The sequence below is a fragment of the Aulonocara sp. 'chitande type north' Nkhata Bay genome, linkage group LG23 (assembly GCF_057382095.1).
Source record: "Aulonocara sp. 'chitande type north' Nkhata Bay isolate Kocher_YH1m ecotype deep benthic linkage group LG23, A_spYH_male_GT1.1, whole genome shotgun sequence".
Taxonomy (NCBI): domain Eukaryota; kingdom Metazoa; phylum Chordata; class Actinopteri; order Cichliformes; family Cichlidae; genus Aulonocara; species Aulonocara sp. 'chitande type north' Nkhata Bay.
Genome location: NC_141365.1, coordinates 20,739,854 through 20,800,801, shown reverse-complemented (window position 1 = coordinate 20,800,801; position 60,948 = coordinate 20,739,854). Strand labels below are relative to the sequence as shown.

The following is a 60,948-nucleotide window of genomic DNA, read 5'->3' as shown; positions in this document are numbered from 1 at the left end:
TTATTTAACAAAAGCTAAACCAACTGTTAATCCCAGCCTTACTGTTTCCGTAGGAATAAACAGGATTTGCAGCACCCAGGTGCACATCAGTAACTGATCATCAGTGAGCGTGAGCAGCTCTATAAAAGCAGCATTGTTGGCAGGTTGCAGGTCTGGAGCGTTCAGGTGTTTGTTAACACAACGCAATGATCTTCTAAATTCACTCCAACGTCAGATGGTCTTGAATTGAAAAAAAGAAAAAAAAAGAAAAACTACCTCTCACACTCTGCTTGATCTATTTATGACTTTTTGAAATTAAATTTTCAGTCTCTGGTAGCTTTACAATTTATATTGTTTTTATTTTTTTTAAATCTCAAGATTTTCAGACACGGCCTTTTTTTGTCCAACATTGTAACGTTCACACTGTGTTCACTATAATGTGATGAATGAAAGTGAACTGTACACATATTTACAGGTTTTTACAGCAGCCTCTGGGTCTGGTTTATCCATCTGAAGTTCTGAAGCACTTTAAAAAAGGTTTGGCAAAAAGTTGTGAAATCTGAATCCAGCAGGTATCATCCACCTGTCCAGGTGTGTCTGTCAGCTTTGAGGCAATGTGAAGCAAGGCAGGTGAAGTTTGTAGTAAATGCCCTCTGATGGAGGAGCAGCAGATCGAGGCGGGGGCTGGATCTCCTTCTTCTGAAACACAACAGCAGCACTGAGTACAAACAAAGTAGCACAGAAGGAGAACAATGGGCATGAGCTGCAGGGTCACCTGTACACGTTAGGGCCTTTCCCACTACTAACACTCGGCTTTGTTTGACTCAACTTGGTCTTTAGGTACATAATTTTCCATTAGGTGGTAGTACCTGATACCAGGTACTAAAAAAAGTAGCTGGTTCCAGTTCCTTGTTTTAGAATCTGCTGAGTTTCAAGGGATCTGAGGCGACATGCAACATCAATAGACTCCATGCCACCGATTGGCTAGTTAGTGGCATCATTTAACGAGTAATGAGAGCGAATTCTTCAAAAACTAAACAGCATTTTTGTGTTACTATCGCATACAAGTAATGTCACAGGATTCGCTACTCAATTGTACCAAACTGACCCAAACTGGGTCGAGTTGTGTAGATACTGGTTGAAAAGTCTGAGTTACCTGTGGAGCCTCCAGCCTCTCACTGGTCCCAGCTGGAGGGAGGTTTGCCTGATACTTGCTGATTCTCCTCTTCAGAGACAACGATACACAACTCAGACCTGCCAACAGACCATCAGAGGAGTCACTTCACCTTCACACTCACATCAGCACTCATCACATACAACACATTTCAGGAAGCACAGTCAGCTGCTCCTCCCAACAATGTGACACCTAATGAGTGCATAAAGGTTCCTTCCTCTCACTCCTTCCAGCAGAGCTTTGTATCATTCACAGTTCAAACTAATCCTTCTTTATCTCATCCTGGACAATAACGCACTCTGAAAATGTTTTTGTTTTTCCTAACAAACTGCTGACTTTAACTAAATAAATTACATGTAAATTTTCTTTATAATTGTGTTACACAAGTGCAATGTAAAACATTTCATGTGATGGAAACTGGTAAAACTGATATACAAGTTTTTACAAAGCACTTTTTTCAACTATTTGAATAAATAAACCTTTGATTTGACATATGTTACTTAAACTTATTGCTTCATGTTTAGTGAAGGTCAAAAATCATTTTTCTGAGTTCAGCTTCTTAGTTCAGTTTTTGTCCTGATCCTGAGTGTGACCCAGTGTTTTGTGTTTAATTTATATTTGGTGATTATTGTTATTCATGGTTTTAGTTCTTTTGAGGTTATATTTTGTTGTTCTGGTTTCTATTTTCAGTTTCTTCACATTCTCTGTGTCCCACGTCTGGTTACTTGTTGCCTCTGTGCTTCATGTTACTTCTGTTTCCAGATCTGTCATGTTTCCACGTCTTAGTGTCTACTCTGCATCTTTGTGAATTGTCTCATGCTTCCTGTTTTACTTTGGTAGTCCTCATCTTATGTAAACGTTTTTACATTTTCTTCCTTTGGTCTCATCATGTTTGATTACTCCTGGCTGTGCTCTCCGACTGTTTCTCATTCCCTCGTTATCACTCTGTGTATTTAAGCCCTGTGTTCCTTTTTGCCAGCGTTGCATTGTGCCCTCACTGTGCTGGTCTTCCTCCCCCTCCGCCGCCGCCATGCTTCTTGGTATCTTTGTCTCTAGTTTTCTAGCTTTCCAGTTTTTAGTTATTAATTTCCAGTTTCCATGTTGTAGTTTGCATTTGATTTTTTTCCCGCTATAGAACAATAAAGCTGCCTCTTTAAGTTTTCATTCTGTGACACACAGCCAAACCATGACAGTTTAGCTCCACCCCCTTTAAGAGGACCCTAAAAATTGCACCTGCTGAGGGACAACACCCGTGCTGTCTGTGTTTGGACATGCTGCACTTTCAGTTCACACTGATCATTTTACAAAGGTTTACGTCATTCATTAAACTTTTCACGTGAACATCTGGTCTTCATGCAGCAAAAGCAGAATTTAAGACCCTTTTAATGGACTTATCTCAACAAAAACTAACGAAAGAGCAAATTAAAATCCTTGAAGTAATCTTGAGAGCTGCATTTGTACAACACAGATGTTATTCTGTAAAATTTTATTAACTTTAGTTAAGATGTTTGCATCCAAACATGTTTTACTCAAATGATAAAATAACAAACACAGACATAAAAACAGCTTCATTAATGAGCAGGTGGTTTGATTGCTGTTCTGTAACATGATCTAATGGTTGCACACTGTGGAGACATGGTGGTACTAGCAGAAGAGCAGAGACACCAAAGCTTCAGACAAACAGACTCACAGATCACCACAAGAACGAGTGCAGCGTTCAGGCTCAGAGAGCTCAGGATGAAAAGCTCACTCTGCTGGTTGCTGTCAGTGAGTGCGACAGGTTTTTGAGTTACATCTGAAAAGAAAAGGGAGACAGATTTATGAACAAGTGTGTGAAACATGTTTTACATGTCTGAGGACTTTTCAGCTGATAGTTTAAGAAGTTTGAACTGGCCCAGCTGTGAATACTTTTTAACCTTTTTTTTTAACCTTTATGATTCACACTTTAACTTTTGAATTTGCCACTCCTCTGTAAGAAAAATGCTTTGGTGGTCGCTTAAATCACTTGTCTCAAAACTGACATCAGACAAAGCTCACAACCCGCCCACTTGTCTTCACTAAAGGTTAGCGTATCTGTTGCTGCTACAAGAGGGTGTATTTTGCTGACATTCATTGGCCTCTGGTTTCCACATCACTGTTGGTTTCCTACTGTATCATTTTGAGGCATTAGACAGCTATTTCATAGAAATTCACAGCAATCAAATTGAGGGTTACATAAAGGTTGTGTTTTATACAATTTTAAACAAGGTGGATGTTCATTGTTCCATTAGCCCACTCCTGTGTTACTGATAGAGTTACTTCAAGCTCAGCTGATTTCATTGATACCCATGTAGTCTGAGACTGTTTGGACCTTTATTTTGTTATGTTGCTCTTCAGACTAGTCTAGTCTTTTTTTACACCTTAAATAGGAAATGTGCTGCATTTCTCTGTCAGACTCACATCAGAGGTGTAAAAAGAAGAAAACCACAATTTTACTGCCAGACCTATATACTTTTGGCATATTTAACTGACAGTGGGGCATTCTGACACCACATCCTCTAAAAAAGTCAATGCAAAAATGTTAACTAGTCAGTTACCTGAAATAAGATGGAAAGTTTCCACAAACTGAGTGCTGCCTCCTCTCTTGATGCCACAGAAGTAAAGCCTGCAGTCCTCTGCTGTCAAGTTTTTAATCACGAGTTTGTTTCCCAGGATTGAAAATTTGGTTTCAAAACCAGGAGAGTAGTAGGTAGAGTCTGCTGAAGAAAAACTGCGGCCGATACCTGCTCTGAACTGACTGTGGATCTCCATGTACCAGTGTGTGTCTGATGTCTGATTGGAGCAGGTTAGAGTGACATCGGTCCCCAGCTCTCCTCTGACCTCGGTCACGTTCTCGGCCTCTGCACAGAGCAGAAGCACCAACAGGATCATCCACAGGAGAACCATGATCAGCTTCAGCATCCACAACAAGACGGAGTCGTCTGAAAGCAGCTCAGCTCTGATGGACTCTGACACAGAAGTGCTCTACACTTCCTACTTCAGGCACTGATTATGTTGTGTGCAACACCTTCAGACAAACCACAAATACCAAGAAACTCCACAGGAAGTGAACCTCCTTCACATCCAGCCTAACGTCTGCAGCATTGACTTTACTTTGTGCAATCACCATTTCAGGTATTAACGTGATCTGGCCTAATTATACAGTTACAATGCGCATATATATTTGGAGTGTGGTGGGGTGCAGCTTAGAGAGGTAGCTGTGTTTTATGAAGAGATAAAGAGTCTGATTAATCCTGCTGCCCTGACCTCTAAAGGTAGTACTAGTAATACATGTTTTAGCAGAAGTAACAGCAGAAGCTACATCAATGTAAATTCTGAAACACTGAACAGCAGAGCTAATGGTCATCATTGGTCGAGCATGTTGATGAGCTGATCAGGTGGCTCCATCTTGTGTCTTCAAGCTGTTATAGCAGAAAAACACAAATATTTAAATATCTAGAACTCTCATAGTACTCATATTAAAAATCCAACTCTATTCTATATTAGTGCAGATACAACAAACTTCTACTACAGTTCAAAAGTCTCCAAAAGTTTGAAAAACTGACATCTTTAGCTTAGATTTATAACAAGGCTCAGTTGATAGATTTCTGGGAACTGGAACTTAATGATCTTGAGCTTGATTATATGGACACAAATATTCCACGCACATATATTTTATGTAGGTGCAAGATCATTTAAGGCTATACTGGATTCTCTAATGCACAGAGAGCCACTCCAAAGCGGTCACCACTGGCGTAATGCAATATCTTTTTTTTTTTTTACCACTCAGTAATCTGGCTGCACCATTTGACTAACTCCAGTCTACATGTGCAGTCTTTTCAGGGCAGCATTTTTTCCCTGCATCTGCGTGTGTTGTTCCCAGGTACTCCGGCTTCCTCCTCCAGTCAAAAGATGTGCAGTTAGTGGGGTTAAATCAATTAAATCTAAATTGCCTGTAGGTGTGAATGTGAGTGCAGATGACTGTCTGTCTCTATGTATCAGCTCTGCGACAGACTGGTGTACCCTGCCTATCAACAGCTGGGATAGGCTCCAGCCCCCTGTGACCCTGAAAAGGATAAGTGGAAGAGAATGGATGGATGGTGTCGTCTCTTCCAGACTGGATGTTTAAAAAAAATTTACAGTTTGGAGATATTCTGAGCTGCAAGATACTCTTCACCACAGGATTGCTGTGCTTTAGCAGAAGGAGTTTTTTTCTTTCTTTTTTTTAAAAATTATATTTCAACCTAAGAATGGAAGGTGAAAAGTGTGACCTTTGTTTTGGACTCTTGTAGCTGGAAAAACTGTGGGACACACACATGGTGGACTCACTCAGTCTTTTTAAGGAACAGTGATTTCCAAGAATCAAAGCTAAATTCAGCTCTTCATTATCTGCATAATAATTAAAAACCATGTTTATAATAATTTGACTTAGATGGAAGAAAGAAAACAACAACAACAAAACTACCGGCTCCGACATCGACCTCTGTGGGACCCCAAATGTCATCACTGCATCAACAGTGATGACATCTGCAGTGTCTTCCAGTGTTAACTGAGAATGTCTGAATTTAAGAAAATATTTACACCAGTTAAGAGCCAAACTCTGGACTGTGTTTCAAGTGCTCAATGAGCAAGGGAAAGGGGGCCCAGGCCCATCCAGACCGGGGCCCAGCGCAGCAGCGCCTCCCGGCCCCACAGAGCCCAGGACAGTCCACCCAACCCCACCACAGAGAAAACTGCACCCACCCCACCATCCACTTTTCTTCCAGACTACATAAGACAATAAACACCCAGGCTGAGATCTTCCTCCACCTCTCCTGTATCTCCCCCTCCTGCAGAGAGAGCCCCTGAGGAGAGGAAAGCTCCTGCAAGATGTGACAATCTTCCCCACCAGTTGAAGAGCCCCCCAGGTGGCTCGATGCACCGGCGGCACCCTGCTCCAGGGCTGAGCCCCCATGCACCCACCCGCCCACAACCCCGGCAACACACCAACCAGGACCCAAGCCCCCGAGGCCCGGCCCGGGCCCCAGCCCAGAGACGGAGCGCCCCCAGAACCTCACGCCCATCCCGGACCCACCCAGGGGCAGCCAGGCTACCAGGTCAGTAACCCACGTCCGTCAGCACAGACCCTCCCCTAGCCTCGCTGCACGCAGCCGCGAGGAAACAGTCACCTGAGAGCCAACAGAGCCCCTATCCGGACATGACCGCTACCCCGGGTTGAGCCCCCCAAGGAAGATGCCTCCGGGGAACCCCCCGACGCCCTAAGCCTGTCCCTACCCCCACACCAATCACAACAGTGAAGGCAGGACCAAACTATGACCCCCCACCCCCACTAGGTGATGGAGCTGATCAAAGGAGCCCAGAGCAATTGATCTGATGTGGTGGCAGAGGCTGTATCAAGACTAATGTAATCTAATAGATAATTTCTATATTGGTTAGAATTAAGATTATTTTTATTTTTCCAGTTCATGAGGACTGTTTTCTTGGCTATGCATAGGGCAGTGAAAACCATATGGGCGATATTCTTTTCTGAAGTGACATTATCTAAGCTGCCCAACAAACACACTAAAGGGGAAGTTGGAATGTTACATTTCAGACACTTCAATAAGTCTTCACATATCTCGCGCCAAAACTTCTGAACTGGTGGACAGAACCAAAGAGCGTGGATGTAATTGTCTGGTGAATTGGTTTGGCAGTGTGAGCAGTTGTTGGTAGACGTAAAGCCCATCTTGAACATCCGATGACCTGTATAGTGCACTCTATGTAATATTTTGTATTGAATTAATTGAAGACTGGGATTTCTAATTGCTGGTGTTTTCTTAAGTTGCAGTCCGTTTGGCCTCTCAGGCCCACCGTACAATTTACAAAACTCATCCACTCTTTTTCTCAAAATCTTAAACACAAGTTTAGGCCACTGAGAATTTGGTTTAGGGAAGGGAGTTTAATGTTTTAGTGATTCAGAAAAACTTTAATGAAACCTTAAACCTGCATTCTTTCCAATATCCAGCAGGGGGAGACTTGTAGCTATAAAACGATATCTGAATGGACCGGAGTTTGTGAGAAAATAAGTCTACTGATCACCTGATATCTGATCATTAGTGATGGGATTTTTAGAGAGCCGCTCTTTCGGCTCCGAACCGGCTCTTCAGGTTGTTTTGTTGCTTTAATTAATTAATTATTAACAATAATATAAAATTATGCACAAAAGGAATTACTAATGTAAAAAAAAGTGGTTTTATTTATATATGTTTATATATAAATATATGTGGTGGTCCCTAGAGACAAAACACGTACAAACTCCAAAACACATTTGTAGCGTTAACTGAACAGAGCTACCTAGATCACTTAAATTACACAATTGAAAGCATATGTGTATTGTTTGTGTATTTATACACAAGCACACATATATATTCAAATAATTAAAAAAAAAAAAAGTTAATTTACCTGTTACTGCCACACACCAAATCTGGTCGTTGGTACTTCCTGGCTTGTGTAGCCATTGGGTAACAAAAGCTCAACACTGCGCCTAGCATCCTGGAGCTAGGCACAGAGCCCCCCCCTCTTCCCAGCGCAAAGCACAAGGCTCGCGTGCGGAGTGAAGCGGAAGAAAAAGTGCGAGAGAGAGGGTGAGAGAAAGAAAAAAAAACATGGCCTCCCAATAAGGAGCTGGATCGCATCGTTCACTTCAAAGAGTTGGCTCTAAGAGCCGTTTCGTTCGCAACCAACACATCACTAATAAGAAGGATGAGACCAGTAATGAGGAAGGCTGAGCAGTATATGATGTCGAGCTGGTGATCTGGTGTGGAGCTGTTCTGCTGATGATGCTTTGACTCAGTGGAAGGAGAGATATGTGGAAAAAATATAGTAAAAAAAACACAAAAAAGCAACTAGAAAATTGTGACCTGTTTGTATTCACACTTTTAAAAATGATGCTGCTAGCATCATGATGAAGAATCTGCTGAGTTTCTTGTAACAAGAAAAAAGTGATGAAATTAAAAATAAGATAATGACTTTGTTGCGGGGCAAAGACGGTGGCGCGGCTGTGGCGAGGTGGTCTCACCTGAGCAGCATCAACAATCATGCTGCACCTGCTTTAAAGGGCTGAACTATGTCCTGCCGTAATTGTTGTTGTTGTTGTGCAGGTGCGAGCTGGAAAACTGCAGCTGGTTGTGTGTAATTGACAGCAACTGAGAGTAATAAAAGAATGCTGAAATGTATAGAAATGTGATCGCCTCTGCCATGTGGTTATTACAGACCAGTTTTTTCCTTCTTCTTGGAAGCTCACATCTCTGAATGTTTTCTGTCCACTGCTCCCAGCTCTGCTGCTATGTTTAGAAGTTGTCTTCTGACCGCTTGGACCTGTTTGCTGGATCTCCTTGCTTTACGTAGAACTAGGTGAGCTGGGCTGGTGGTGCTCAAGATTTCTCAAAGCCAAAGTACCTGATAGTAAAAAGTGGGGTTGGTGATCTGATCCTGGGGATTGAAATAAAGGTTTCTTGATCCTGGTCGCTACCTTGAGGTTTGGAAACTGCAGACTTTGACAGTTGCTGACTGGTCTCTGAGTCATAGTCATTATCATAATGATGCTCCATGTGATACAGAAGTTGATTTTTGTTCTCTGCACAGGTTTGACAACTGTGGTGAAAACATAGATGCATAAATACAAGTATTCAGAAGACACACCGCTCCTCCTCTGGATGTTTTGCACCTCATCTTTGAAGAAGAGCAAAGAGCACTTTAAATTAGGTGTTAAATATATTTTGATCGCCCACTGTGTGGTAATGTGTCTCACAATCACATGAGGTATTTTGATCTAAATTTATATATGCTTTAACAAGATGAGTTAACGTCTTGGTTTTTGGTCAGGCTTTTATTAGAGACCCACAACCCCACCAGGAAAACCAGCAGCTGTTTATGAGGAAGTGATTCAAACCTTTGTGATATTTTCAGTTGTGATGTTTTCTAAGTTTGTGAGAAAAAAATTGTAAACATGGAAGAGAATTAATAGAAAAGTGCAAGTTTTATGAATAATTGTCCATTTTTATAGTTTGGCTCTACGTATTATCTGATTTATATCATTATACATGTTTAGACTGAGTCAAAGCCGGAGACGAATATGGCATAAAACAAAAGCTAAAGTTTGTTCTCTGCACAAATTGTGATTAATTGTACGGTTACATTGTATGGTAATGTGTCACATGTTCCCACCTGATCAATGACCAGTTCAAGTCTTGGTTTTAGTTAAAATAAAGTTTTTATAGACACAAAGTCACAACACAAGAATCAGATGTTTCATTTTAGTCTCAGTTAAGGAGGGTGTTAAAGGTTAGAGGGTATGAAAAGGATTCACTGGGGAACAAACATACAGTAGGTCTGCATTTAGTTAGACAACAAGTGAGTCAAGTGACAGTCTGTCAATGTGACTGTGCCACAGCTGTTGCAACAAAATAAACACTCCTGATGACGATTCGCCAGGAATCAGTTTCAAGTTGACGTCTCTGACTTTTGGGTTTAAAAGGAAACATGAGTTCTCTTGCCTCATGACTATGACAACATCAAAAACCCGCCGACTCACGCATCCAAACACAAACAGAATATTGCTCTTTAGCATTGAATTTTAGGCCACTTTGAATGATTTACACTCAAGACAAACTTGCATTAAGTCAAGAATGACTGAATACACCTTAACAATAGAGGTTAGTGCCAACTTTGACGAGTTTAAAACAGACGTCTTCGCATATCATCTCTCCTGTAGCCTCCTTCAGGGCTGAGAGGGAAAGAGGATGTGGTTTCAGAGTTTTTTTCTTGTCAAGTCACACTCGGTTCTCTGTCAGACATTTTTTTTATGTGAACGTCCCTGCGGTGACAAAGACTTCTGCAAAGCTGCTGAAGCCTGTTCATGCCTTAGAAAGAATAAAATGACCTTCACTCATGCAGATCCCCACTGACTTCTAGCACTAACTAAATATCTGCTAATGCTGCTTCTAGTGTGTCGAATTCGTTATTGCCAAATATAATCTTCTATTACTGCACAGTGCAGACACACACACACACACATTACTACACACTTACAGCTACTTCTAACACCTACTCTAGCTATAATACAGCTGTTATACAACTTCTTCTATTTTTCATTAGTACTGTTACCACTAACACTATTATTATCATCACTAATTATATCTAATTATATTACATATCTAAGAGGGTTTATTTGTCCTCATAAATTTTGTTGTATAATGTGGTAAACACAGGTTTATACACAGATGACTCTGCTCTTTAACTGGGTGTTGATATTCTTCATAAGTTGGGTTTAAAATAATTTTTGTGACAACTTTACACCAGAAATAAGGACGGGTTAGGAAACTTTAAGGAACTCAAATAAGGGTCAGTAAAAAGGGAAATCAGTGACCCAGCAAAGTGAAAGGTTCCCAAATCAACATTTTTGTGTATTTACAGTAATGTTTCTTTCAAATTTGTACACAACACTACAACAATAACTTGGTAACAAATCTAAAAAGTTATTATTAACTAATGACGAGTTTTGAGTGGGTGAATCAGGGCACATATGCCAAATGTCACCATTGTAACCGTCTCTAATTTTTTTAAAAAAAGTTGAAAATGCTGTTTGTTTGCTTCCATATATTGTCTATTCTGAAGTATGTTTCATAAAAAAATCCCCAACCCTACACAAAAACAATAGTGTAACAGATACATGTCTTTCCAAAAAGACTGTTCCACTTTAGCTGTCTTGTTGAAAGTTTCTTTAGAAGTCTTAAGCAATGCTGTTTTTTTTAGGATGGCGTCAGATATCTGAGTCTAAAATTAATGACAATTCCAATGACTCTGCTTAGCTGGTAATGGTCAGTCATACAGTGCTTGAGTTGGGATAAAATTCACAGTAAATATGTAAATGCATAGAAATATAACTGCTGACCCTTAGAACAGTTTAGCAAACAAGCTTCCCTCTTATGAAATGCAGAAGTGTCTACATTGGCATGTTTCCCATAGCTACTGTAGCAGAGTGAATATTATATTTGAAAATTGCATTAATCACATTGTATGGTACTAGTATAAATAATAGCTGCCATCTGAGCATCCCTCACTGGCTCGCTTGTTGCTGTATATATCTGTGCCTTTGGTTATCTTACTTCTATAGCTGTTACAGGTAGGAGTCGCGTGCATGTTGCTGCTGCCTCAGTTTGAATTGGCCACATTTTTGTTGATTGGTGCTACTTGTGCTTTTGTAGAGATCACCTGCGCATTATTTCCTCTGAAGCCATCAATCGATTGCTGGTATGTTTTTATTTTGTGCCGTACATTTAATCATTTCACTTGGTAGTAAACAGGTGTTTTTATATATTTTGCTTTATCTTTTTGTTTTTGCCTGCCTGCTGTATATGGAAGCCTGTTAGTGCGCATTTATTGTATTAAATTGTTTAATCAGAGCAGATGTGTGAAGCTGAGCTGCAGGTCCTCACCTGGCATCACATTCACCTGCTGGTAACCCACAGCTCTGAATTTACAGTAAATGTACAATTGAATCCTTATTTTACTTTGATATGTTTTGATTGGCTGTCATTACATTGTTGTTTTGCACTGAAGCATGTTTCTGTCCCAAGTAAAGCAGATTTAAGAGCTGATAATTAGCATAGTTTCAAACTAAATATTCTCTAGGTGAAATTTGTTGCCGGCTTTTTCTCTTTCTTTGTAAAAGCTTTTGAGCTTTCTATTGCTGCTCTGCCATTGTGTTGTGTGTGTGTGACATCACTGGTTCCTTGAGCTCTTCCTCATTATTCTCCCACACAAAGAAATGATAAGAATCATGTGGTGTTTTTACACCACTTTCTCTTCGTCTTTATGTTCTTTATGTTACTTGCGGGTCCCTTTGTGTATCTACTGATGTTCCTCTTTTGACTGACTTGCCTCTCAGTTCCTAAACATTTTGAGATTGGCTAATTGTTCAAAAGGTTTCTATTCTGAACTCAATAAGTTCTTAAGGGGAAATTTCTGAACTACCATCATAACAAAAAAAAAAAGACTCAGCACAAATGCAGGCTGTGCTTAATGCGCTTTATTCTTCAAAGACAAACGTGAATAAGGCTCAAAGTAAACTCTATGAACAACATGTGAATGTGATCCTGTAGGATTATGCTAGGAGAAAATATCTGGTATGTTTTGGTAATGTAGATAAATAAATGTGTGTTTTGCGTTTGCTTTTTGTTTTCTTTCTAAACCAACTGATACAAATGCATGATCATTGTCGTTATTCTGCGTGGTTTAAAGTACATATACAGTGATGATAAACTTGTGGCTGAAGCTTGCTGCAGAAACAGGAACTAGAGCTCTGAAAGCTGCAAAAATTCAACCCCACAAACTGATGTGGCACAGGTAACTTTAAACACTCCACTAGATATGAGGCCTTATTTATGAAAGTAATGAAGAAGCCACTCTAAAAAGAACATGCCAACGAGGGTTAAAGTGAAGATGCATTAAAACAAGCTACAAAACATCTAAATTAATGCTCTTTGGACATATAAGACAAAAGTGTCTATGTTCAGTGATAGTGCACAGCATTACACCTGGGGAAAACCAAACACACATGTCAGCACAAGAACCTCATGTCAACTGTTAGCACGATGGAAGGGTGATGATTTGGGATTGCTTTGCAGTCATGAGACCTGGGGACCTTACAGTCATTGAGTTGACCATGAACTCCTCTGCATGCCCATGCAAGTATTCTAGAGCCAAATATTGATGCTATCTATCTGACAGCTAAAGCTCAGCCGCAGCTCAGGCGTGCAGCAAATCTCCAACAGAACAGCTAAAAAAAGAAAAGAATCAAGTTCAGCAATGGGCCAATCAAAGGTCAGACCTCAACCTGATTGAAATACTGTGGTGGGCCCTTCAGAGAGCCGCGTATAAACGAATGCCTCCAAGTCCCAATCAAAGGAACTTAGTAAAGAAGAGTGACCCAGAATTGAATGTGAGAGATCATTAAACTCAGTTTTTCTACACGCTGTTTCTGAATTTGGGCTTTGTTTGTGTGTTCTTGTTCATCTCAGGTTGTAATGGATTCATTTTAGGACATGATAAAGACTTTTTATCACTGGTGTAAGTCACACAAATCCAATGATTTCCAAATTCAGATTAACAAATATCATCATTCTTGATCTGCCATCTGGACCTGTTTTTGCCCCATCTTCTCTCATCCCTGCTCGTTTTGCTAACCTTTTTGGGATTTTTGGTCATTCAGGTTCAGTTATTGTTCAGTATATTAGATTATTCTGTTATTATATGTTACCTTATATATGTAATCAAAGTAGTTGAATTAGAATACTGCTGTAGATCACATTATACCCTTTAATATAGAGTGTGTGAGCTGTATGTAGTGTAGTTCTCATTATACTTTTGAGTTAACAGAACATATTCACATATTAGTTCATTAGATAAATGTGCATCACTCTGTATCCTTGATCTGCTGGGAATGTGTTACACTGTTTTCTTGACATGCTTAATTGTTGAATCATGAAGAGAAGGTTGTAAGCAGGAGACTCTGTGTCTAAAGACAGGGGAGATAGATAGACCACATTCCACACCCCCACCTTACAGAAAGCAGAGAAACAACTGCCGAGGTCATAACTTAGGCGCTGTAACAGAGAAAAAATGTGATGTTTTGGCTTTTACGACTAGCTGGGGGCCACTAGAGACTATAAAAAGCTGAGCAACCTGTCACCATTTTGAGACATGTGCCTGACCCTCTGGTAGCATCTCTCCCGTCCGGACGTTGTAATGCTCTGACTGTTGAATTGTATGGAAATAAATGATTGTTGATTGAGCATTTATACACCGAGTATTGTCCCTCCTTCAGCCCAAAGATTCAAAGAATTGGGAGATTTCAACAACTTGGTGCCGTGTGACCCGGATCTTTGGTGTGCTGAGGAGGTGTAGATTTGGCCTTTGGTGAGATCGTGGGGCAAAGTGAACAGAAGGCCGGCCTAAAACAGAAAGGTAAGCACAGCCTGTTGTATTATAAATACCAAATGTGCATATTGGGCTTTCCAAATTAATCTGTTCGCTGAGTCACATGTATTTTCACAGTAAATTTGTCGGTGTCTGGTTTTTGGCGCAAGATAAGATAAGATAAGATAAGATAGAACTTTATTAATCCCTCGGGTGGGTTCCTCTGGGAAATTCGACTTCCAAAAAAAGCACAGCAACGACCAAAGTTACAGTTACAGAACTGTTATATATATATACACACACACACACACACACACACACACACACACACACACACACACACACACACACACACACACACACATATAAATACAGAGACAAATATAAATAAAATATACAAAGGGGATAAATAGAATAAATAGGAATAAAAAATAAAAATACAAGTGAATTGCACATTTCAAGTATTGAGTCTATTGCACTGTTGACTATTTACAAAAAGTATTGCACAAGGTATTGCACAGTGAGGTGAAGAGGCACTACAGCTTAGTTGTTCCCCCCTCCTTTGTCCTCCTGTTTCCCCTCCCTCTCCCCTCCAGAGAGGAGTTAAACAGTCTGATGGCGTGTGGGACAAAGGAGTTTTTAAGTCTGTTAGTTCTTGTCTTTGGGAGAAGCAACCTGTCACTGAACAGACTCTTCTGGTTGTTTATGGCCGTGTGCAGAGGATGCCCAGCATTGTCCATAATGTCCATCAGTTTCTTTAATGTCCTTTTCTCTGCCACTGACACCAGAGTGTCCAGCTTCATGCCGACCACAGAGCTAGCCTTCCTGATCAGTTTCTCCAGCCTGGATGAGTCCTTCTTTGCTGTGCTGCTCCCCCAGCACACCACAGCATAGAAAAGTACTCCAGCAACCACCGACTGGTAAAACATCCTCAGGAGCTTCCTGCAGATGTTAAAAGACCTCAGCCTCCTGAGGAAGTACAGTCGGCTTTGGGCTTTTTTATACAGGTGCTCTGTGTTGCATGACCAGTCCAGTTTATTGTCCATCCACAGCCCGAGGTACTTGTACTTGTTGACCACCTCCACCTCCTCCCCCTCTATCTGAACTGGCAGTGGACCTTCTCTGGACCTCCCGAAGTCCACAACCAGTTCCTTAGTCTTTGAGGTGTTGAGTTGCAGGTGGTTTGTGTGACTCCATGCGACAAAGTTCCTCACCAGACTTCTGTACTCCTCTTCCTGATCATCCCAGATACACCCCATGATGGCCGTGTCATCTGCAAACTTCTGAATATGGCATAATTCAGAGTTGTAGCAGAAGTCAGAGGTGTACAGGGTGAAGAGAAGAGGGGACAGCACAGTTCCCTGTGGTGCTCCTGTGCTGCTGACCACTGTGTCAGACGTGATGTCCTTCAGCCTGACGTACTGTGGTCTGTCGGTGAGGTAGTCGGAGATCCAAGCCACCAGGCAGGGGTCCACCTCCATCCTGTTCAGTTTTTCCTGAAGCATACAGGGCCGGATGGTATTAAAGGCACTGGAAAAGTCAAGAAACAGGATCCTGACCGTGCCTTTTCCCCCATCCAGGTGTGAGTGGGCTCTGTGTAGGAGGTACAGGATAGCATCCTCCACTCCGACACCCACCTTGTATGCAAACTGTAGTGGGTCCTGGGCATGTTGTACCTGTGGTCGGAGGAGGTTGAGGAAGAGCCGCTCTAGAGTCTTCATAAGATGTGACGTCAGTGCCACCGGTCGGAAGTCATTCAGCTCATTGGGCCGGTTCTTTTTGGGGACCGGGACGATGCAGGATGTCTTCCATAGGGCGGGCACTCTGAGGTTGAAGACTCGTTGTAGCGGCTCCCCAAGTTCAGCAGCACACGCCTTAAGCATCCTAGGACACACCTTGTCTGGGCCTGCTGCCTTTCTGGGGCGAAGCTTCCTCAGTTGCCTCCTGACCTGATCCACTGTGACACTGGGAGATGTTTGGGAGGAGGGGAGGGGGGGAGATGTCTTGCTGCTGAGAGAGGGATTGGAGGAGGGGGGTGTCATGGTGTCAGGAAGGGGGGGAAGCGAGGGAGGCAGGAGAGTGGGGAGAGGACTCTGTAGTGAGGGTGAGGGTGGGGGGGTTGTGGGCTGGTCAAACCTGTTGAAGAAGTTGTTGAGTTCGTTTGCCTTCTCCACAGTCCCCCCCACTGTGCTTTTCTTGGTGTTGTGGCCTGTGATGGTTTTCACACCATTCCAGACCTCCCTCATATTGTTCCTCTCCAACTTCTGCTCCACCTTCCTCCTGTAGGTGTCCTTTGCTTCCCTCAGGCAGCGTTTCACCTCCCGCTGTGCTGCTTTCATCTCCTCCTTCACTTTGCTCCTGAAAGCCTTCTTCTTCATGTTGAGGACAGCTTTGACTTCCTGTGTTACCCACGGTTTGTTATTAGGATAACACCGTACCGTCTTAGCAGGGGCGACTGTGTCCACACAAAAGTTGAGGTAGTCTGATACTAAGATACTAACAACATAAGTTGAGGCTGAATTCCAGTGTGTTAAATAAACTGCTTCTACCGAGATACTAATAACATACTACGTTGGACTAGTTGCAGCCACTTTACCTTCCACATTTAATTTTGTCTAATACTGGCTTCTGTAGCAATAATACGTTAGAATTTCTTCTGAAGACGCGGCCATTAGTCCAGTACATTGAAGTCGAGGTTTGTTTATTTTGTTTATGGTGTCAGTGACGTCCTGGCTTTTGCCGGCTATGAAATAGAAGTTGATTTAAGGAAAAGCAGATGCTGGCTTCACGGTGCAGTTGAACGCTGGCAACGCGAGAGCGAAACACGTCCGTAGGTTTGGTTTATGATACGGCGTGTTCCGGTGGTGCGGCCGTGAAGTGCAGTAGTGGTTGGTGCTAGTTTTAGTACATTGGATAGAGGTTTGACGGTGGTTTGTGGCGTCAGTCAAGTTTTAAGGGCTGCGGTCATAATACAAAGTAAAATTTTAAGTACATAGAGCAACACCTGGTTTATGATGTCAGGTATAACTTCGGGGATGCAAGCATCACTTTTATGATGCGACTTTGCCCCGTTGTGGCGGTCATAAGCGCAGAGAAAGGGGTATTTTGGTCTATGGTGCAGTGTGCTTTAAGAAGATCTAATAGTTGAGCTCAGAGGTTTCTGTGCAAATTTCTGCTGATGAGAGGCGCTCTCTGTGTGTCACACTGATGGTGTAACGCGCTGTGTGTGTAAGGCGCGCTCTGGCCGTGGGTGAGGTGCGCTCTGAGTGTGCTTTTTGTGTGTGTGAAGTCTGAACACAGTGACAGTGACGGTTGATGTGTTTGATTAGGAGGACATTAGAGCAAAGACACATTTTAGGATCAAAGGTTGATGCCTAGTGTACCTGTGGAAATAATTTTGCCCTAGGAGTGGCGACCCTCCTGTTCGTGGACGCGCGGCCAGGACCGGCGGCGTCCGGGTGCCGAGGTGGTGACTTGGGGAGGTGAGGGCCCCCGCATAGCTACGGAAATAACACTGGAACGGCCGTGTAATCACGGGTTCACATTTATTCCGGACTAGAACAAGACACATTTTGCGAACAAAGGTTGAGTCTAGATTAGTAAAGAAATATAAAAAAAGGTTGAATTCCTCGTTTCAGTGGTTTGAAATTGTTGTGTGCCTGTCCCCTGACGAGTGTGAAATTAAAATAAAGAGGGAATTTGGAGCCACATAGAGATAGACGGGCATAATTGGGTGTATTACTCTGTGGTGTAATAAAAATAAAAAGGAGAGATAGTAAGAGGTGTGCAGTGGAGAATTATGGAGGAGTACAGAGAGGAATGTGTTGGGAGACTGGCGTACAGTTTACGCTGTCAAGGTAGGCGGGTTGCCTGCTTATCTGTTTAACAGTGATGAAAATGAAATTAAATAAACCTCTTAGTGTGTTAATACAGGAAGCTGCGGACCTGGACCAACTGCCCCCACAAGCACAGCGGCCGAAGCAAAATTATAGGTAATGGGAACCACACCCAGCACGAATCAGCAGCTGTGAAAAAGACAGCAGCGAGGAGAGAATTAGAGGAGAAATTAAGAGAAGTTTTAACACATAAAATTGGGGCCAACGGACTTGTGGAGGTTGGGAAGGCGTCCGGAGCATCACAACAAAAAGGTGAAACAAAAACACACACAAGCAGAGAAATCTGAGAGAAAGGCTCCTTTTAAGGTAACGCCTAGTTTGAGAAAAGATAAAATTAACCTGCTTTTATACAAATGCACACACACGCAATGAAGAAACAGCTTACACTCATGAACACGTGAAGATTTTCCAGCAAGGTTAAAGAAAAATTAACATACTTAAATGATGAAGTCTATACATTACTGACAAAGAAACCCTCTGGGTTGCAGGACAACAATTTAATAAAAAAAAAAAAAAAAGGAACACTGGTCTAACCAACCAGGCAAGACGCAACAAATTTAGTGGTAAAAAGAGTCAAATTGTGACATGTTTTCTGTTGATTGATTAATAAAAGTGATTACTGAATGAAAGAAAATTTCTTTTTTGGGTTTTTAAACATGATCTTAAGAATTTTAATATGTACTTGTGTTGTCCTGTCAACTTGGTGGGTTAGGAGTTGATTATATCGGGAGAGAAAAAACAAAAAAAAAAGGGGGAGAGAAGGCTGACACAGGGCCTGGTCCTGGTGTTTCTCCCCTCTCGTTGTAATACAGCCAACACAACATCATTTTCCTGTTCGTTTGTTTTTGTTTTGTTTTGTTTTTGTTTTTTCTATACATATTTAATTACAGGCTGCTTTGCCGGCCCTGAAAGCCGAGGCTGACTGGACTCCTGCTCTCCCCCATACGTGACACTGACCAAATGCTGCAACAGCTGGACCCACAACAACGACCTGAGAATGTCAACAGACCTGCAGGAATGTGATCTCATGCAGCCGAGACGGAGAGCACTAAACCTAAGGCCCGTTTCACTACACGGGGGAAAATTCCCAGACTGCGTCAGCTGACAGAGGTGTGACGAGACGCCCGCCAAGCCCGAATGAAAAGTAAGGCCGAGCGAAAGAATGCTGACCTTGATAACTTTGCATTCACACTGTGCAGGACAGTGATGGACCAACACGGATGATCGGGTGGCGAAAAAGGGCGTGACCGAGACAAGAGGAGTAACTGAGGACAGAAGGCACCTCAGAATGGACAAAAACACAGAAGAAGATGCAGGTTTCACCTGCGGTGAACATCGACACTGGAGAAAGGACTGCCCCAATTGGGGTCAGAACCAGGACGGACTGAATTTTGAGCAGCAGCAGCAGCAATGGTCGCAAACAAACTGAAAAGGAGGGGGGCAGGACCCCAGGGCATGCTTCAGGCCGTGGTTTACCCAGAACACCAGAACAGGAAAGTGATGAACACACACACACACACACACACACACACACACACACACACACACACACACACACACACAAACACCCACACAAACACACACATCTACATGCACTGACTCAGAATGAAGAGAAACAAACACACACACACACACACACACACACACACACACATTGGAATGCTGATTCACTGAGAAGTGATCCACATACACACACACACACACACGCTGATGCAATGAAGAATGCTTTGCTTATGCTGATATGCAAAATGCTGCACACAAACATCCCAATGCATAATTTTTATGAGGAGCCATTGATTACTTAGAATGTGTTATATGTCACCTAGAAGGCATTTATGTAGATTTTAGGAATAAGCTCTAAAACGGTTTGGTTATGAAAATAATGTCTGTGCGTGATGTCTGTTTATGACTGAATTCTTTGCTGTGCTTCACACAGCCCTGATGAGGAACAGTGGCACAGAGTGAAAATGATGAATTAATAGTGTAAGGTTAGGTTGGAGTACGGCATTTTCTGTGATTGAGTTTTAATTCAAGGAGGAACAAAAGGTGTTACGGCACCTGAGGTTCTCATTCCCACACAATATTGTCCCGGCAGGAAGCAAAATTTTCCTGTGAATTTCTGGTTGATTGTTTGGTTTTGTTTAGCGCTAGCTTGATTTTATCAGTGAGCTTTGGCTTGTGTTCTTTCTCGTAAGCGAGAGAGGGATAGTTTTATGCTTGGACATGTCTGCAACGGGCCCTAGTTTGTGTTATTTTAGTAGTATTTTGTTGGTTATGTCTGTTTTCGTTTTTGTTACAGTGCACTGGAGAAAAAACATCTGAGAGGTGTGATCCACCGGTGGTGATATGTTGATATTTTGTGAGTTTATGATTTAACAATCAGCTCTTTAAACCAGGCCTGAAAGATTGAAATTTAAAGCGCTATGAAATATTCTTACAAAAACAGTTGCAAAGTGTGCTTCTCCATGATTGTAATTGGCTTGGGAGAAATTCACTTATAGGGAACACTGAGAAGTTCTGAGTCTAAAAGGATTGCACCGAGTCAATCCGGCCCAAAAAACAACAAGGAATTGTTTTCCTTTAAAATGATGACGTCATCTTGCTGGTGATGGATGCTCGAATAGGTTGCGCGTGAGACTCCATTATCAGCAACATCTGGTATGAATGTGTGTGGAGGTATGCATGTGAATGGACTGTGATGGACTGACGACTAAAAGCTTTGACTGACTTGATACTGAGACAATGACTGCACCCACTTTAGGATTAGTAAATGCCAATAAACAATTCATAAACAATTCACCCAGCCGACAAGAGAAGGGTGGATGCTTCGCTTTGTTTTGTTTTGTTTTTTCAGGAGCAGGAGGATAAGAGAGACTGGAGGAGGAGACTCTAGCTTCACATAAGTATGAACTGCAGACTTAACACTGTGGTTGCTGATTTTGAGTTACTGATGTTTGCATTAAGAAAACTGTGCTATATTAGCTGTGTTTTGATTAAGGTATCATGTTATATTATTGGGAATGCCAAATGCTACAGTGGAGATAACTATTGATATCACTCATGACTGGAATATGTTACTATTAACCATAGCAGGCCACTGTAAAAAAGTCAATTAAATTTTATAGAGGAAAATCGCCAAAACCTTAACAATACCTATGAATGACTGGCCACATTCAGAATAGAGATATGCAATAATAAACATTGGTCCACGTGATTTAGGTTCTCACTTGAAATAGTAAGTTATTAAATGTAGAATATAATCGACAGGGACATTTGATAGGATGTGGTACTGAAAAAGAACAAGAGCAAAGTAAATAAAGAAAATATTGTGTTTAGTTTGGATAAATTCAAATTAAAATGTACCATTACACTCAGAGGATCAATATGGAATAAAACATATGCAAAATTTGTAGGAAGTACATGACTGATAACTGTTCTGTCCTGAGCGTTTGTTTCTAGAGCACCCACTTGACCACACCAACAGTTTCTCGCCACCGAGGAGGGGTACTTGTAAAAAGAATAAAATAAAAATCTGAGTTTAACAAAACATTTTAAATGTAAATATCAAGCTTACCTTTCTTTTTCCATGAAATGTGCTTGTGGGCACGCCAGCCATTTTGAAAAGGTGGGCAAAACAATTGGCAAGGCCACACCCCCACACGTGTGATATAATTTTAAAGGTACTGTTGCCCTCTCTAAGAAACATCAGGACTTAGAGGAGTGGCAAGTAGAGTATGCGAGCTACAAGCAAAAACTAAAATGTGTACTACAGTGTGCAAAAATGAAATACTGGGTCATCAGGGGGTCATGAGGGACATTTATAAAACTAAAAGTCCCACTAACCTTAAAGTGCACTTGAAAAGCTCACACAAGAAGGCTAACCTAGCTTACCTAGAAGACCTCATCAGGGGGAGCACACTCCCCCTCCTTGAAGAGCTCACCCACTCAACCCGCATCCCCAGAAAACAGCTAACCCCAGATAAGGCAGCGTGATGTATCCCGAGACAACAGGACTGGGACATCTAAATAAAGGTGTGAAACAATCGCCTTCAAAAGGTTATCAATTCACTTCAACCAAAATTAGGACCACTCGGTGCGGCAAGAGTTAATAGTTATTAGTCTCAACACCCAAGGATAACCAGAAGAGCATGACTGATATGATGGAACTGGGATTTTGTTACACTTAATTTTTGCAAAACACAAATAAAACTAAATTGAAACTAAGGATTTTCAGAAAATAAAAACTACACTAAACTAGCAAAGAATTGGTAAAAACTAATTACAACTGATGAAAATTGCAAAACTATTACAACCCTGGTCCAGACTAAGATGGTGTTGGACATCTTCAGGGCAGAAAAGGGTTGGTGTGACCAAGGTGTGGTTTGGCTTGTTGTATGTACATTTCAAAATGTTACAGCTCTGGATGGACCAGTTACCAGGGCATGGAAGGATGACAGACTTTATTACATGAGGAGAAGGGACATTTTCGGGATCGAAGATCCTCAGGGATGACAAGGCTGGAGCAACGGTACTCGAGAGAAGAATTTCTGATACTTTCTGAGATATGATGTCACCAACCTTCTCTTTTAATTGTCTAGCTCCAATGAATTGACACATGGGAGTGTGTCAAAAAGGGGGAGTTGAGTCCGAACATCAAACAATGGTTTTATGAACATCTTATGACGTTATTTCTGTGTTTAATAATTTAGCTATGGTAAAACTTAAGCTTATAATGTGTTAGACTTAGAAAGGGTTCACTAATTTTTGATTTCTTTTACACACACATAGATTATGATTAGAATAGGTCCTGAACATAATATTTTAAACCAAATTTGAATCATTAGAACAACAATGGATAACAATATTAGATTATCAAGGCTAGGGAGAGAGGTGTTTTGGTTTTCTGTCTCTTGCAGAGAAAGGAAGAGACACCAGACGGGGACACGGAGATGTGAGGACCCTTCACAGCAGAGACAGATGTAGGGACAGCCGAGACAGCAACTGGGGTCAAGTGTCATGACGTTTGGGCTCCTGGAGAAGATGGATCCCACAAACACAGCAATAACCATGAAGGGGTTGGCGAAAACCAGGAACACCAGACCAACGAGGTTCGAGAGGCTCTTGGCAAAAAGGGGGACACGCCGGTGAACCCAAAACACACAGATCCTTGTTTGAAATCGGGGCAGAATAATCCCCAGAACTGTGCAATGACTAAAGGGTGGTCTAACCCCGGAGGTCGAAGAAAGAAGCTGAGAATCACACAACTGGAAGACACTGGTAGCTGCAGCAATAAAAATAAAGGTTAAAAGCTCCTTAGACAGAGGTTCTAGTCTAAGTACATTTGAAAGGTATAAGGTGGCATTAAAATGGGAGTGGAAAACTGGAGCACCAAAATAAAGCTGTGGGAGAATTGGGGAGTGATGGGAGAGTCATCTGTAACTGCTGTTATGGTCGTAAGTCTAACTTTGCTTGCATCTGAACTGCGTGAACACAGAGGTCATCCCACATATGGTCCACCCGTTAAAGGGGGACAGAGGGCCTCAGGATCAAGAAGACCTGGACCTTGCGACCCTGGAGTGCATGTTGTAAGTGATCTCTTTCAGAGATCAAAAGGGGGAATTATTAGATTATTCTGTTATTATATGTTACCTTATATATGTAATCAAAGTAGTTGAATTAGAATACTGCTGTAGATCACATTATACCCTTTAATATAGAGTGTGTGAGCTGTATGTAGTTTAGTTCTCATTATACTTTTGAGTTAACAGAACATATTCACATATTAGTTCATTAGATAAATGTGCATCACTCTGTATCCTTGATCTGCTGGGAATGTGTTACACTGTTTTCTTGACATGCTTAATTGTTGAATCATGAAGAGAAGGTTGTAAGCAGGAGACTCTGTGTCTAAAGACAGGGGAGATAGATAGACCACATTCCACACCCCCACCTTACAGAAAGCAGAGAAACAACTGCCGAGGTCATAACTTAGGCGCTGTAACAGAGAAAAAATGTGATGTTTTGGCTTTTACGACTAGATGGGGGCCACTAGAGACTATAAAAAGCTGAGCAACCCGTCACCATTTTGAGACATGTGCCTGACCCTCTGGTAGCATCTCTCCCGTCCGGACGTTGTAATGCTCTGACTGTTGAATTGTATGGAAATAAATGATTGTTGATTGAGCATTGATACACCGAGTATTGTCCCTCCTTCAGCCCAAAGATTCAAAGAATTGGGAGATTTCAACAAGTACCTTCAGTTTCTTTTATTTCCCCCCCATTTTATGTTTCTGTGTAGTTTCTTCTTTGTTTTGCCATTTTGAGTTTGGTATTTTAGCTCATTTGTACTTCAGAGTTATTTCTCTTATTCTCATTCCTGGCTCTGTAATTTGCAATCATGTTTTTCCTGATTTTGTCGGCTTCCTGCCTGCCTGTGTTTCTGTTTACAAGTTCAGTTACTTCCTGCTTTATTTTGTTTGGTGTTTTGTCTCTTGTCTTTGTATTTAGTTTCACACCCCTTCTCTTATTTTCTCAGTTAGTAAAACTACCCTCCCAGGTATCTCCTGTTTTCCCTCATCATCTTGTTTATTTATTCCTTCAGCTTTATTCAGTTTTTGTTGTGTTTTTCCTCATTACATTTGTGTGTGTCTCATTTCTGTATAGTTTTTGAATTCCTCATTCCTGGGGAACATTTTCATTGGAATTTAGCATTAAAGCTGCCTTTTAAATGTATTTCCTGTCTCCTGGGTCCTACATTTGGGTCCAAATCCTGCCTACCAGACATGACACGTGACCTGTTTGTACTGGTTGGAGCAGGATGGGGCCCAACATGGTCAGAATACATGGAAACAGGAAGCTGGCCTTTTACTGAGAAGCAACAACTGAAATTGTTTTTACAGGTTGTCACTTGCTGTTGTTTTCAGAACATGTGAGGAAAGCGCTGAATAGTTTCCTGCGAAATCTGACCAACAAACACTCACATGGCCTTGAGGAAAGAGGAACATTGTGAAACTCTTTTTTTAAATAATATCATCCAGATTTGTTTCTGTCCCTTGTTGTTCTCAAATGTTTAATAGGTTCATATTAAACATTACAAAGAAATACTTCAAACCACATTTTCTCTTTCAAACAAACAAATCACTGGTGTGAACTCAAGTTCTATTTGTGTTAAATAACTACACGAATGCCTAAACCAAAAATAAATGCTGTAATCAAACTGAAAATGATCGCAGTGTATTTTCACAGAACAAAAGAATAATGCCACAGGTATGTAGAAAGTTCTTTTACATATTCTTATACTAAAACAAACCTGTTATGCAATAATTTGCAAAGACCATATAATCTTAGATTTTAAATCAACAGCCCAAATGTTCAAACTGAGATTATTAATGTGGATGGATTAGTTATTTGTGAACAAAGTCTTTCTGGAGAACTTCAGTGTTTACCAGGGATGCTTTAAAAAAAACACATTTAATTTTGTTACATGTTATTGTGACAGACTGGTGATCTGTCCAGCGTGTACCCCTCCTTTAGCCCTATGACAGCTGGTATAGACTCCTGCATACTTAAAATGGATAAGCAGAGGAAAATGCTCAGTAATTTTGACAGCTTCTCACGACATTATTTTTAAATTTGATGCTGCAACAAATTTAAAAAAATATGTCTTTCAAAAATCACATTTCTCACAGTCAACATGTGATATTTTGTCTTTGTCCTGGTTTCACTTCTGTTTGACATTTAATTGTAAAATGCAGCTTTCTGTTGTCATACTTCATCATCATGCTGACCTTTTAGGGAATGAGACTGTGTTTAAAATCTGTGCTTTGAAAACAGCATAAACAACAAAACAGCTGAAACAAAAAAACAAAAACTGATAAACAGATACAAACTATAAGAGAACAAATAAATATTAAATGTTGGAGTTTCATATTTACAGGTTTTCACAGCAGCATTGAGTCATGGTGTTAAATCCTGAAGCACCTTAAAGCAGGTTTGGCTAAAGGTTGTCACATTCTTGGGTCCATCTCAGCTCAGAAGCAGAGCAGATTGTCTCTGACTAAAATTAATCTTGCAGCACTTTCATCAAGTTTGTGGAAAATTTTGATTCAGAACTTTTGGTCCAACAACTCAAACCAGAGAGGAAAAAATAAATCCTCCTTCGAGCAGCGGAGCAGCAAGTCTTCAGTTATCAGACTGACCTCTGTCCAGCAGGTATCATCCACCTGTACAGGTGTGTCCATCAGCTTTGAGGTAGTGTGGAGCGAGGAAGCTGAATTTTGTAATAAACACACTCTTGAAGCGGAGCAGCAGAGGGAGTGGGGAGCTGGATCTCCTCGTACTGAAACACAACAGCAGCACTGAGTACAGGACAAAGTAGCACTGAAGGAGAACAATGAGCATGAGCTGCAGGGTCACCTGTACACTTTGAGTTACCTGTGGAGCCTCCAGCCTCTCACTGGTCCCAGCTGGAGGGAGGTTTGCCTGATACTTGCTGATTCTCCTCTTCAGACACAGCCATACACAACTCAGACCTGCCAACAGACCATCAGGGGAGTGACATCACCTTCACACTCACATCAGCACTCATCACATACAACACATTTCTCCACTGTGCAGAGACACCTTTCAACATCTGGACAGCAGAAGCACAGCTGAAGCCTGCTGGGGCAGTGAGCAGTACGTTTGTGCTGTACTGTCTGTACAGCGTCGGCTTTCACCCCCCATGGATTACATCTACGTACTTTGGTAATATGTGAGTAACATAAAGAATGTTGTGGGCCAACTTTAAAAATACTTATTTCCACAAATGTACAACTATAAAACTACCTCACATACTTGCAGCTTATGTGTAAAAGTTACAGTATGAACCTGCACTAAATGTTTTATAAGCTGGATGAATATAAACTACAGATGCCTGAATCCACATAGTAAGAAGCGCTGCTGGAAGGAGAGGGTTACAAGATGAGTTGACATCTATTATAAAAATGGGAGGTTGGTTCAAAGCAAGCTTGACTAAAAATTACTGTGGCTGAGCTGGTTGCATTAAGTACTGCTGCATGAGTTAGTGGTAGCATTTCTGCATATCTACATATGCAACATGTTGCTGTGGAGGGGTGCTGGTATTAATAGAAGAGCAGACAGACCACAGAGATTTAGACAAAATGACTCACAGAGTACTAAAAAGAGCACAAAGTTCAGGATCACTGAGCTGACGAGGAAAGTCTGCCTCTGCAACACTCCACACTCAGGGTCAGGGGTTGGACAGATATCTGGAAGAAGAAAAGTTACACATATCGAATAAGAAATTATAGTGTTTCGTAAAACTATCAGACATTAACAATGTTTTCATGTCTGAGGCCCAGCTGAATACACTTTAACAAATAGTTCATCTAGTCGACCCAAGTTACTGTTTTATATTACAGGAACTTTCAAAAGCTGAAAAAAATTGCAGTAATAAAAAAAAAAAACGTATCTGTTTTTGCTCAGGCTTTGGGCAACGCGATTCCCGTGTTGTGCCAAAGACATTTTGCACTGGTTTTTATTTATTATAATATTAGAAATATTATTGTTTATTATTTTAACCTTTGACCATCTATGAGTTGTAGTTTTGAGGGTGAGTGGTAATTGATTAGTGAGCGATTAGTCTGTTGTAACTTTAGAGACCAACACAATGGTGGAAAACAAATGTTTCCAAGATTAGGTGAGTTGACAGGTTGATTTAGCAGCTGTTAGGATGATGTCTTTTTATGTTCTCAGGCACCCAAGTCAGGGAAGTCTAAGTAGCTTTGAAAGAAAGCAACTGGACTTGAAAGAAACTTTTTAGATTAGAGAAACTTAAAGTAGTCCAGTCGCTTTCTTTCAAAGCTCCTTGGAGCCTTTTATATTTCAAATTGGCAACCTGTTGAGGATCATGTCGTATTTGAGCAGCTGTCTTTAGAAATGAATGATGTCATCTTTCAGGTAAAGCCTCAAATTTTGTTTCGACTGTTCTTCTATTGTACAGTAAAGAGGTCACACTTCAAAGAAATAAGGTTACCAGAGATGGGCAGTAACACGTTATTGTAATCCGATAACTTTTTTTTAAGTAACGAGTAAAGTAAGGGATTACTATTACAAAAAAGGTAATTAGATTACTGTTACTTTCCCATAAGCATGCTGCATTACTAAACCGTGATTCTCATGGCAGTGACGTAAGCGAGTGCGACGTTCGTGGCAACAGTGGATCATATATCGAGTGTGGAGAGAGTATGATCCTGCAGCGTTTAAAGCGTGGAAATACTGACCTGACTTTGAATTTGATTCTGTCAAAAGTGACAAAACATTAGTGTCCTCTGTTCACTGCGTGGGAAGAAAATTTCTTTTTACAGTGAAAAAACCCTTAACTTCAGAGCAAGCTGCCACGGGAATGTGAAATTCACAAAACCTTCGACACACTGCGGCACACCTGCACCAGGGCAAACCTCCGCCTGCCCCACTCCTGCTTTACAGGGGAAAACAGAGCAACAGGACCATTGAGTCTTTGATTTTATTTATTTTCTGCTGTGTTTTATGTGCATCTATTTGAAAGACTGAGTGTAAACAAAAAAAATATATTTTATTTTATGAGCTGGAATGTGCAGAAAATAAGTTTAAATGTTAAACAAATTTCCTCCAGTCAGAGAATGTTGCATATAATTTAATTTTTGCTTGATGCATAAAGTTAAAAGATTAAAACTAATAAAAACAAGTTTTAAAAGGAGACTTTTTCATTTGATTACAGTTTGTATGGGCTTAAAGATCTATCACTTTATCACCTATTCAGGTTGTAAATCATGTTTTTAAAAAGTAACTGATTACTTTTGCAAATAAGTAATCAGTAAATTAGCAGGATTACTCTTGGGGGGGGGGGGGGGGAATGATCAGTAATTAGTTACTGATTACTTTTTTCAAGTAACTTGACCAACACTGGATATTACTGAAGATTTACTTTACCTCTAAATAGGACACTGTTACAATAATGACTATTTGCAGAGAACATTTAAAACACACAGTCACAAATTTCTTTACTGATTTGATAAAAACAAGCAAAATATAAGTTTACATTTCCACACAGACAAACATGCAGTCTTACATTCAGTCATCATGTTGACTAAATGAACTATAGTCAAAATAACTGGCTAAAGATTAAGGAAAAGCTAACCTACAAAAGTTTTCAGATAATTCAAAGCAATCATTAAACTGACCAAATAAGAAAACTACTTTCATGCCATGGTCATCTCTGGATATGAAAAAGTTCCACTTCCAGTTCCAAGACACTCACAAAATGATCAGAGGGACCAACTACTGGAATGAAGCCTTGGCAGATCTGCTATATTGCCACATACCTGATCATGTAGGGAAATATATATGCTCCAAATAGAGTTGGATGTCTCGAGACCGGTCTTGGTCTCGAGACCGGTCTCGAGACCACTTTTACGTGGTCTTGGTCTCGTCTTGGTCTCGACGTACTTTTGTCTTGGTCTTGTCTTGGTCTCGACGTACTTTGGTCTCGGTCTTGTCTTGGTCTCGCTGTCTGGGTCTTGTTGTCTCAGTTCAACATAGTGGTCGGGAGATTTGGAGTCAACAGTATCCATGACACACAGCGTAACGTTCGATAATGTATCATGCGCAAAAGCTTTAGCTCTGAGAGCCGCGCTTAGAGAGTGCTTTGTAGTGAACCAGAATAGTCGACTCCCATTGAGCGAGAGCCGGCTCCTCAATTAATTTCCTTTCGCTGCTCAGCTGTCACACAGCGACACACAGTGGCTCAGCCATGCTCAAATCCCTCCACATTGTGGCATTTTATTATTTCGCCTTTCGCGCCCTTCAAACACAATTAAATGCAACCCATTAGATTGAGCAGTATGCCTGGTCAGTAAGTTACAGAAATGTCAGCGACTTCGTCTGTCATAAAGTTTGCGTTCATAGAACACAAACAGTTTTTGGTAAATGCAAAAAAGAAGCATTCGGCAAAATGCAGGTTTTGCAAAGTCTCCTTGACCGAGACAGCCGGGACTACCTCAACCTTCACCAGGCACCTGGAGCGCAAACACCCTCAAAGGTAAGCTAGCCAGCAGCCATCTATCCATCTTCAAACTCTTCTAACTACCTTTCCAACCTCAGATGACCTGGTCATGTTTATGTAATATTGTTATTTATAATGTGTTCTTCAAACATTATAAATTATGTAGGGACAGTTTTTTTGCAACCGTCCCTGCAGACTTAACTTTAACTTAACGTTACGTTACATGCTATGTACAGGTAGCTAGCGCTAGCAGTGGCTATCAGCTGCTTAAACAATTTTCACTAACTTTAGGTATTTAGGTGAATTCATTGAGCAGAAATATATCGAAACCATTTCAGTGAGCACTTTAAGGGCTGGTATGGTGTGGTTTGTTGTCGACTTTAATGGGCATATTTATGTGGTTGCTGACTCGTAAGTAAGGACGGGCGTTTCAAGAGTGTCCCTATAACATTGCTCGGCTAACACCGGCGTTCTTGACAGTGAAGCCCAGATCAGAGCGGTCTATGGCTCTGGTCCAGATAGCACGGATCGCAAAACTGAGTCCTAAGGTTCTTAAATCGAACTTAAGGACCTTTGATTATGACTTTCTTAGGTGTTTTCTACTATGTTGCCCTACTAAACCAGTCCAGTGTGTAGGGGCTATTTTAGCATTATTAGACACAGTTATTTTGTATTGGTGTAAGTTCAGACTTTATTGAGTAGTTCATTTCTTGTCAATACAACTGTGTCTGATAGCTGACTGGCAGGAGGAGGCTTAATGCAACCTGCAAAGTTAATGCACAGACATTTTGTCTTTTGTAGATTCCATTCAACTGTTTTTCTGTTCTTGTTATTTAAGGTCTTGCAACCCTGAACACTCCAGTATTTTCATCATTACTAGTTGTGCCTAATGATCTATATGTGTCACACTGGATTAGATTAGGTTATTTTGTATGCAAAAGTCTGCCCTCATTGATAGGTTTAAAATTACTGTGCTTGTAAGATACAGTAGTTTTTGTGTTTGAATAGAAACCGATGTTTTACAGATTCCTATTTCCCTGTTTTGTAGGTACTTGGAGTACAAAGCAGGTTCTGCAACATCAGTGATAGCGGTCAATCCCACACAGCCTCAATTATCATTGTTTGCTCCAAGCATCCACTTATTTTCCCCAAATTCACCCAGGCAACAGGCCATCACCCAGTCCATCCTCCAGGACCTTATAGTTGGATGCTCTCTCCCCCTGTCTATCGTTGAGAATCCACATTTTAGACACTTCCTGAATGTCTTGGATAGCAAATACACTCCTGTGTCTAGAACCACCTTGACAGAGAAGCTGATACCTCACCTTGTCACTAAATTGAAGGGTGACATAATCAAAGCCCTGGAAGTCCAGCCAAATGTAGCAATAACAACAGACCTCTGGTCTGACCGGAGGCTTCGTACTTTCCTGGGAGTTACTGCTCATGCTGCCTGCAAGAACAAGGACTCTTACAGTTTACAATCATTTTTGCTTGACTGTAGGCGTTTCACAGGGAAGCACTGCGGCGAACGAATCGCCTCAGCTTTTGACAGAATAGTTGAGGAGTATGGCATTGGCCATAAAATAAGCTACATTCTGACGGATAATGCATCCAATATGAAGCAGGCCTTTAAAGTCAGGATGCCAGAAGTAGAGCACCCTGAAGGTGATAGCAGTGATGACCTCGATAATGAAACAATGTGGGAGGATGCAGAAGGTTCTGATCCATGGTCAACGGGTGAACGTCTTTCTTGCTTCGCCCACTCGCTGCAACTTGTAATCAGTGATGGGATGAAAGAGGTAAAGGCAATAGCTAGAGCCATTGCCAAAGCCAGCAAGTTTACAAACCTGCTTCACAGCAGTAGTAACCACAAAGACTTGTTTGAGGCACACTTTGGCTCCAATAAGTCCATCCCAGCAGGAAACAACACCCGCTGGAATAGCACCTACAGACAGTTAAAGGCTCTGATCACACTTGACCACGGGGCCATCACTGAAATGTGCAGCAATACAGAGAATTTAGTGTTTTCAACCCGAGAGTGGGCTCAGCTGAAAGACCTTTGTGCTTTGCTTGAGCCTTTTTCTGATGCAACAGATCTTACAGAAGGTGATCATCAGGTGACTATTAGCATGGTGGTCCCCACTGTTCTGGACTTGAAGAATCATCTTATAAAGATGGAAGTACAAATGCCCCAGGCCGTAACTATAGTCAGGGCACTGAAAAGATCCTTAGAGAAATGGTTCTCTGGAATTTTCAGGCAGATTTGCATGGACGAAAAGGATCCAGAAGACCTGTTTAGCCATCGGATCTACTTCCTTGCCACCATGCTCGACCCCCAGTTTGGACTGACCTGGGTAGATTTAGATGTCCAAAATGGTGAAACCGGACCAGCACTGAAGAGGTTCAGAGATGACCTTAAAAAGTCATTAATAGGTGACTGTATAATAATAATAATTTATTGTTATTGTTGTTTTTGTTGTTCCACTTATTATCACTGTCTTTGGTTTTATAGCATCATTAGAAGCATCCTGTCTAATCCTGTCTTTGTGTGTGTGTGTGTGCACCCTTTTCCAGACCTTTTGATCACAGAGGTAGACAGAGACGGACCTGCAGCACCAACAGAAGAAGACACAGAATTATCAGATAGTGACTCAGCGCCACCCCCAAAACAACGTCTTCTTTCACGCTACAAGGCATTTAGGTTGCAACGCAGCACAAGCCAGGACTCGAGCACTGATGCACAAATAAGCAAGTACCTAGACAGCATAAATGACTCTGACTGTGATGCACTCACCTTTTGGTCAAAAAACAAAGAGCGTTTCCCCAGTCTACACAGTGTTGCCTTGAAGGTCCTCTCTGTCCCTGCCTCTTCTGCCCCAGTTGAGAGGGTTTTTAGTAGAGGAGGCATTCTAATGAGACCCCACCGCGCACGGCTAGGCTATAAGATGTTGCAGTCTTTAGTTTTCTTGAAGTGCAATCAATCACTGTTTTAAAATGTGAACTGTTTTCTCTCCCTCCTCTCTGAAAATATGCTGTTTGTTCATTATATATTTGTTCATAAGATATTTGTTATTTGTTCATAATGTCTGTGTTCTATTGTTCCTGCCCTACTGAACAACAGGCTTGATTTCATTGGCAGTGTGTTGTAATCTCATGCCACTGAAGACATCAAGATGCCAGAATCTTTTAAGCACTTGTTCTTATTCTTATTAATGCACAATTTGTATTGGTATGTAATATTTGTAGTTTGCATCTGATTCATGTGAGGTGTGCACATGTCTTTATATTGTTTGATTACAGAATTTTACTTAAAATGGTGTTGTTTGACTAAATAAATGTGACCATTGACTTTTAAATAACATCTGCATATCACTTTGTGTTGACAGGCCTTATCCATTTTAGGGAAGTTGATATCATAGTGTAATTTGGCTAGTACTACTACAATAGGACATGATGCAATTTCAAGTTTATAATCTTCAGTTTGATGTTACAATTTTATCTATATATAAAGTATAACTGAAACCAGTTACATATTTCATATTTTACAGTTGTTGGAGGTGATCGCTGTTTTGTCAGATGACTTTGGGGCCAGTCAGTACCATCATGTCAGCCCTTAAAAGCACACAAAAGTTAGTCTTTTTTTGTCCCGGTCTTGGTCTCGGTCTCGTCTCGACTTGGTCTTGGTCTCGGTCTTGGTCTCGATACCCTCTGGTCTCGGTCTTGGTCTCGATACCCTCTGGTCTCGGTCTTGTCTTGGTCTCGATACCCTCTGGTCTTGGTCTTGTCTTGGTCTCGGATTAGGCGGTCTTGACTACAAGTCTAGCTCCAAATAAAGTTTATAAATGAATTCTAAATTTCTAGCAGCCAAGCTGCTGGAATAATTAGAGATTAGCTGAAGGTTTGAGCAATGCATGGGAATACTGAATCAGAACAATCGAGATGGGAAGAAGTTAAAGTTTGTGCTAATGGTTCCTCCGGTCAAGTGAGCCAGTGATGGTTTGATTTTTGCAATGTTTCTAGATGAAAGAAACAAGACTGGGTGAGCTTTGTGATGTAAAAGTTAAATATCAAGATTCAAATGCTGATCAAGAACAACACCAAAGTTGTGATGGAGGAAATCTCATCAAAATTACATCAGCTATGAAGTAATCACTGTGGTAGGAGGTAATAAATCTTTTATCAGTGATAAATTCAGGAACATTTTGTTTTATCTCTAGAGACAAGCCTATCACTGCATTAGTCACAACAGGGAGCTTCACCTATTACAGTCTGTGGTTTCCAACATTATACAAAAAAGCAACCATGAATGCACTGCACCACATAAATACCTCTGGTGCACTGCAGGGAAACTGTCACCACAGCCACCAAAGCCTGTGAGCTAAAGAACAATGCAATTTCAAACAGCATGATACAGATCTGCAGGAAAGCGTTGAGTTTTTGACTAAGAAATAGCTTCACTAAAGCGTACCAGTGAAACTGTGTACAAACAATTACAGTGGAACCCCGACTTACGAATACCCTGTTTCACAAAAAATTCAATTTACGAAGGCACTGAACGGCAATATTTCTGCCCGTGTTACGGCAAAATGCCCGAGTAACGAAATCCGCTTTCTCTGATTGGCTGAGCCTACAATGCCCACAATGCCTTCCGAATCATGTGACATCCCCTTGGCTTCTGTACTTGCGCTTTGCTGTTCCACTTGAACGACATATTGTTGTTCTAGTTAGCAATTAGCCTATAGCCTATCGTTCAGCATCGCCTCACTCAAAACGCGCAATGGGTGCTTCGACTTACGAAAATTTTCGACTTACGAAAGACCCTCGGGAACAGATTCATTTTGTAAGTTGGGGTTCTGCTGTATTAATAAATGTAGTTTTAGTTATCAAATACAACTCTTTTTTTTAAATATATTTTTTTCTTTTCTTTTTTTTCATTGTGCACTTTGGCCCTTAGAAAACACAACATGCAAGATACTGAGAGCTGACTGAAGTTACACATTTAAGTTATCTTTATTAATCCTTTATATCCAGGTAAAAATCTCATTGAGGTTAAACATTTATTTTCCAAGAGAGACTTGGCATCATGGCAGGTCTCTCAAGTAAATCAATAGTAATAAGTACTTCTGTTATTATTAGCATTAAATTTAATAAACTTTGTACTTACCTGAGACGAGGCTGAAACTCTCCACAAACTGAGTGCTACCATTTCTCTTGATGCCACAGAAGTAAAGCCTGCAGTCCTCTGCTGTCAAGTTTTTAATCACAAGTTTGTTTCCCAGGATTGAAAATTTTGTTTCAAAACCAGGAGAGTAGTAGGTAGAGCCTGCTGAGGAAAAACTGCGGCCGATACCTGCTCTGAACTGACTGTAGATCTCCATGTACCAGTATCTGTCTGATGTCTGATTGGAGCAGGTTAGAGTGACATTGGTCCCCAGCTCTCCTCTGACCTCGGTCACGTTCTCGGCCTGTGCACAGAGCAGAAGCACCAACAGGATCATCCACAGGAGAACCATGATCAGCTTCAGCATCCACAACAAGACGGAGTCGTCTGAAAGCAGCTCAGCTCTGATGGACTCTGACACAGAAGTGCTCTACACTTCCTACTTCAGGCGGTGATTATGTCGTGTGTGACGTCTGCTGATAAACCACAAATACCAAGTAACTCTCACAGGAAGTGAAACCTTCTTTTTACCTCCAGCCTGACTTCTGTAGCAGGAATCTGACACGGAGCTTTCAGACTCAGTTCTTCTGGAACTGAATTTTCACATTACGAATGGTACTGTAGGAGTAATAACAACAACACAAGCAAAGGGGAGTTTAAAATCAGCATGAGAGGACAGTGTTTCATTTAAAGTACAAAGCACAGGTAGAAAAACTAGCAGTAGTAGTATATGTTTTAGTAGAAAATAAACAGACGTGCAGATACAATGAATGAATCCAAAACTATCCAGATTTGAACATGTCTGAACTGACTCAGTCCTGTTTCTCTGTAAATAAAAAAAATCTTCATCTAGAACTTCAACTGTTACTCCAGTGAAATACATCTCAAGTCAAATCAGACAGTAAATTAAAGGACAGTATATTTAACCCCTTCAAACATGGCTTCGCGTCTGTTACACCACAGCGCCTCCAGTTGTATCCAAATATTACTGCAATCCACAACCCACTGAATTCCTACTATAAATACTTCTATAACCTCTACTGCAAAAGCAGGTATTAAACTCTTTACACTCAATATTCTCACTGAAACTTTAACTACTGTAATTACAGTGTACCCCATTCAAAGTGTATTAGAATGACTACTTTCACTACTACACTCTGTACTACAAATATTACTCAATCTGATTAATCTAATTCAAATATGAAACTGCTGCCTTTATCATAGCAGCAGTGAAGCATGATGTGAGTGGCATTTAGCTACATCTGCATAACTGCAACAATAACCACTACACACTCTGACAGTACATTTTACTAATGCTCATCAAATAACCTTCTGCCCACAGCCCTGGTTTTAGTGCCTGCTATTACAACCTAAAACTATGACAAAGTTGCTCCTCCATTTGCAGCACTACTATCATCTATGTTCTGTTTATCCGTCTGTGACTGTTTACTGTTACCGTGTTACTGCGAAATGATCAGTTACAACTTCTGTTAATGACAGATATCAGCCTGTTACTACCTGTGCAGTTAAAGCTGATCCCTGAACTGGGTCAGACTTCCTTGAATTCAGCCTGAAGATGGTTCCAGTTAAGAAACTGTTAGCTGACATAAAATGTACTTTACTATATACATGACTGATGTCTTTAAAGGATATCCAAAACACAACAGCAAACACTTAAAAGATATTTGAACTTGCATGCATGTATAGATGGTGCATCAACACTGATGCAGTTTAAAGTTAATCAATATATATGAGGCCAAAACTACTTAAAAATATTTGACCAGAATTGAACTTTTCATTCATTTGGGAGCTGTGAGCCTGTTGTGAACCTTATGTTGGAGCACATACGCAATTCTGAAAAAGTTGTTACACCGTAAAACATTTTGAAGACAATTGTTTTGAGACATTCTTCTTCCATCAAATTTAAACTACATAAATATTTTTTTTCCAAATTGTACTTTTCCTTAGTTTAAACGTGCTATTGTGAATTAAATAGGGGTTGATGAGATGATGAGTAAAATTATTAATAACACCTGAGATGAGTGATACCTTTAAAGTAACACACAGGGACAGCACCAGCAGTACATGTTTAATAGAAGTAACAACAGCCATAATATGGTTTGAATTTATAAAGGTCAGAGCGAAGATCATCAACACATGCGAGCAGATCAGCTGTTTTCATCTTCTGTCTCCAAACTGTTGCTGCAAAGAAACTCAAACATGAACACAATCTGAAAACAGTGAAAAGGTCAAAGCAGACAAGCTAACACAGGTGGTACATTTTCTAATACTGTAACATTTCTAAAACATGACATTAATCATACATGAGTAGAAAAATGCGTCTTCAGCATCACTTTGTCAAGTGTAGGCTGTGTACAGGCAGGATAGGACCCAAAGTGCAGACTCATGGAGGCAACCGTGAACTCAAACTCAGCTTTTATTGCTGGATGGCAGAACAGAACAGTAAACTAAATAAACTGAGAATAAAGAGAGCTAAATTGGCAGGCAGGCAGAACACACAGCAAGGGATGATAGAGATCACAACACAGACAAAGGAAAACACAGGGCTTAAATACACAAGCTGTGCCCTAAAATGTCGGCTGCATCCTTCGGAGGACCCGGCCTTCGCGGTCTACGTGGGCCGGGTCCTTCGAAGACCGAGTAGGCCGGAAGAACGAGGCTGTGAAATGGGACAGTCTAGCCTTTTGATTAGCATCACCGCTGTCTCGGTGGAGTTTAATAAACTAAGCCGTCTGCTCCTTGCTATCTAAAATATAATATCGACCATCTCACACTTCTGTTTCATCAGTTTTCTGTTTCACGTTTATTCAGCTGTGTGAAAATCCCAGAGGAACCCACCAGATGGATTAATAAAAATTAATTTAATGTAATCTAAGTGAATAACTCTAATCTCAGCCAAACCGATTTACTACGGAACAAATAAAACACAGAAAAAAGCCAAACAATTACATTTTAAAGTTATCTGAGTGACTTATATATCGTGTTTAACCTGTGTAGCGAAAGACAGCGGGGGTCTGAAAACAATGAAGCCGGGAGTCCACTGCTCTCGCCGGGTTAAGTGACCATTGAACCCCCCGGCTTGCTATCAAGCGGGTGGGTAACAGACGTCTCAGAAAACGTTGGCGCACTTTTGCAAATATGCGATGTCTTGATAAACCAAGCAGTTATTTGAAGTTTACACAGCAACTTTCTCGCCTGAAAATATGTTAAAAGTTTATTTTGTGACCCAGAAAGAGTAATAAGAGTAATATTAAAACTTAGTAGTGCCCGCCATTGTTGGAAACTGGAATTGGCTGTGCCGCGCTATGAATTCTGGGATATAGTGGGGCCACAAAGGACACACCTGACCCATCCTTCAATTTTGGGCAAAATAAAGGACGGATTAGTTGGACACATTTGAAGGAGTCGAGGAATTGGGACAGCCTTCGTCACCTGGCTGTGGCGTAAGCCTTCAAATACGGCCTACAGAGGATGCAGCTTACGTTTTGGGACACAGCTACAGAGGGAGCAATCAGGGAATGGGAACAGGAGACACAGACCTTCAAAGTAAAACAGGAAACAACAACTGAACTTACAGACTCACAAGCAGACGCTGCAACAGAGGGAACAGGGACGTGAGACCAGGGCAGACACAAACACGGACTGGACACAGAACAGAGGGAGTATGGAAACCAAAACTGAAGAACTACAAAATCTCACACCAAGAAGAACAGAGGGAAATAGAAATACAAAACAGAAAGCAAAACCTTCACAGTAATAAACCGAGATGAGAACACAAAGGTACAAAACTGAAAACACTGGGTCAACAACACAGGTACCCTAACACACTTCAGTACATGGAGGGTTGGAGTGGATCTCATCCTGAAACAGAGAGCACAAATAATCAGCACTCTGTGATTGTACCATTGATATTGGTAGTAAAGTTAACAGCAGCAGAAAAATGGCATTAGCAACACTAAATCCACACACAGAGTGGGTTAAAGCAGTTGTGAGTCATGGTTTAAGAGCTTTGAGGTGAATGTTGTGGTGATTTGGCGCTCTGTAAATAACATGACATGAAAAGTAGTAATAGTTACAACTGATATTAGCATTAATGTCTTTTTAACAAATACAGCTAACATGTATATATGTACATGTGTACTGTATAACTGGTGTCAGCAGTCCCAGCTGGAACTGTTTACCTGGGCACTCTGCACAGTCTCTGCATTCCAATTGGTCACAGGTCGAGGGCTGCGCACCTGGAGAGATTTCCTCTTCATCCACAGAGACGTAAAAACCACAACTGCCAGCAGAGCAGATAACCCGTTAACTGTCAATCAACATCCTCACTGAGAGACTCATAAACATGTGAGCATGACCCCAAAATGATTATTGTGTTCATCTGGACGTAGTGTTTTGGGTCAGAGAAATGTTTTGTCACTCATCTAAGTGACTTCTTCAGATTCTGAGACTGAATTTTTTTACCTGCGTGATTAAGCATGCATCAAAACATGTGACTTTTTTCCGCAAAATAAATAATAATAACAATGATAATCAGATCTAAGCAGAGTGTGATCCAGATTAAAAACTAAAATTAATGCCTTCTTCCTGTTTTTCTTCCTGCAGTAATCTAACATGTCTTAATAAATTCAGCTTGGTTGATTCTGAGTGATCTTCCAGCACGGGAAATAACGCAGTGCTACGGATATAATGAATATTGGCTCTACCAATGTTAATCCAACAAATAAGACTCACCCAGTATGACAAGGGTGATGGCAGTAATGAGGAAGGCTGAGCGGTATATGATGATGAGGTGATGCTGTGATATGGAGCTGCTCTGCTGCTGAGGGTCTGGCTCAGAGGTTGGAGAGATATCTGGAGAAAGAAAAACTGGAAAAAAGGGTGAAGATGAACTGAAAATCTAAAACAGAAAAAATGAAATGAAATTCCTAAACTTTGACACAGCCAGGAGGAGGTAACCGTGGCAGGCTTTTCAAGTCCCTTTCTTGAATCACTTCCTTTGTTTCCTAGTGTCTTTTTGAATTTATCATCAGATTATCTTTGTAAGTCTTCCTTACCAGAAACAGACCATACAGTTTTTAGAGGTTTCTTAAATTATTTTTTCTACATATGTTGTTTCACATTTTAACACTGAATGATTGCAGTTGTTAATTACCATAAACATGTCAGCATTTTACTTATTTTGCTTCTGTAGTTTTCAGAGTTAAAGTCAAAAACTGTGCACTTACCTGAGATGAGGTGGAAAGTCTCCACAAAATGAATGCTGTCATCTCTCTTGATGCCACAGAAGTAAAGCCTGCAGTCCTCTGCTCTGAAGTCTTTAATCACGAGTTTGTTTCCTAGGATTGAAAATTTGGTTTCAAAATCAGGAGAGAGGGTAAAATATGTTGAAGAAATCTGGCAGCTGACACATGCTCTGAACTGGCTGTAGATCTCCATGTGCCAGTGGGTGTCTGAGGCCTGATTGGAGCAGGTTAGAGTGACCTCTGACCCAAGCTCTCCTCTGACCTCGGTCACCTTCTCGGCCTCTGCACAGAGCAGAACCACCAACGGTATCATCCACAGGAGAACCATGATCAGCTTCAGCATCCACAACAAGACGGAGTCATCTGAAAGCAGCTCAGCTCTGATGGACTCTCTACACTTCCTGCCCCAAATGCTGACTTCAGCCTATATGACACCTGATAAAATACCACAAGTACCAAGTACCTCACAGGAAGTCCAACTTGTGCACCTTCACTATGAACGCTGCTGGATGGGTTAATATGAGAGACTTTCTGTTGCTTTGTGATGAATTTTAAATATGGCACTGCAGTATTTAAAGTACAGGAAAAAGTGTTGAATTTAACTCTAACAAAGTCAAAGTATGTGTTAACATTTTGAGCTTCAATACAACGCTTTTCAAGGTTTTGCATTAACACAACTGGACAGTGGCAGCTTGAGACACAGATAGAGGAACAAGTGGGAGAGAAAAACATTTAAATTAAAAGAGCAAATCAATGAAATTAATCGTTGCCAAATTTCAAAGCCATTTATAAAATAAAACTCTTTTTGGAAAGATTCACTTTACTGGAATTCTAATAAATATCTCAACAATGACCTCTACAGGATGGAGGAGGCGGTGTGTGTGGCCTGTGTTTAGTGTATTCAGTTTTTCTTCCTCCAGATTAGCATCCGTTGTGTTCGAGTCCAGCATTTGGGTCCAGCCTCATCCTGCCTGCCACAGCACCGTGCATGACGCATGATATAACTCAGTAATCAAGGAAAGAGCTGTTGTTGTGACTTATCTATGTATTTATATATCTATATCTATATATAAATATATAGATATAGATATATAGATATACACAGACTTTTTTTTCTTTTTGGTAGGATTTCATCTTTCAAGTGTTGTGATTTGTGTAGCTTGTTTAAAAGACTATCTGTTTTTGTTTTTACATTTTGATTGTGTGATATTAATTCCAGAACCATGAATGCATGACAACCTTTCCAATCATACCACAGCCAAAAGCTCCCAGTTAAACATACCTGAAAAGTTACACTCACGTCTCAACTGACGATTATTAATGTATTTATTTCGGTGTCATTTTAGTTTCGCTTTTGTGCCTCTTCACAGTAATGATGTGTTCCCATTCAATGTGATTTGTTCAGCAGCTGACAGTCGTTTGCTTGCTGATGTACCTAAATCATGTTACCTAGATAACTGCCTAATGCAGAGATGTCAAAGATAAGGCCCAGGTAACAGAATCAGCCCGGTAAAGACTCCAGCTTGGCCCACTGGGTGTCTTTAAAACTGTGAAGCAGGGCATAGATTTTGGACATTTAACTGTAATTTCATAAGGTTTATAGCTGATAAAGACCTCCATTGCCATTCAAAATACACATAAGTAATAGATAAATAATAGATGAAAATTTAAATGACAGAAAAGTTTTTCACTATTGACATTAATAAAGTATTACTTTACAGTGTTTCTATTTTTACAAACAGCAAACAAAAGTACATTTTTTGGGAGTTAATAAAAATAAGAGTCTGGGCCATTAGATACTGTAATTTTACACATTTATTCTACTATTACTGTTGAAATTGCAAATAAATTAAGCTGGGTTTTGCTAATCCAACCCACTTATGATCAAAGAGGGGCTGTATATAGCCAACGATGCAAAATACATTTAACACCCCAGCTATAATGTATTTACTCCATGTCATATGTCAGTCAGTGACATTCTTCATTGCAATAGTCCATTTGATTTCTTTCACTCATCAAATTAAAAAAATTCTGACTGTAATAGAGGACATCATGTTTTATTAGAGCTAACCACAGCAGTAATATAGTTTGATTTAATATACAGAGTCAAAGATCATCATGAGTTTAACATGTGTGAGCAGATCAGCTGTCTTCAGCTTCATTTTCTCATACTATAACATTTTTAATACATTATGAAATAACATTAATCATAACCGATATATGCTTCTTTAACATCACTTCAATGATATGGAGGGTTGGAGTGGATCTCATCCTGAAACAGAGAGCACAAATACTCAGTACTCTGTGGTTGTACCATTGATATTGGTAGTAAAGTTAGCACCAGCAGAAAAATGCCATTAGAGACACTAAATCCACACACAGAGTGGGTTAAAGCAGTGGTGAGTCATGGTTTAAGACTAGTAGCTAACTTCACAGTGACTGCATCCATCTTAGCTTTAGCATTTTAGTAATATTAGCAGCAGTAGCGCCTTGAGGTGAATATTGTGGTGATTTGGCGCGCTGTAAATGAAATGAAAAGTAGCAATAATTACAACTGATATTATCATTAATGTCATTTTAAAAAATACAGCTTACATGTAAATATGTACATGTGTACTGTATAACAGTAGTTGTGGATCAGATGAGCACTCACACTAATGTCAGTGTTAGCAGCTCCAGCAGTGGTTTGTTTACCTGGGTGCTCTGTCTCTGTATTCTAGCTGGTCACAGGCTGAAGGCTGCGCACCTGGAGAGATTTTGTCTTCACCCACAGAGATGTAAAAAGCACAACTGCCAGCAGAGCAATAACCAGAGAGAGTTATTAAAGCTGCAGAGAGACTCATAAACATGTGAACATCACTTTTTGTCAAAAGTAAACAATAGTAATAATGACATGAACATGAATATTAATAAGTTATATTAAAAAATAGGTTTAGTGTTTTATTTTTGAGTTTGAAGTAGAACGTAATCCTGATAAACACCAGAGTTTGTCATAGTGGCCCTGAGAGGTCAAACGAGATTCAGTTTAAGGTAACACCAGCAAAGAAAAACACAGCAAAAGCATACGAAACACAATGGAAACAAAAAAAGACAACAAAAGTTGAATAAAACACAGCTGAAATAGAAAAAACAAATCAGGAAAGACAATAAACATGTTTCTCATGACTAACCCTAACCCGTCATAGCGAAAACGGAGACTTTCTAAAACGATGACGCATGTTAGTCATATGATGCAGTCATGTGACTAAGATAGCGGAGGGCATTATACAGCAGTTGTTTTGTTTGCTCTGAATCTTGACAGCCCTATTAAAGATTAATATCAGTCTGTACATGCTCCAGATGGCTTTTCTTCAAATTCTTTAACTCTCACTCGCTTTTGCAACTTTGTACTTTTGTGTTACTCGCAGCAACAACTCCACCTCATTGTTAGTCCATTTAAAAAACTCGGTGCTTTTCCTCAACATTTTGCTGCAACGTTTCAAAGAGCCGGAAAGTCAGAAATGAGGCAGGTCGAATCTTCTTGCGTTTCACGCATGCGCAGTACTGGAACGTAAGTGTTTTTGGCCGTTTCAATGTGGACGCACAACTCTGTGAAAACGACTGAAAATGCTATTGTGGACGTGGAGCGTTTTCAGACAAAAATGCCGTTTTCAAATCTATCCAGGCTAGTGTGGATGTAGCCGGGGACACTTTCAAAAGAAGCCCAGGGTTCATCAGTGTTGTGAGTGAGAAAAGATGCAGGGCAATGTGTGTTTGAATCACATAATTAATATAATACTGCATACATGTTTGCCTTTAGCTGATAACAGTTAGCTTGCCTCTTCTTCTGCTGTTCTATATCCCCCCCCCCCCCAGAAACACTTGTTTTCTTTCGTGATTTATTTCTTCAGATTTTTTGGGGGGGTATTTTTGCTGAGTTTTTTAGGCTTCAAGGAGCTTTATTGTCATTCGCATCACATGTTTAGATGAGGTGGAATGAAATTATGTACACACGGTCCCGAAATGAAAAGAAACAGAATAACGAAGAAACGAAGAAAAGGTAATAAATAAATAGTTTAAAAAAAAAAACAAAAAAACAAAACAAAACAGAATAACATGTAATAAAATAACTGTGCTCTACTCGACTGCGGAGGAGGCGATGGCGGATATGCCGACTAGGGGATTCCAGATCGCTAAAGTCATCTTGAAGCAGCTGTCAAATCTGACGTGGGAGAAGACGGGAATGTCGCAGCGGCGTGACTCGGAGGGGCACAGAGAAAGACCCATTCGTGAGCAGCTTCAACTAAGGAGGGGAGGTTTATACTGGTTCGGGGAACAGTTGATGGTAATCAAGTTACTTTAATGAATGTGTACGCCCCACCAGGAAGTGACTTTTTTTAAGTGAGTTTTTTTAAGAACATTGTTAATATAATGGTGACAGAAACTCAGGGCCCTTTAATTTGCTGCGGCAATCTGAACATACGCCTGCAGCCGGATCTAGATAGCTCTAACAGAATGAAGCTGGAATCGAGTACCTTATATAAAAGAATTTCAGCATTGTTTGACGAGGTGGGTTTAATTGAAGTATGGAGAAATTGTTTCCCTACTCTTCTTACTCTCATTTCTCAGCCCCACACTCCCTTTACACGAGGATAATTTTTTTTTGACGTTTGGAAGAGATAGGGATAAAATCTTAACATGCAAGATGGGCTCGATAGATATAAGTGACCACGCACCGCTGTATCTGACGATTGATATGAACGTATACCCCAAAATTTCAATTTGGAGATTGAATTCATCTCTGCTTAAAGATGTGGAATTTAGGAAAGTAACAAGGAAAGAGCTCAAAGACTATCTCAAAATTAATGATAATGGGGAGGTGTCACCCCCGATACTATGGGATGCATTAAAAGCTGTCATGAGGGGGAAGATCATAGTGTTTGCCTCCTTCCATAAAAAAGTAAGAGAGGAAAAAATGGAAGAATTACAAGAGATTCAAAAACAATTAGAAAGGGAGCACAAACATACGCCTTCAGCGGGTACTCTGCAGAAATTAACAACGATCAGAACTGAAATAAATACGTTGAGTACACAAGCGATAAAGAGAAAATTGTTATATTTGAAACAGAAGTATTATCAAGGGGGATCGCAATCAATGAAAATCTTAGCGTGGAAACTTAAGAAGAAGATAGCGGAGAATACTGTAACTAAAATTAAACACCCAGAGACAGGAAATATAATGACTCATCCTAGTAAGATACAGGATGCCTTTGAATTATTTTATAAAACATTATATGCGGGAGTCCCACGGGGGGCTGAGTATGAAATGGACGATTTCCTGAATTCTTTATGCCTACCAAGCCTTAATGAGGAACAAAATAAAATGATGATAGCGGAGGTGACGGAAGCTGAACTTATGAATGCCATCAATAGGTTGAAATACAATAAGTCACCAGGCTCCGATGGTTACACCGCGGAGTGGTATCGGGAATTCAAACAGGACTTGATCCCTACATTACTCACTACTTTTAACTGTGTGTTAAAAACAGCGCAAATGCCGCCGAGTTGGAAGGAGGCTATCATCTCGGCTATCCTGAAAGAAGGGAAAGACAAAATGGAGTGTGGCTCATATAGACCCATTTCTGTCCTTAACATAGATTATAGACTGTTTATTTCGATAATGGCCAGGAGAATGGAAGAAATTTTACCCGACCTGATTAGTAATGACCAAACAGGGTTCATAAGACGACGACAGACCCAGGATAATATACGCAGAACTCTTTATGTAATACATCAGATACAGACATCTAAGAGTACAGCCATGCTTATGAGTATTGATGCAGAAAAGGCCTTCGACTCCGTAAATTGGGACTTTCTATACAAAGTCTTGGATAAATTCGGCTTACATAAGGGAATTGTTGATACGGTGAGGGCATTATACTAATCCCACCGCAAGAATTAAAGTTAATGGTTCTCTCTCAAATAGCTTTGTTCTGCAGAGAGGAAATAAACAAGGCTGTGCTTGGTCCCCGCTTCTGTTTGCTTTGTATTTAGAACCTTTGGCACAATCAATTAGACAAAATAAAAATATTAAGGGGATTACCATTGCAGGACAGGAACATAAGCTTGCTTGCTACTAGTGATGGGTCGGTCGCGAACGAAATGGCTCTTAGAGCCGAATCTTTGACGTGAACGACGCGAGCCGGCTCCTTATCGCGAGCTGGATTTTTTTTCTTCTTTCTCTCACCCTCTTTCTCGCACTTTTTTTCCGCTTCACTCAGCACGTGAGCCTTGTGCTTTACGCTGGGAAGAGGGGGGGGCGGTAGTTACACTCAGTAGCACAGGAACAGAGCGGGAGGGAGAGACAGAGAAAGAGCCAGGGACAACAACGTCACATAAAGGTATAGTAATCATCCACAACTATTTTCAGTTGCAGATGATAAAGGATTCAGAAAGTTTATTCATGCAGGCCCATATGACAGAGAATGTGCATCTTCTTTTTGTTTTCATATTTTAATTTATATTTAATTGTGTTGTGGTTTGCAGTGTTTTGTGTTGTTTCACTTTAAATTTGTAAAAGGAAAAAGCTGAAAATTGAAATAGTTAAAAGTTGAAATGTGAATAGTTGATTTATTTATTACATTTTATGTGGAGTGAATAAATAAAAGTATATTTAAGGTGGCCCCTACAGACAAAGCACATACAAACTTCAAATCACGTACAAACCCTGAAGCATGTACAAACTCCAAAACACGTAAAAACACGTACAAACTCCAAAACACGTAAAACCTCCAAAACACGTACAAACTCAGAAGCACATAAAAACTCAAAACACGTACAAAAGACAACAGAAGTGCTCCAGGATGCTAGGGGCAGTGTTGAACTTTTGTTACCTAGTATCTACACAAGCCATCAAGTAGCAACGACCGGATTTGGTGTGTGGTAGTAACAGGTAGAGATGGCACGATACCACTTTTTTATGTCCGACACCGATATCATAAATTTGGATATCTGCCGATACCGATATGAATCCAAATAGTGTTTTTTAATCAACAAAACTGTTTTTTTTTTTTAAATATCTTGCTGCATTTTGTATAAGTTCATACTCAAGTTTAAAACAACAACTACACTAAAGCTATTCTGTTATACCTGTATGCAAAAAAAAAAAAAAAAAATTCATAGTTCAGCAATACTGATCAATCTAATAAACTTAAACCTACACCATCCTCCCTATTCTGGTATTTTAAAGAGTACGTAGCGTAAATATTAAGCAACCTAACTAATAGGGTTCCAACTCCCAGCAACAACAAAAATAAATAAATAAAAAATAGGGAACCACCCCTCACGCTCCACCTCATGATGCTTAATCGACGTAATCAACCTTAATTTGATGCAGTGTGAAAAAAAATGCACAGAAATCAATTATTTTTCAAGATATATTAAATAGATTCAACATCTTTCTTCAACAAAATTGCAGACTGCACAGATGGTACCTTCCCAAAGGAAAAAGTACTATAGCTTACTAGGGTATATATATTAGACTTAATAGTCACTATATACAGTAATTGACTTCTATTCATTTTACATCAAATTAAAACTTTGGGTGTAAGATTCGGATAATTATTTATTAAAAGCTAGACATTTTAAATGAGAATAAGAAAGAAAAGTATGTCTTTGTGCCCCCTTTTCCCTGTTAATGCCCTATCGGCCCCCCTGGCTAAACTTTGCTAGATCCGCCCCTGCACAGTTACCAGCCGTCAGCTACGTAGAAAAAGATCCTCGAGTAGAAAGTAATAATAAATACATTCTAACAACAGCTGATCAAGCTTAAACGTGCTGGTGTTGTTCAGCCGCTGGTTTCCTCTTTCTGGTGCAAAGTGGGCCAAAAGCAAACAAGAGACACGGACTCACGACAGAAAAGCCGATCAGCTGATCGTTAAGCAGTTTCATGATTGAAGTAGCAGCCAGAAGAGGCAGTCGCTCCATATATCGTTTGGTAAGATTAACGCAGGAATGCTTTACAAACATTCAGAGATGGACTTACACACTTGCTTTACTTCTCTCGGGGATAACTTTGTCGGAGTTGCTAGCGAAGCTCCAAATGCTATCCAGACCACCGACAGGTCCCGCATGCCACAGCCGCTCTATCACGTGATGCATACTGCTCCGACGTGCTAACGTTCTGAGGTGAGTTACGGCGTGTTGCAAGTTTTGTGAGGTGCTTTCGTGATATTTAATGGATCGGATTACATTTTTTATTTTTCTCCGATATCCGATCCAGTAATTTAGGTCAGTATCGGACCGATACCGATACGTAATATCGGATCGGTCCATCTCTAGTAACAGGCAAATGAACTTTTTTTAAAAATTATTATTATTTGACTATATATGAATGCTTGTGTATAAATACACAAAGAATACACATATGCTTTCATGCTTTAAATTGTGTAATTTAAGTGATCTAGGTAGCTCTGTTTTGGAAATTCAGTTCATGCTAGAAATGTGTTTTGGAGTTTGTATGTGTTTTGTCTCTAGGGGCCACCGCATATATTTATATATAAACATATATAAATAAAACCACTTTTTTTTACATTAGTAATTCCTTTTGTGCATAATTTTATATTGTTGTTAATAATAAATAAATTAAAGCAACAAAACAACCTGAAGAGCCGGTTCGAAGCCAAAAGAGCGGCTCTTTTTAGTGAGCCGAACCGAAAGAGCCGGTTCTCTAAAAAGAGCCGGAAATCCCATCACTACTTGCTACGCGGATGACATATTGATATACCTAGATCAGCCCACTAACTCCTTGCCTCCGTTGATGAATCTATGCCAGATTTTGGAAACTCTCTGGCTATAAAATTAATGTCTAAAACTCAAATTTTCAGTTATAACTATAGCCCTCCGGCTCACTTGGTTGATCGATATCCAATGAGATGGCAAGAAAAGTCATTGAAATATTTAGGAGTTGTTATTCCTAAGGATTTAACTAAACTATTTGAGGAGAACTTTGGTTCCCTACAAAGGAGAATAGTGGGTCATATTAGACGATGGAACATGATCCCCTTTCTCTCTCTACACTCACGAATTGAATCCATCAAAATGAATATTCTGCCAAGATTATTATATTTATTCCAAACACTACCAATACCTATTGATTCAAGCCAATTCAATGAATGGGATAAAATAATATCACGGTTTATATGGGGGGGGGGGGGGGGGGCTGAGGGTTTGTTTTAAAACTTTACAACTACATAAGAAGGCGGGAGGATGGGGGTTGCCGTCACTAAAAAAATTTTTTCGGGCTGCTCATCTGAAGACTGTGGTCAATTGGTGTGATACAAGCTACCAAGCACAATGGAAGACTATTGAGGAGAGCATGTTTTCCTCTCCAATGCAAGCTGTCTTGATGGATTCGAACATTCGAGAATGTATTGACAAGGTTTGCAACCCCTGGGTGTCATGTACACTTACTGTATGGAGAAAAGTCGTGAAAGAATTTAAATTGGAACGGGATTTGGCTTTATTTAAATGGTATGCATATGACTCTGACTTTGTCCCGAATAAATTTGACTCACGTTTTAAAAGTTGGTCTGCTAAAGGGTTATCTACATTCAATTGTTTGATTAAGGATGGGGACTTAATTAGTTTTGATACACTGAAACAGAAATACAATCTAGAAAAACAGGATTTTTATCAAGACTTGCAAATAAGACATTATATAAAGACAACAATCGGTGTGATGTGAAACACTAATGTGGAATTGGTAACTTTGTTTAGACAGGCGTATAGTGGGGATGTCAATACAAGACTCATTTCCTTTTTGTATAATTTTCTCATAAATAAGCTTCCCCACTCAGCTGACTATGTGAAGATGTTATGGGAAAAGGAGGGAGGGATGTGTATTTCAAGGGATGAATGGTCTCAGATGTGGGAACGGCAATGGAGGAGTACTTCCTCCAGCAGCTGGAGGGAATTTGGATGGAAGTCTTTGATAAGGTTCTTTATTACTCCGTGTCAAAAGGCTCATTATAATGTGAATCCTCCTGTGTGTTGGAGAAACTGTGGACACCAACGAGCACATCACACCCATATTATGTGGGACTGTCCTGTGCTACGGACCTACTGGAAAGACATTCATGGTACACTACAAGGCATTTTTGACTGTACATTCTCTTTGGACATGAAGACAATCTTTTTTGGTTGTATACCGCAGAACTGGTCTAAAAATGACATGTCTGTTAAGAGCTTTACTTGTTGCAAGTAAGAAAAGTATAACTAAGAAATGGTCCTTGCAAGATATACCGACCTTGTCATTATGGTGGGAAATTACGCTAGAGATTTATAGGATGGAGGAGGTAACAGCTTATGTCACTGACAGGGTGTGTTGGTTCTGTTCGTGTTGGGATAAGTGGGTCCTATATGCCAATACTCATAAGCCGAATCTTCTTTTCAAAGCTTGAAATTACCAACCTAGCTAACTGGTCACTCCCAACTATTCAATGTCCCTTTTTATTTTTTTTATTTTATTTTAATTTTTTCGTTTTGTTTCATTTTTCCCTTGTAAATTGTGTTGTTTAATGCCTGTAATCACTTTCGTGAAGTAATAGTTTAGAAATAAAGAATTAAAAAAAAACATGTAATAAAATAATACGATAAATAGAGTGCAACAACCTGACCAGTAGAGAGTATGGATATAGAATGTAGGTATAATACTTTACCAGCAAAAGGGTATTGTAACTGTTTTTCCATCTGTTTTCTTGTCCTTTCGACCTCAGGTTCACCGTACTTAGAGGGTTTTTTTTGTTGTTGTTTTTGCTGCAATATGTTTTATTACATTTAGCTCGCCTACATTGGTGATACAAATATTGATCAGTGCTAAAGTAACAGCTGTCAAATAAAAGCCTCACCTAGTATGAGAAGGATGAGGGCGGTAAGGAATAAGGCTGAGCGGTAAATGATGACCAGCTGATACTCTGATATGGAGCTGTTCTGCTGATGATGACCTGAAACAGAGGATGGAGGGAAATGTGGAAAAGATGAAGATGAACTGAGAATCTAAAACATACAAAAAACACACGGAGAAGTTAAATTCAGAAACTTTGATGAAGTCAGGAAGAGATGATACTAGCAGGCTGTTCCAGTCACTTTCTAAAATACTAATGTGAATATCCAACAAGAATCACTTCAGAATTTCATCAAATTATTTTTGCAAGTCTTTCTTAGAAAAGCAAACTTTACAATTTTTTAAATAAGAAAAAACTTCTGCTTACATGACACAACATGGAACGTGCTGATAAAATGAATGTCCTTTTTTCTGATGCCACAGAAGTAAAGCCTGCAGTCCTCTGCTGTCAAGCTTTTAATCACGAGTTTGTTTCCCAGGATTGAAAATTTGGTTTCAAAACCAGGAGAGTATAAAGGAGTGCCAGTTGAAGAATGACTGCGTCCAATATATCCTTTGAATTGGGTGTAGATCTCCATGTACCAGTATATGTCTGGGGACTGATTGGAGCAGGTTAGAGTGACATTGGTCCCCAGCTCTCCTCTGACCTCGGTCACCTTCTCGGCCTCTGCACAGAGCAGAAGCACCAACAGGATCATCCACAGGAGAACCATGATCAGCTTCAGCATCCACAACAAGACGGAGTCGTCTGAAAGCAGCTCAGCTCTCATGGACTCTGACGTCCTCTACACTTCCTGCCCCAAATGCTGACTTCAGCCTATATGACACCTGATAAAATACCACAAACATCAAGTACCTCACAGGAAGTCCAACTTGTGCACCTTCACTTTGAACATTGCTGGATAGGTTAATATGAGAGACTTCCTGCTGCTTTCTGATTAATTTATGTTTTTAATTAATACAGAGCAAAGTATGCAATGTATAAAATAAATCTGTTTTTGCAAAGAATTACTTTTATTGGAATTTTATTAAATATCTCAGCAGTGACCCCTACAGGCAGGAGAAGGCAGTGTATGAGTGTATGGATAGAGCATATAGTTTTCCCATATGATGGAACAAATATATAAACTGTGATAGTAGATAATAATATTTATTTATATTTAGTACAGGAATTACAAGTTTTTCAAGTGTTGTGATTTCCACAGCGTGTTTGAAAGACAATCTCTTTTTGTTTTTGCATTAATTTCAGAAGCATGAATCCATGATACCTCCCAGTTCAATACTGGGCATGTGCAGAGGTTTTCTTCTTCTTCTGTTTGGTTAAATGGCCGTTTACTCCCCAGTGTACGAGGATATCGCCACCTACTGACCGAGCGAATGAGCCCTATTGTAAACTGAATTTGTGTCATTACAAATATGTGTTAAATTTGATTTAGTGATAGTCGAGTGTGTTTATGCTTGTCTGTGTGGAGAGGACTGTTGGAATAGTGATGATGATGTCCGCCATCACTGTCATTTGCCAGTAAACACTTAATCTGGTTGATTATGATAAACATGTGTTGTAGTTCTCCAGAGGCCTGGTAATGAACTAATCATTTGATTCAGGTGTGTTGACCCAGGGTGAGATCTAAAACCTGCTCTAATGTATTTAGTAAACAATATTACACAGCTGTATTATAATTTGAATTAATAAACATCAGAGTCAAAGATGATCATCATGTTTATATTTATTGTTAATTTAGGACTTTTTTGTGTTAGTGAAGGTTGTGTAAAAGCGTGCTATAGAAATAAACGTTGACTTGTCTTCATCTTTGGTCTCCAAAGGATTACTGCAGAGAAAACTCAAACAAGAAGCCGCGCTGAACTCGAGTTTCTGTTTCACAGTGAAACAAATCAAAGAAGACAAGTTAATGAAAAAGTAACAGCAGTCACACAAGAACAAAAAGGATCTGAATCCCAAACTTGAGCTTTGAGTTTCCCAGTCAAACCTAGCTTTGAAGCACATGTTAAAAGCACTTTTACTTATGTACTTTTTGTAAAAAGATAACATACTCAAAATATTAACTCATAGGACAGTCTGTGGAGTTCAACTCCACTTTGTTGTATAGGTTAGTTTAGTCTGTACAACACAACAGTAAGCATTTATGTTTACAGAAAGGTTTAAATAAACTTGACGTTATAAAGGTGAGTCAGCTTTGATGTACTGGTGGGACTTACACCCTGAAGTTTGAATTCTTGGACTTTGAAAGGTTATTTTGCATTATGTTTGGGTTTTAGTTTTATTGGTAACTTGTTTTCTCATGTCCTTCCTTATTACCTTGTTTATTTAGCTCCTAAGTTCAGTGCCTGTTAATTTCCATCAGTGTTTTGTTCATGGTTTATTAAGGGTTCTTGCTTATATTGTTTTCCTTCCCTGTTGTGTGTCACGATTGGTTGCAGGGACTCAAATGCAGAGCAGGTTGTCAGTTCCAAACACAGAGTTTATTTACAACACCAAGTGCAGAATATATACAGTGGGGGGGGAAATCGGGGGTTCCAAGGGTCCAAGACAAGGTCCACGGAAAAACTCTCTTGCACTTGTTCTCTTCTCCTAACTCCAACACACACATGTCCACACAGCGAGAAGGTCACAGGAGGAAAACTATCACACAGGAAAGGCAGGTTACACAAAATCACAAGTCTCGCAGAAGAGCTGAGAGGATCACTAACATGTCTCGCACAACCATCCAGCGACGAGAAGGTGTGCATCCCGTCCTTAAATGGTAGGCACATAATGGCACATAACAGCGAACAGGTGTGTGGGCCAAGGGCGAGAGCCCGCAGTGAGCTCCGCCCAGGCAGCGCGGCGAAGGAGAGAGAGCAACACAAAACACATGTAGCCTTGTGGGGCCGGCTGGGCAGACAAGGGGACCATGACAGTGTGTTTGTTTTTCTGTGTGACGTTTGAGTGTCTTAGCGTTTGTCTCTTTGATTAGTAACTTCCTGCTTTACTTTGGGAGTGAGTTTTCTCCTGTGTGTGCATGACTCATTTGATTTGTACAAACATTGATCAGTGCTTAATGTGTTTGAGTTGTGCAGCAGCAGCTGTTGGCTCTACTAATGTTAAATGAATAAATAACCATATATGACAGCAGTAATGACGAAGACTGAGCAGTACATGATGAGGAGCTGATGCTCTGATGTGGAGCTGCTCTGCTGCTGATGGTCTGACTCAGCGGATGAGAGCAATCTGTGAAAAAAGAACAACAAAATGATCTGAAAGATAGATGGTGCATATATAGATACGTGTGTATACTTCCCACATGAAATAACTTCCTTTATTTATTGCTTTATTGATACAGTCTTCATCAGTGGTTGTTAGTTACCATAAACATATGTCAGTGTTTTTTTCTTCTTTTTCTTTGCTTCTGTAGTTTTCAGTATTAAAGTACAAAGCCTTGTCTTTACCTGAGACTTTGAATTGGGTGTAGATCTCCATGTACCAGTATATGTCTGGTGTCTGATATGAGCAGGTTAGAGTGACCTCTGACCCCAGCCCTGCTCTGACCTGGGTCACCTTCTCGGCCTCTGCACAGAGCAGAACCACCAACAGGATCATCCACAGGAGAACCATGATCAGCTTCAGCAACCACAACAAGACGGAGTTGTCTGAAAGCAGCTCAGCTCTGATGGACTCTGACGTCCTCTACACTTCCTGTCGCAAATGCTGACTTCAGCCGATATGACACCTGATAAAATACCACAAGTACCTCACAGGAAGTCCAACTTGTGGACCTTCACTGTGAACGCTGCTGGATGGGTTAATATGAGAGACTTTCTGTTGCTTTGTGATGAATTTTAATTATGGCACTGCCCGTACGGGACAATGTGTTGAATTTAACACTAACAAAGTCAATGTAGGTGTTATTAATTTTGAGCATTAATGGAACACAACTGGACGGTGGCAGCTTGTCCACTGAGACACAGAAAGAGGAACAAGTTGGAGAGAAAAATATTTTTAATGAAGTCAGTTCAGTAGTCTTTGTCAAATATCAGAGTGATGTACGAAATAAACATCTGTTTGGAAAGAATGACTTATTTTTATTGGAATCCTATTAAAATGTCTCAGCAGTGACCCCTACAGGCAAGTGTAGCTATAGAACGTGTTCTTCCTGTATGTTGAAACAAATATATACAGTGTGATTGTAAATTAATTTACTCATTTATTTCAGGTATGTTCAGGTGTTGTCATTTGTACAGTTTGTTTGAAAGAAGACTTGTTTTTGGTTCTACATCTGTTTGATGGGGTGATTTTAATTCTGGAAGCATGAAGCTCTTTCCAATAACACCAAAGTCAAAACCTCCCAGTTAATAAATAATAGATGAATATTTAAATGACACAAAAGCGTTTTTACATGTCACAGAAGCTGTGTAATTTTACAATCCATCCACTCAAAAAAGGGTTCAATCAATTTCAGTGATTTTCTTTAATTTAATCATATTTATCTAAATTGAATCCAGTTGCCTAAGTAACCATGTAGAGTGGGATGCAAAAGTTTGGGCAACCTTGTTAATAGTCATTATTTTCCTGTATTAATCATTGGTTGTTACAATAGAAAATGTCAGTTAAATATATCATATAGGACAGCGGTCCCCAACCTTTTTTGAAAACCATACATTTCACACCTGAGCCTCAACTCTCCCGGCCCGGTACCAAACGACTCATGGACCGGGACCGGTCCGAGGCCCGGGGGTTGGGGACCGCTGATATAGGAGACACACACAGTGATCTTTGAGAAGTGAAATGAAGTTTATTGGATTTACAGAAAGTGTGCAATAATTGTTTAAACAAAATCAGGCAGGTGCATAAATTTGGGCACTGTTGTCATTTTATTGATTTCAAAACCTTTAGAACTAATTATTGGAACTCAAATTGGCTTGGTAAGCTCAGGGACCCCTGACCTACATACACAGGTGAATCCAATAATGAGAGAGTATTTAAGGGGGTCAATTGTAAGTTTCCCACCTCTTTTAATTTTCTCTGAAGTGTAGCTTCAGAGTATCGTAGTTAGTAGAGTAGTTCAATATGATATATTTAACTGAAACTTTTTATTGTAGCAACCAACAATATATACAGGAAAACAATGACTATTACCAAGGTTGCATCCCACTGTAAAGCATTTCCTCATATGTCACATGTCAATCTATTCTTTATTTCACTCTCATCTGTAATAATTTCACTCGCTAACTTTCAAATTAAACACCAGTTATTTTTGCTCATTCTTACTTGAACTGGTGGAAAGTTATTCATCACCTATTGCCACTGGCTGATGCATCACTTCCTGTGTGGACGCAGGAGAGATCGGCTACACAGACATCTTGAATCAGGATGTCTGATTGTGTGGTAGGCTGCTGGACAATGTGGGTAAAAGCAGATGAACAGTCAAAGCTGAATGATTCATGTATTCCAGTAATTCTTTTAAAAAAAGTCTGAAATGCTAATTTAACTGAGTTTCCAGGGAGTAACAGAAAAGGAGGCCACTGGGCTTTAGAGCCGCCTCAGTGTGAGTAGTTGTTTCTCAGGAAAGTGTATAATTAACTCAGGAAATCACTTCCTTTTTCACGCTTTGTTTTTACACTTTTAGACAAGCGCTGGACAAAAGAAGTATTTGTGCTAACAGAATTGTTAGCTAACTTACAGATACATAATATTATACTGCTTTAAAAACTACAAATGCTACTTCAATTACCCACAATCCTGTTTATTAGAGCTGCTTTTAGTACAACCGCAAAAATAGTCTTTAATGTATGTATTGCTAAGCAGTTTACATGCAATTCTATACGTACTACTACAAATACAATATGCTGTTGACATTACTGTTGACATTATATATGTTTGTACTTCAGTCACTATAGTTAGTCATGTGATACTGTTATAAATAGTGCTACCACATCCACTTAGTGCCTTGTGGATGCAGCCCTTAAAGTTTCAGACATGCTTTCAATTTTTAGCTTAATAGGTTTCAGACTCTCTTAAGCTGCACTTCACATGTTCAAAGGGTTCCAGCTGACACTTGAAGCACATCACATTTTTATATGACGTTTTACATCATAAGTACGCAGCTGTTTTCTTACAATCCTGATAATACACAAAATGTCAATTTATGTCCTGCAGTAGACAAAAATGCATGAAAATGTATTTTGGGGGTTAAATGTGAAACAATTCAAATTGTCCACAAAAGCAACATCTTTCAGCTTATGGGTAAAGAAGTCTTTCAGTGAGCTTTTGCCCGTTGGGACTGGATCACCTTGTTCTGAAATAAAACACAAGCAATGAGTACGGAGAAGAAGCAGTACAGTGGTGGAACTTTAAACAGTGGTAGTGTTGGTGCTGTAGTATTAGCAGTAGTTGCTGCTGTAGTATTAGCAGTAGCAAACATAGAACAGTTATCAGAGATTAGGGTGGATGTGGCTCAGCTTATACAATACGTCATTAAACTGCCCACATATCAGAGAGTACACATTTCACTCAGGGTGTACATGTAACAATTACTAAGTGAGACAAAACAAAATGCTGTATGAATATGTTTGAATGGAGAAACCCAGTGGTCTCAACTGTTAGCTTGTCCTTCAAATGTTGATTTGTCCCATTTTGAAACCTTGAAGTGATTATTTTCACTCTTGTCTCTGTTTTTGTTTGTTTGTTTTTAATGGAGCTAGAAGTGACCACTGTAAACTCATCAGGAAAATGTTAACTGAGCTCAGAGATCAAGTGAGGAATAATTTCATAGGTCGAAAACAGGTTAATTTTCTCATAGAGATTTCTATAAAATCATATTTTTAACCAGAGGTGTTAAAAGCAAAAGGATCAATGTTATAAAATTTCTTTTGCATCTTTATTACACAATTTACTTTTAGATTTAACTATTACTACTACACTAACTATTACTATCAGGTCTTCTACAGTACTAGTTTTTGAACATTAGCGGTCACAGTATCAGTTTTATCGATGAGAGCAGTGGTTTGTTTACCTGCGCAGCCCTCAGTGTGTCTGTGTTCTCATAGATGTGAAGTGAAACATTATTCTTCTGGATCCTTCTGGATTTTCTCTTCAAACACAACACTGTAAAAACAGCACCTGCAACAGACCACTGAGTCACGTCACCATCAAACTCACAATTACACAAGATGTGTGGACTGGTCTGATAAATGTTTCTCAGTCACTTTACTTTAGTGTGATTATGTTCATTAGAAAAATGACCAGGCTTCAGATAAACACTTATAGATTTGGTAGAGAGTCTGTTCAAGTGTCTTATCTATGATGGCTCACTTACCCAGTATTACAAAGACAACAACAGTAACAGAGACACAGATGATGATGAGCTGACTGAGTCTGCAGTCGATTTGGGGGTCGGTGATGTTTAGGGTGACATCTGACAAAAAAAGAGGAAAGATGAGCTGAGAAACTGTTAGATTCACAAGTCATGACCTTTCTTTGCGTTTTCACTAGAGTAAAGCTCACACTTTAAAACTGTTTTTGAACTTTATTATTATTTAGAAGTGATCAACTATAAGCGTCAATAGCTAGCAAACAGTTTTGTAAAGCAGTGGATATGTACGCGTTATGTTTGTTTTTCTTGCTCATCAGGTTCAGATGATTGAGAGGTCTCATTGTCATTCTCACAGTGCACTGGAAGTTTTCATTTTTAAGTGTGCATGGTGAAGTGTTTTATTTTTAATTACCATCTTTTTTAAAGTTAAACAGGTCTTTAGTTTTTTTTGTAACCAGATGTAACCAGATAAAGTGCAAATGAAACTAACCAGTGAGATTCAAAGACACAGCATCCAAACACGAGACAACTTCTTGGTTGGTAAACTTGTTACGTTATTTATTATCTCCTGTCCTAAAGTGGACTCAATCACCACCAACAACACCAAGGACACCTTGAGAGAATTTACTTTTTGTTTTTTAAAAGAGAGAAAATAGCTATGTGTACACATCGCATGCTAGACGCTTCCTTGAATTTGTGGTGAAAGTGAGTGTCACCAAATCAAGTGTTAGATATGTTCAGATCAACTACTTTGACCTTTAAAGTGGAAAGCTTAGAAAAGACAAAAAAAGTAGTAGATGTGATAAACTGTGGATTCAGTAAATTTCCAGATGAGTGAATTCTGTTTAATTTTAGGACTTACTTTTTTTTTTTTTTTAGAATAATTATGTGTGTTTATTTACAATATGTTCACTGACTGCAGCATCTACACTGTTGGATGTTGACACTTCAAAGCTATGTTAATGAGTACTTTCTCTCATCAACATAGAAGGTAAGCACAGTAAAATGGAAATGACTTTTCCATCAGTAACACACCATCAGCTACGTATGCATATGCACATGTGTGTATTACCATTGATGCACCCTTTCCACTTACATAATAAATGAATTGGACCCTGAACTGGTTCCAAATTTAACCCGCTGAGTGTAACAGACAGATGCAAAAGAGCTGCACATTAAAATTTTTAGAATATTTGTTTAATCGGCTCACTCAGCGCAGCTTCCTGCTGGCTTGTTCCCTCGAAGAACAATGCTAAGCTGGTAAAAACGTGTTCCCTCACTTGTTTATCACCAACAACCATTCCCATTTGTGCTGCTCAACGGTGTTCTGCAGGTTGGAGTTGAGAACAAATATTGATATTTAAAAATAACCATCCATCCATCCATCCATCCATCTTCAACCGCTTATCCGAGGCCGGGTCGTGGGGGCAGCAGCCTAAGCAAAGAGGCCCAGACCTCCCTCTCCCCAGCCACCTCCTCCAGCTTATCCGGGGGAATACCAAGGCGTTCCCAGGCCAGCCGAGAGATATAATCTCTCCAGCGTGTCCTGGGTCTGCCCCGGGGCCTCCTCCCGGTGGGACATGCCTGGAACACCTCACCCAGGAGGCGCCCAGGGGGCATCCTTGTCAGATGCCCGAACCACCTCAGCTGACTCCTTTCGATGTGGAGCAGCAGCGGCTCTACTCTGAGCCCCTCCCGGATGGCCGAACTTCTCACCCTATCTCTAAGGGAGAGGCCAGCCACCCTTCGGAGGAAGCTCATTTCCGCCGCTTGTATCCGCGATCTCGTTCTTTCGGCCACTACCCACAGCTCGTGGCCATAGGTGAGGGTAGGGACGTAGATCGACCGGTAAATTGAGAGCTTCGCTTTTACACTCAGCTCCCTCTTCACCACCATGGACCGGTGCAGCGTCCGCATTACAGCAGCTGCAGCCCCAATCCGTCTGTCAATCTCCGGCTCCCTTCTTCCATCACTCGCGAACAAGACCCCGAGATACTTGAACTCCTCCACTTGGGGCAGGAACTCATCCCCGACCCGGTTTAAAAATAACCTAACCACATAATGCAGTATTTTCATACACACAACAAGACCTCACATTCAACAGAAATAGAGGAAAATATTTCAGAAAGTGGCAAACAGAATGTTAACTCTGAGATGTGCTGATACAAAATGTAATGTACTGCAAAGAAATCCAGACCTAAACACCAGCGAGACGCAAAGAAAGCTGTTCAAATAAAATTAAAATCAGTCAATTTAAAAAA

The 60,948-nt window shown here is 40.2% G+C and overlaps 5 protein-coding genes across 6 annotated transcripts in view; 1 reads left to right on the top strand and 4 right to left on the bottom strand.

Annotated features, from left to right (window-relative positions):
- Window positions 1-548: 548 nt before the first annotated feature.
- LOC147301635 (uncharacterized) lies at window positions 549-4,108 on the bottom strand. Of its 2 annotated transcripts, XM_086283456.1 has the most exons (4): window positions 3,730-4,108; window positions 2,844-2,948; window positions 1,136-1,233; window positions 549-678 (listed from the first exon to the last, which is right to left on the bottom strand). In XM_086283456.1, the coding sequence occupies exons 1-4, from the start codon at window positions 4,091-4,093 to the stop codon at window positions 580-582; spliced, it is 666 nt and encodes a 221-aa protein (XP_086139582.1). In that variant the 5' UTR covers window positions 4,094-4,108; the 3' UTR covers window positions 549-579. The 2 variants fall into 2 exon arrangements, with proteins under 2 accessions (XP_086139582.1, XP_086139581.1); XM_086283455.1 differs by lacking the exon at window positions 549-678 and having other exon boundaries at window positions 1,034-1,233.
- Window positions 4,109-25,114: 21,006 nt separating this feature from the next.
- LOC147301633 (uncharacterized) lies at window positions 25,115-35,635 on the bottom strand. Its single transcript, XM_086283969.1, has 4 exons — window positions 35,232-35,635; window positions 27,195-27,293; window positions 26,458-26,555; window positions 25,115-26,362 (listed from the first exon to the last, which is right to left on the bottom strand). The coding sequence occupies exons 1-4, from the start codon at window positions 35,593-35,595 to the stop codon at window positions 26,264-26,266; spliced, it is 660 nt and encodes a 219-aa protein (XP_086140095.1). The 5' UTR covers window positions 35,596-35,635; the 3' UTR covers window positions 25,115-26,263.
- On the top strand, window positions 29,931-33,066 carry LOC147301634 (zinc finger BED domain-containing protein 4-like). The gene is made up of 3 exons (XM_086283968.1): window positions 29,931-30,103; window positions 31,116-32,500; window positions 32,642-33,066. Exons 1-3 carry the CDS (start codon window positions 29,931-29,933, stop codon window positions 33,058-33,060), a joined length of 1,977 nt encoding a protein of 658 aa, XP_086140094.1. The 3' UTR covers window positions 33,061-33,066.
- A 3,042-nt stretch (window positions 35,636-38,677) lies between the features above and the next one.
- Window positions 38,678-40,838, bottom strand: LOC147301632 (uncharacterized). The gene is made up of 6 exons (XM_086283550.1): window positions 40,478-40,838; window positions 39,984-40,079; window positions 39,431-39,531; window positions 39,086-39,110; window positions 38,833-38,841; window positions 38,678-38,745 (listed from the first exon to the last, which is right to left on the bottom strand). The coding sequence occupies exons 1-6, from the start codon at window positions 40,836-40,838 to the stop codon at window positions 38,678-38,680; spliced, it is 660 nt and encodes a 219-aa protein (XP_086139676.1).
- Window positions 40,839-57,559: 16,721 nt separating this feature from the next.
- The window catches only part of LOC147301631 (uncharacterized), a 6,632-nt gene continuing 3,243 nt past the window's right edge, over window positions 57,560-60,948 (bottom strand). The window contains exons 4-6 of the mRNA XM_086283284.1: window positions 58,691-58,789; window positions 58,388-58,494; window positions 57,560-57,670 (exon numbers count right to left, since the gene is read on the bottom strand). Of these exons, the coding sequence (XP_086139410.1) occupies window positions 57,632-57,670; window positions 58,388-58,494; window positions 58,691-58,789 (245 nt within the window). The 3' untranslated portion in view covers window positions 57,560-57,631. The remainder of the gene's footprint in view (window positions 57,671-58,387; window positions 58,495-58,690; window positions 58,790-60,948) is intronic.

Bases quoted from the DNA above. Each gene is read 5' to 3' on its own strand.
- LOC147301635 (XM_086283455.1), bottom strand. From the start codon at position 4,093: ATGCTGAAGCTGATCATGGTTCTCCTGTGGATGATCCTGTTGGTGCTT. The intron at 2,949-3,729 runs GTAACTGACTAG...TTTTCTTTTCAG, and splicing joins AACTTTCCATCTTATTTCAG to ATGTAACTCAAAAACCTGTC. The intron at 1,234-2,843 runs GTGAGTCTGTTT...GTCTGTTGGCAG, and splicing joins ACTCGTTCTTGTGGTGATCT to GTCTGAGTTGTGTATCGTTG.
- LOC147301634 (XM_086283968.1), top strand. From the start codon at position 29,931: ATGTCAGCGACTTCGTCTGTCATAAAGTTTGCGTTCATAGAACACAAA. The intron at 30,104-31,115 runs GTAAGCTAGCCA...CCTGTTTTGTAG, and splicing joins GAGCGCAAACACCCTCAAAG to GTACTTGGAGTACAAAGCAG. The intron at 32,501-32,641 runs GTGACTGTATAA...ACCCTTTTCCAG, and splicing joins CCTTAAAAAGTCATTAATAG to ACCTTTTGATCACAGAGGTA.
- LOC147301633 (XM_086283969.1), bottom strand. From the start codon at position 35,595: ATGCTGAAGCTGATCATGGTTCTCCTGTGGATGATCCTGTTGGTGCTT. The intron at 27,294-35,231 runs GTAAGTACAAAG...TTCTTCTTCCAG, and splicing joins GAGTTTCAGCCTCGTCTCAG to ATATCTGTCCAACCCCTGAC. The intron at 26,556-27,194 runs GTGAGTCATTTT...GTCTGTTGGCAG, and splicing joins TGTGCTCTTTTTAGTACTCT to GTCTGAGTTGTGTATGGCTG.
- LOC147301632 (XM_086283550.1), bottom strand. From the start codon at position 40,838: ATGCTGAAGCTGATCATGGTTCTCCTGTGGATGATACCGTTGGTGGTT. The intron at 40,080-40,477 runs GTAAGTGCACAG...CCTCTGAGCCAG, and splicing joins GACTTTCCACCTCATCTCAG to ACCCTCAGCAGCAGAGCAGC. The intron at 39,111-39,430 runs GTAAACAGTTCC...TCTCTGTTTCAG, and splicing joins AGACTGTGCAGAGTGCCCAG to GATGAGATCCACTCCAACCC.